General features: G+C 48.6%; 5 protein-coding genes across 5 annotated transcripts in view; 3 read left to right on the top strand and 2 right to left on the bottom strand.

The window, feature by feature from the left end:
• The first annotated feature begins 376 nt into the window (after positions 1–376).
• IL19 (interleukin 19) lies at positions 377–6329 on the top strand. Its single transcript, XM_055319453.1, has 5 exons — positions 377–607; positions 767–832; positions 3298–3450; positions 4381–4455; positions 5865–6329. Exons 1-5 carry the CDS (start codon positions 464–466, stop codon positions 5958–5960), a joined length of 534 nt encoding a protein of 177 aa, XP_055175428.1. The 5' UTR covers positions 377–463; the 3' UTR covers positions 5961–6329.
• A 12823-nt stretch (positions 6330–19152) lies between these two features.
• On the top strand, positions 19153–21969 carry IL20 (interleukin 20). The gene is made up of 6 exons (XM_055319524.1): positions 19153–19195; positions 19356–19543; positions 19837–19902; positions 20018–20170; positions 20766–20840; positions 21835–21969. The coding sequence occupies exons 2-6, from the start codon at positions 19385–19387 to the stop codon at positions 21910–21912; spliced, it is 531 nt and encodes a 176-aa protein (XP_055175499.1). The 5' UTR covers positions 19153–19195; positions 19356–19384; the 3' UTR covers positions 21913–21969.
• A 20872-nt stretch (positions 21970–42841) lies between these two features.
• Positions 42842–47231, top strand: IL24 (interleukin 24). The gene is made up of 7 exons (XM_055319179.1): positions 42842–42916; positions 43044–43147; positions 43431–43566; positions 44686–44748; positions 45567–45725; positions 46176–46250; positions 47132–47231. The coding sequence occupies exons 1-7, from the start codon at positions 42842–42844 to the stop codon at positions 47213–47215; spliced, it is 696 nt and encodes a 231-aa protein (XP_055175154.1). The 3' UTR covers positions 47216–47231.
• Positions 47232–49074: 1843 nt separating this feature from the next.
• FCMR (Fc mu receptor) lies at positions 49075–64143 on the bottom strand. Its single transcript, XM_055319120.1, has 8 exons — positions 64004–64143; positions 56439–56774; positions 55582–55713; positions 54396–54618; positions 52652–52782; positions 52137–52295; positions 51734–51786; positions 49075–49253 (listed from the first exon to the last, which is right to left on the bottom strand). Exons 1-8 carry the CDS (start codon positions 64038–64040, stop codon positions 49077–49079), a joined length of 1248 nt encoding a protein of 415 aa, XP_055175095.1. The 5' UTR covers positions 64041–64143; the 3' UTR covers positions 49075–49076.
• Positions 64144–69392: 5249 nt separating this feature from the next.
• PIGR (polymeric immunoglobulin receptor) overlaps positions 69393–69437 on the bottom strand; it is an 18217-nt gene continuing 18172 nt past the window's right edge. Inside the window, exon 11 of the mRNA XM_055319116.1 lies at positions 69393–69437. This exon is cut by the window's right edge and continues 1635 nt beyond it. The gene's annotated coding sequence lies outside the window, so the exon portion shown is untranslated.

Genomic DNA, 69437 nt, shown 5'->3' with positions numbered 1-69437 from the left:
ATAATAAAAGAGTGTCTCCTATTTCAGGAGCAAACATAAAAAACCAAATGTGCTTTTAGGGTTTTTCAGATCTGTTGCCTAATTCCTAGGGCGTATTACCAACACTGTTTTTCCTATTTAATTTATTAAAAACAATGCTTTTTCACCACTGTTGACAAAATGAGCCGTGTTGAGTCATAATGGAGTGATATCCACACAAATAGACTCCCTGGGACTTGAGAGAGCACTGTATTGTGCTTTCTGGGGCGAAGGTGGGGGCACCGGGGGGAGGGAGAGGTCTCATTCAATTGATTCAAGAAAACCAGAGGAGGAGACACATGACCATGAACTCCACAAGGCTCAGTCTTGTTTTATTGGTGGCTGTCTGGCTTGCCTTGCGCGGTCCAAAGGGGATCTTGGTCTGGGGTCTCCGCTGCTTTCCCCTCTAAGCCAGGCAGCTGACTCCCACCCCTTCCTGCAGGACATGAAGGCACAGCGAGTTTCCCTCTGGCTCGTGGCTGCTATGGTCTTTCTGTGGTCAGTGCGTGCCCGAGGTCTGAGGAGGTGTCTGATTTCCATGGACATCCACCCAGTAGAAGAGACTTTCCAAGAAATCAAAAAAACCATCGTGAGTATGGGTTGAGGGTGATGGTTTGGGCAAGGGGACGTGTCTCACCTTCTGTCTTAACTTGAAGAGCAAGCTCCTCTTCATCATCCTCTGTGTCTTCAGGGGGGACATGGAGTACTCATTGCCTGTGTCTTTCTGTCCTTGTGTTTCCCTCCATAGCAAGCTAAGGACACCTTCCAAAATGTCACCATCCTGTCCACATCGGAGACCCTGCATAGCATTAAGGTATCGGCCCGCATCTGCTCTTTTTGTGTTATTATTTTTATGGTGAAGCGGCCCTGGTCCGAGAAAGAAATCCCCACCCTGTCTTCTTCTTCCTCCCCATCTCCCGCGTGCTCTCTGAATATTCCTGGTTTCTCATTTGCCAGCTGATGTGCGAGGGCACACTGATGTCTCAGGGACTTGGAGACCCCTAGGAGGAATCGAAGAAGCACCACCTACCTAGAGAGGGACTGGGGGTGCCACACCCTCAAACCGAGGCAGGTTCTCTGTGGCTTAGGGCGATTCTGGAAGGTTTTCACGGGGGAGCTGAGAAAATGAGCAGTGACTTAAAAGCTGAGTTGGCTGTGGGTCAGTGGTTCAAGGAGGAAGGAGATTGGAGATCAGGGAAATTACATGTGAGACCAATGACGGTGTGTCAGGAGGCAGCGAGGCAGCCAGGCTTGTGGTGTGAGGGGTGTGCAAGTGAGTCAGGTGAGCGGAAGAGGATGAAGCGGAGAAATACACTGGAGTCATCTTACCAAGAACCTTCAAAGTCAGGTGGAGCCTTGACCTTGTGATATGGCAATAAGGAATCACTGTAGATTTTTGAGCCAAAGACTCCATGACCACAGGATCTTTCTGAAAGGTTGTCTGGTGATGTTCAATCCAGGCGCCCCTACATAGCTCTTTACAAATGCGAGGCAGGAAAGCCACTAAAGAGATGAGTCCAACCCTCCAGAGATGTTGAGTGTGTTACAAAATAGTTGATTTACGAGGTAAGAATTTACAAAAGGGGCCACTGAAAAGTGCCCTTAAAAATGAGCTCCTCCTAGTGCTTGTAAGCATTCTAGAAAAAATCCTTTTTTTTTTCAGTTATTTATCTGCCAGAGTGCAAAGGAGAGTTGCAACGATTTACTTTTTTATTTTCTCTTTTCTTTTGGCTTCTCTGAGCAAGATAATTCCTCTAGGCAGTGTTGGGCTTGATCTATTTGTTGTAAGTAGATGTTGCTACTTACTAAGTGCTAGTCCAGCCAACCACATGACAGAGTCATAGGAGAGTGCAGCTGGAAGGGACCTGGAAGGCCACCCATTTCAGAATCAACATTTTATTTTATTTTTAAAAATAATTTATTTGAGAGGGAGAGAGAGAGAGAGAGAGAGAGAGAGAGAGAGAGAACAGGGTGGGGAGCAGCAGAGGGAGAGGGAGGACCCTGGGATCATGACCTCAACCCAAGGCAGACGCTTAACCAGATGCTTAACCGACTGAGCCACCCAGGTACCCCTGAGCCACCCAGGTACTCCTGAAACCACCGTTTTCACATAAGCAAGTTGACAGCTTGGGCGAGAAAATGTCTAGTCTGTGGTTGAGCCAGTGGTTGAACCCCTAAGCCCTCTCTGTCTCCAGATGCTTTCTCCTCTCTAGGTCTAGTAATGGCTGATGTGGCCTAAGCATCAATGAGGGTGCAAGTCTTTATCATATTCCCTCCCTCCCTCCCTGATAAAACAAAGGTGTGCAACTTTTTGCTGCCTTGGTCAAGGGAACCGGCAGGAGAGGAGGAGGAGGGTTTTGCATTACAAGTAGTTTGCCATCTAGGAGAGGCTGCTTGGGGGGCCAAGGAGCCTCTGCTGCTTTAATGCTGATGGAGATGGATGCACCATCCCGCTTCACACCCCTCCCTTCTCAGACGGGACCCTAAATCTGCAGAGCAGCTCCCTGGCGCTGGGGGCAGGCTGTAATTTGCTAGAAGGAAACTCAGCCTGGCCAACTGCTCTGAGCTGCGTCCTGGGAATTTAAGGCTCTCCCCTCCCCCTGGAGAGATGTGCACACTGCCAGCTGCACACTCGCCCAGATGCACCCACTGCTGCAGCTGTGAACAGTTTCCACTCTCGCCAATCTTAGCTCCGTTCAAATGATCCCCGCCAGGTTCAAAAGGACAGACTGGGATGGTGAGGGGAGCAGGGCGGTCAGGACCAACACGATGTCATTGCCATGGAAGGAATCGTGGCCAGTGCACGCCCCGTGCACACAGAGACGGATACTCACACGCATGTCTTAATGTGCATGTTGAGGGGTGAGAGAGTGCCGGGGGTGGACGGCGGCACAGCATAAGGAAGTCCTTTTCCAGAAGGCTGCTCAGACATGGGTCCTTTCAAAGGGGAGGCCCTGAATTCCTGGAAGGGTTTGAGCTGAAGTTAGTGATGATGTGCCGGGATGCAGTAGAGAGAGTTCGAGACTGTGCCTGGGCTCCATCGCTTGCTATTTTATTTCCTGGCCATAAAGAAGGAGGAGCTGCCATCTTTCTCCAGTGCCTTCGTCATAAGCTTATTTGATGTGCTGAGAGGACATGGATACTCTGAGACTAATATGAATTTTTTATAGAAAAATTGATTTAGCTATTTTGTTCCTTGATGCCCCTACAAAGACTTGCTTTGGTGTCTAAGACAGTAAAAGAGGGCCCCCGGGGGTTTTCTCTAATTTGTATCTGTAGCCCTCAGACGTATGCTGCATGACCAAGAACCTCCTGGCATTCTACGTGGACAGAGTATTCAAGGACCATCAGGAGCTGAACCCCCAAATCTTGAGGAAAATCAGCAGCATTGCCAACTCTTTCCTCTACATGCACAAGGCTCTGCAACGATGCGTGAGTGGTCACATCAGGACTCTGTGTTCCCTGACAGCCCCAGGGCGAGCCCAGGACATGCTGGTTCCACTCAGGCTTTCTGAAGTGGTTCCTGGCCTCCCAGGAAATCCCCTGCCCTGTCATCCATGAGGAGAACTGTCCAGAACCTATTCCTCAGGGCTCCCTCCTGGCTGATACCTCATCAGTTCCCACTTCCTCATGGAGAATCCTCCTGGGGCAGCCTTATATCAAAGTGTTCCTTCAGGGATGTCAGGGCTGGCCTGGGAGACAGGCATGCCCAGGAGTCCAGGCTAATCATATGCATCTCTTTAGTTTCTTTGTTTGTGGTCCTTCGGGGTTTCCAAACCCATTAACTTCTGAGCTGGGTTGTTGCATCCCATGGTCTATCCCTGCGGGTTGCCTATAAATTCATTGTGCTCTATTAAAAACAAACAGCAGGAATAAAACCAAACTCAAACAACCCAACACAAACTTGGACCAGGAGAAAGCCTAGGTTCTAGCCCCATCCCTGCCAATGGGAACGCAAGTGACCTTGTGGCAAATTATCTCTCCTTTCTGTGCCTCGGATTCTAAAATTGTTAGAAGCCATGATCCCTGCCATACTTACATTAAGATTCATTTAATCAATTAATTAATTAACTAGTCCAATAAATATTTCGTGCCTACCTTGTGGGGTGCGGCCTTCACTGAGTGGTGACGAGACAGACACTTGGTCTCTCCTTTCCTGGCCCTTCCAGTCGGGTGAGCCGTAAACCCAGACATAGCAAAAGCCCTGGTCACACACAAGGTGACTTGTGACTTGCCCCTTGCGGCTCCAACCTGAGTTTGTCCACCTGACCCACGTTGGGAACAAGGGTGCCTCTCTTTGGGCGGAAGGAGTGGGCTGGGTGGAGAGGCCCTCTGACAAGCGCTTCTTCCACTTGATCACAGCAGGCGCAGAGACAGTGTCACTGCAGGGAGGCAGCCATCAACGCCACCAGAATCATCCACGACAACTACGATCAGGTAAGAGAAGGCAGGGGGAGATGTGGAAGTTGGAGATGGGGCGTGGATGACTGAGACTGGGCCAACCCTTCTGTCTGCTCATTGAATCGCCCACTCACTCCATAGTATCTATTGCCCATCTCCCCAATTCTATGTGTCCGCAAAGAGTGTGTTGGTTTTAGCCCCTTTGCTAGTCTCCTGGGCTCCCCTTCTCCATCACGCCTCCACGGTTTTCTCCTGCCCTCACGGATCAGAGCTAATCCGTTAAGTTGTGGGGGGAAAGCACATTCTTTTGGGTGGGCGTGCTACAGAGGGAGCAAGGATCCTCGGTGAACTGTAAGCTGTTGGACACCAAACATGCAGCCTGCCAGGTGTCACTGTGGTCCGCAGCTGCCACCGGCATCCTGTGGGGTGACGCAGAACCGGGCTGCTCACGTATGTGCGGCTGTAGAGCGCACATCTCATAGAGGTAGAGTAGGAGCCTGCTTCTCCCATGCGTCCTTTGGAGACTCTGCCAACAGAAAATGCAGCTTGTGGCTTGGTAGGTGTGGAAGGAGGCCTGCGATTCTGCATTTCAACCACGTTCCCAAGAGATGCCAGCGCTTTGACCAGTCGGGAGGCTAATACTAGAACAATGGCTAAGCCTTGTATCGTTCTTGCCATAAACCCGCTGTGTTTCCAAACACACTGCAAATACCGACACACGTGTTCCTCATTACGATGCTACGAACCATTATCTGCATTTGATAAATCAGGAGCCTGAGGCACAAACAGGTTAAGCAACTTAACTACTGCAACCAAGTGGTGGAGGTGGGACTCGACTCCCTGCTGTCTGGCTCCCCAGGATATACACCTGGATCTCACCCTCTCCCTCTATTCCGCTGCAAGGGGTTGGAATAAGTCAGGAGACCTGGGTTCTAGTTCCAGCTCTGCTTCCAACTGTCTGTGTGACACTGGGAGGGAGGACATTTGTCTTTAGGGCCTCGGTGCTTGCCCATGTCACATGGGGACAATGTGCTCTCCTACCCAGCATGCTCCTCAACCCACTGGAGTTGAGGCTTTCTCGGAAAGCACAAGTAAAGCCAGCTGATGGGAAAAGGAAAACAAGCAAAGGGCTTGGCCAGTAAGGCCAGTGTGTGGTTTTTTTTTTTTTTTCTTTTCATACGAAAAAAAAAAAAAAAAACCATGGAAAAGAAAACCAGAGGCAAAGAATGAAGAATTTTTAATTTTGTTTCTAAGTCGCTGACTTGATTTAACTGCTCATATGGGGAAGGCAATTTGGGTGGCCTGTTAGATAACTTGGGATGCTCTGCCAATATACTTGATGGATTAAAGGAAAAGCTCACGAGGACTGGAATACGGGGCAAGATTTGAAAATGATTTACATAGTCTAGAAAGGTGGGCTCTTACGATGATTTGCCTGGTTTCAGCTGGAGGTCCGGTCTGCTGCCATTAAGTCCCTGGGAGAGCTTGACATCTTGCTAGCCTGGATTGACAAGAATCATCAAGGAACTCTGGCTGCCTGACGGACAGCGGCCTAACACCCGAGGGAGGAACCACCCCCGAGGGAGGGAGATGGAGAAGGCCCCGTTGTGCATGCAGAGGAGGGTCTTTTGAAGAGACCTCTCTCGGGGTTAGAATCCTCTCCCCTGGGGCTGGGATACTGCGGGGAGAGATCCAGGTGTGAACAGGTCCCGGACGGGACTGCAAGGCCCACCGCTGGGCCCAGGCTGCCCGACCCCACCCGAAGGTAGCCAGACAGTCCCCTGTCGTATTTATAATAAACCGATCTGTCGACAGGTCCTGAGGGCCATCGTGGCGGGCACGGGCGGGCTTCCCCTAATTTATTGTGCACGTGTTTATGCTGTGTCTGGGCTGCGAGCGGAGCGGTGCCCTGTAGTACATATTGTACGGACCGACTTCCCTGAATAAACTCGGTTCTCTACCAGCCGGTGGAAGTGTCTTCTCATTCAGCAAGCGTCAGTCCAGGAACCGTGGTGACAAGTAGAAGTGAAAGGGGCCTTAAGGAATGCACGTAGGTAGGGAAACCGAGGCTAGTGAGGGATAAGAATCACTGAGTCCCAAAGCGAGTCAGTGCGGAGAAGGGCTGCATCCCGGGTCCCCAAAGCCTCCACCCAGCACCCTGTCCTCCACCTAATGATCAAGAAGATGGACGATGGACACAGGGCTTCTGACCTCTGGCTCCTTGACATCACTCCATTTCTTTCTGTCTCTGTTTCTGTCTGTTATTATTTTCTTTCTGCCCCCAACCTGGATACATCTCTGACCCTAAATTCATCCTCCATGAGTATATATGTTGCGCTAGAGGGAGGATGTTTCTGACAGTGGGATGATGGTTCTGGTGACAGAGCTGAGCAAGTAGGGCCCGCGGCATGGGCTAGGCTGAGTCAAGAGGTCTGGGTCCAGGCTCCACTGGAAAGAGGCCAAATGGGCACCATCTTCTAGAAGGCCCCTCCTCACATGGTTAGTGGCAATAACAACTGGCACTTACGGAGCGTCTGCCACGTGCCAGGTGCTGAGACGAGCACCTTCTATGTGCTGCCCTGGGTCAACATTTATACAGTCACTGGCTGGCTGAAGCACCCTTTCTTCACTCCTACCTGAGGAAGAGATTCCACAGAACATGCTTTAGTGGACAGGGCAGATCTCCGGTCAGACAGACCTGGCTCCAGTCCCATGGGACTTTGCACTAACTCCTCATGTCTGTCTCAGTGTCCTCTTCCGTAAAAGGAAGGCACCATCTCAAGGTGGCACCATCTCAGGGTGTTGCTGTGAGCCTTACGGGTGTTGCAGGGCCCTGTAGGAGCCCCAGCAGGGTGGGGGCTCCACGGTGTGGGATAGAGTGCCGACCAAGGGGCTGGGATGTGCTCTCAAGGCTCCTCCTGCCGTGAACTGCCTGGGGCAGGTCACTAAATTTCTTTAGGTCCTTAGCTGCCTGGAATGTGGATAATGACCCCTATACAATCTCCCGTGGGTGCTCATTTAAAAGCCAGAGTCATTAAGCTGGTCGAGAGCGCCCTACGACCTGCAGACACTGCCTCCCCAGCTCCGTGCCCTCCAACCGTGTCCCGACCACTTGCTGGGCCTCACGCCGACCCAGCCACACGGGCCTACTCTGTGTTCCCCCAACACACCAGGCATGTTCTCCTCGTAGGGCCTTTGCACTCTGTGGGCACACACATGCCAACGCAGAGGTAGGGTTAAAAAAAAAATCTAGCCTTGTGTCCTGAGGGGGTTAATGGGCCATTCAGAGAAAGCGGGAATGTTTGCCGAGGCCTCCGCCTTCGCGAGGTGACCTTGGAGGTACAGCCATCCTGAGCCAGCTGGATGAGGGCAGGACTGGCTTCATTAGAGCATTCTGATCTGTTATGCCTGCCCTGGGGCCCAGGTGACCCCAGACACCTGCACGGCCTGCACCCCCTCTTCCTGGAGGCCTTTATTAAAAGGCATCTTATGTAAGTAGAAACCCTCATTTCCACCTTTAACACAGCTTATACCCCTTCCAGGCCTCCCTAGCATCCCACATTACATTTCCCGAGTCAGATGTAAGCTCCACGAGGGCGAGGATAGTTTGGTTTCTCCACTGCCTGCCACCCACTAGGTGTTAAACTCACTGTTCTTGAATAAATCATCTGGATGAACCTAAACGATTATAATAGCAAGCATTTAAATAGTGCTTTCTACATGGTAGCTACAGTCTCTGAAATACTCATAATGTATTATAATACCAATATATACCTAGATGTATAATTTAATTCTCACAACAATCCTCTAGCAAGATTAATTGAATGAAATAAAATGAAAAAAAAAAAAACCACTGCATTGAATCCTAACAATACAGATGTTTAAACGCACGCAGGAAATTGGGACCCAGAGAGGTTAAGTGACTGACCCGAAGTCACACAGCTCACAAGCAGCAGAGCCGGGAACCTGGTTTCCAGAAAGAACTATCAGGCCAGCAGCAGCGTCCTGAGCGCTCACTCTGTGCCAGGCCCCCAGGGGGAGATTTTACATTTCCTTTCTCCTTAGTCCTCACGAAGCTCCTGTAAGGCAAAGGTTATCGACCCCCCCCCCCCGAATCCCACAGAGGAAGTGATCTGAAGCTTGGTGAGGCTCCACGCACACCTAGGCCCATGCAGCTGGCTGTGGAAGCGAGATTCACACTCGGGGTGCCCAGCCCCAGCACCCGGGCCCTCAGTCCGGCTGGAATGCTGCCCATGCGTTTTGCATGGACACCTGCACAGCCTGCACCCCCTCTGGAGGTGGAGGTGGAGGGGGGCCGGCAGGGAAGGAGCTCTCCTGGCCTCCTGAGCTCCACCTGCCTGGTTGCAGAAGCAGAAGGAGGGGAGGAGGAGGAGACGGCCCCGGGCGGGGAGGCGGGCGGTGAGAAATGTGGAAGGAGGAGATCTCACCCTCTCTTTCCTTCTTATCTCTTGTCTGCGTGTCTCGCTTTGTCCTCTTCCCGTGTGCACCTGTCTCTTCTTTCCTTCCAGACTAGAAGAACATACCCTGCCTCTTTTGCAGCCCGTTGGGGCGGGGGTGGGGGTGGTGGCCTGGTACAGGGTGACGGTTTTGTTTCTGGCGTTGTGTCGTTGTTTGGTCTCCCGCCGTCACGGAGCTGGTGCTTAATAAATGCCTGCTGAGCATCCAAGTCTAGAATTCTCCCCCGGAGCATCCCTTCTGGGGCCTCTACGGGCGCGCAGGCACCCTTGCACCTTGCACTAGGGCTCGCCTTCCACCACGTAGGTGCAAAGGGAGGGACCGCACGGCCTGTGCAGGACCATGGCAGGCACCTTACACGTATGCTCCGCTCGGGTCCCAGAGGAGCCCAGGAGATCAGGGTCTCACCCGCAAGTGAGCAGGGAAAGCAGCTGGGGCCCAGGGCGGTGGGAGACTTGCCTCAAATCGCAGGGCTGAGAGATGGGAGATGCAGATGTAGACGGTAGAGCCCCATCTTCTGGCTCCTGCGCTCTCTCCCCTTGCTGCAGGGCGGGGGGCGGGGGGTGCACTTTATTTTGGCCAAGACTGTATCATCCAGGGCCTGGATTACTACGCTGGACGCAAGCAACGCAGATCATCAAAACCAGATGCACGACAAAGGGCCTGGACTTACTAGCAACAATCTTGTAAAGCTACACGCTCATCAAGGGGCCAACACAAGGCGAAGAAGCAGAGGCCAGCTCCTGATGTGTCACATGAGTCCTCTGACCCCTGGAGGACACTCTCTCCTCCTTGCATCTCAGAGCAAATCGCTGACAGCCATGCCTGCTTAAGGCAACTGTCTCTCAGAACTGTGATCTTGCCCAAAAGATCGGCCAAGAGGATAAGAGGACAGGCTTTGGTGTGAAACCCAGCTCCTGCCCTTGCCATAGGACCTTGGGCCATGTGAGCCTCAGTTTCCTCCTTGGTACAAATGCAGGAGAGAGCTGCCTCACGGAATCGCTGTGAGGACTCGGAACATCATCCATAGTATGGATCATTTGAAATGACGCTTGCTACTAACGATTCTCAACTTTTCTGATCTTATTTCCCATAAAACACTGTTGTGTTTTTTAAACTAGCAAGTGAGACAAGACAAAAGGCACTGGCCTGGTCTGCACTGCAGGAGGCTGTCAGCTGAGCCCCCCAAAGGGAACTCGCAGTTTCTGTGCCCCCAGCCAGGCTCCACCTGTCTTCCTGAATCTCTCTGCTGCTCAGACACCCTCTTGCACTTGTCCTCCCTCAACCACCGACCCATCCCAGTGCGGGACCCCTCCCTGGGTCTGTCCTGACCTTGCCTCAATCATGCCCGGCACAACCCCTCGCACAGACAAATCACAGGCTACCTCCCAGGCAGCAGAGAACGAATGCTTGATCGGGGAGGGGGAAACAAACTCCTTCCTGGAGGTGGCTTCACGGACCAGCATATCGAATTTGGCCCAGGGATTTGGGGGAGGATAAAATCTTAAAAAGTTGTTATGAATGAGCTCTAGAGCATTCTAGAAATAGTCTCTCCTTTCAGTTTTGTTTCTGAGAGCCACTTGCTTAGCCCAGTCTCAGACCTCGGCCATGGAGCCACACTCAGCAGGTCAGAGTGTCCTATAAGAAGCCTCCTCCATGCAGGCACAAGGCTTGGTCAGGTACCGGGCCCCAAGAGGGTTCAGAATCCAGCTTGTACGAGGAGGGACGTTTGCCCCAGCATGCCTCTAGTCTGAATGCCTCCATCCCGTCACTTTCCTAGACATGAAGAAGATTCTGTGCCTCAGTTTCCTTATTTGGAAAATGAAAAGAATAGTCCTACCTACCTCATGGGTTGCCTGAGGGTAAAATGAGCTCATATTTTATGAAGTGTTCAGTGCCTGGCATTCAGTAAGTGCTACAAGCAACAGAAGAGCCTCCGGTCACGCTCTGTTGCTGACCCGTCTGCCCCAACCCAGGCTGAACTTCCCAAGAACCCTAGCTCCACCCCTGGGACAGAAAACAATCTTCCTCTTGCTCCTTCGTCTCCACCCCTACCCCATCCCCATCTGTGGGCCCTGGGACCCACAGCGGTTTTCCAGGTTTGGACAAGTGCAAGATCCACTAGTGTCCATCTCTTTTTTTCCAGACTTGCTGGTATGGGGGCAGCTACACCGTGAGTGGCCGCACTCAGGATATAAATAGGCCTTGAATAAATTAGTGTGTGCATGATGCAAAGCCAATCCCAGCTGTCGAGGTGGCTCTCTCGGAGGAAACCTTGGCTTTGCTTTTTGGATGCATCTGCTTGGTATCCCTGTTTCTAGCCTGGAGCAAGGAGTCAGTTTTCCCCTCTGCTTGACCCCTCTGGCTTTGGTTTTGATTTTGCCCCTGATTGTTGTCTTATGGTCTTTAACTCCACATCCTGAAGCCTGAAGGTCAGCGCCTCCCATCCCTCTCCTGGGCCAGCCAGCCCTTTGGGTATCTTGCTAACCGAGGTGCCTCCACACCTGGGAGCAGCATGGTCCCGACTGCAGGCTACGGCACGTCCTCTGCTCTGACGAGGCCAGCAGCAGCACCTTCCCTCTGGGGCAGGGAGTTCTCAGGTGTTTTGGGCCGGGAGCCCTGTGAGCAGGAAGAAAGAACTCAAGAACTCCTGACTTCACCTCTTCCTCACCTTCTCAGTCTTCTCTCTAACACGTCCACACCTAGCCCACCAAGAGTACAGCGTAGCTGAGGCAGAGAGCAGACCACGGCCACTGGCGGTCACCCCCGGAGGACTGCGCCGAGGCACTGGGTTTATGCCCGGGGAACCAGAAACCACGTCCGATGGGACAGTTGTTGGATGTCAGAGATCTTAGTCTCTGTGAGCAACCAGTGCCTGAAAAAGGGCTTTGAATCTAGTTGGGGAAATGAATCAGTAAGCAAGTCGGCTGAGTTCCTGCGACGTGGGCAACGTCGACCCAAGCGTCACCAAAGGACACTGGTCATTGGTTCTTAGAAATGGAAGGTTTCAGAGTGCCACGGCCTCAAACTGATGTTCACCGCTCATGGCATTGGCCCTTTTCAACCTTCTTCAATACCTGCCACCCCTTCCCCACCCAACACCCAGAGGGGAGCCCTCCCTCACGTACTTCTAGAAGTGCCCTCTGCTTCAGAAACTTTGTTCTAGCCACAGCACTGGAAGGAGCAAGGGTCCTTCTGCTCCTGCCATAGCCTCTCCATCCCCAAACCTCATAAAGTCATTAGTTCTTCAAAGCCTTGCTCAAACCAGACTCTGTCTAAGAAACCAACTCAGATAAGAAGTAATCTCCAGGGCAGCCCAGGTGGCTCAGTGGTTTAGCACCGCCTTTGGCCCAGGGCGTGATCCTGGAGACCCAGGATGGAGTCCCACGTCGGGCTCCCTGCATGGAGCCTGCTTCTCCCTCTGCCTGTGTCTCTGCCTCTCTCTGTGTTTCTCATGAATAAATAAATAAAATCTTAAAAAAAAAAGAAGTAATCTCCACGCCCACCCCCAACCCTGGGTGCCTCTGATGAGCGCAGACTCTGAATTTTCTAGAAATATGCTGATAACAATCTCTCCCATCACCTCCATCAATAACCTGCTTTTTCTCGCACTTTGTGTCATAATTGTGGGTCTTTGCAGCTGCCATTAGAGCCAGGGATCTTGTGCTCTGGACCTCTTTGGTATATAGCAAAGCCTATGGACCCTACTCAGAATCATGTTTCTAAATGCATAGAATACATAGGCTTACGAAAGAAATCAATTGTATTAAAATACAACTATCAAAATATAGAATGACCATAGGTAATATATAATAAATGTGCTTCTTTATTCATACATTAACAAGACTCTCAGCAGCAGGCAGGCCTGCAGGCTACTGACATTGCCAAGTAGTGATGAGTATAAATGATATTTTGAAGTGTCTGAAACAACAGTGACGTTATGCAAAAATATTTATGATTTTTTTCAGTGACAAAGTCACAGATACTGCTAATACTATTGTGTTTTGTATTCATTTCATATCCCCATAATCAAAGAAAATGCTAAATTTTGCTCAGAGGTTAGGGGAAAGAAAAAATGTGTTTTTTTTCCCATCCACCTTCTCCCAGGTTAAGATCTCCCACAGTAAAGGCTCCGTTCCTCTACAAGGCTCAGAGTCCCACATAGAGGTCTCAAGAGACCAATCTTTTCCCTTGGGTGCCCTGGGACCGTGCTCATGCCCACACATGGGATATGCTTGTTTGTGGAATTAAAAGGCAAAGAATTAAGTTCATCCCTATTCCTCTAGATGAGGAAACTTAATCCAAGGCCATGTCTGGATTTTTGTTCCCAGATTTTATGTCCAGGGTGGGGTTTCCCAGGGGTTCCCACTTTGCAGGTAGAGGCTCGGAGGCGTTGGCCAACTCTGGGGACCCAGCTATGTCAGAGGAAATCTCAAGAGAAAGGGTGGCAGCAAGTCAAGTTGATTAAACAGAGCATGATGGAAAAACGCAGGAAGAGGAAATGACGTCATCCATTTTGTAGGCTCTGAGGACAGGGAACTGAAAATGTACGCTTCAGATGGTGTCCGCTGCTCCGCCCATCCCCACCCCGCGGGGGGGCCCAGGGGAGGTACCAGAGGCCGCAGGCTGGGCAAAGCTCCCACACTGCAGGCCTGGGAGTGAGAATGGTGTCTACCTGCCCACCCAGGGAAGCGAGGCTCTTCCTTCAGCAGAACCTGAGCACCCAAGTGTTTCCCTCCAAGGTGATGCAACTGGGCAGGAAGCCCACGTACTAGCAACTGTGACGTTGTTGTAGATAGGAAAAACCCTGAGCTGCAAACGCAGGACTTGCCTTGGGAAAAAAGGAGTGGCTGGGTTTTACTCTTGGTTTCTAGAAAATTATTTCCTGCCCAAAAATGGCTTGGTTAGGAAGCTGAATTTATTTCATAAGAAGGGGTTCTTCTTTTCTCTGCCCAGCTCACCTTTATAATTACACTGGCACCGATTATATGCTGACTTAAAACCCTATTTCCTAGAGTTATCTTGACGGGCTCATGAAATGTAACCCCCACTTCTTCACCACAGCCGCATCATCTGCCAAGCATGTTATTTGATCACTAAAATATACCAAGCACGCTGCTGCCCTTGAGGATCTCATGGTTAGTACAGCTACTTTCACACCTCTTCCCCCTCTCTAAGACCTTTCACGGCTCCTTATTGCTTCAGTGGGCGGCACTGGGGGTGTGTGTGGAGGTGGTGGCTGGCGGCGGCGAGGACAAAGAATCACTGAAACAAAAGGCAGAAATGAAAAGGACTTAGATCACTTAATTAATTTCCCCATAATGTACAGATGAGGAAATGGGGATCCAGAGAAGGGAAATGATTTCCCCAAGACCACACAGCGGGCTACAGGTAAAGCTAGAGCTAGAAAGTATCTTTTTAGATCCCCAGTCCAAGTTCACGTTCCTTGGCATGATGTCCTTGATGATAAAGCCGTATTTCCAACCAGATCTCCTATTGCCCCTCTACACAAAATCCAGCTGCAGTCAGCTAGGCCATTTGCTAGTCCTCAACTACACTGCGAGCTTCGCTACCCCAGTCCTTTCTGTCCTGAAAGCCCTTTGTTGGCCCCCACTCTTCCCTGTCTTTACTGTTTCGAGTGGATTTTCTAGTTTGCTTATCCAATCATGTTGCTCCTTGCTGGAAGCCTTCGTAACTCCTTGCTTTTGGCTAAATCCAAACTCCTTAACGTGACCACTATTACTTCTGACCTCAAACCAGCTTATCTTTTATGCTTATCTCCCTGTCCTCTTGTCTCTCTCTTGATTTCAGGTCGTCTGGTAATGATGGATTGCTTCGTATGTCTGTATTTTTAGGTTCAGCCAAGCCTGAGATCCTGTGGCTTTGGGATATAACATGAAGAAGACATGATTTTAAATCAGTATGTTCATTCAGTAGTTATCAGGTATTAACTGAGCATCTGCCAGGAGCCATTGAGTGTTGGGACCTCAAAGATGAACATAGAGCTGTCAGGCTAGTGAGAGATCTAGATATGGAACAACAACAACAACAAAAAACCCCTGCAGTTAACTGTGATAAGTACAAAAGAAGTATATGCAAGACAGAGTGAAGGTCCACAGGTGAAAGGGACCAATTTTGTCCTGGGGAATGGGGGTGGAGAGAGACAGAGAGAGAGAGAGAGAGAGAGAGAGAGGAGGGAGGTTAGGGTGGGGCAGAGACAGTTTGATAGAGGAGGAGAGTCAAATTGATGTACAGAGTGGAATGGGATCTATTCAGTGAATTTTAAGAGAAAAAAGTACTTCAATGTAGGGAAAGGAGAGACTCAATTATTAAAGTAGAATCAGAATTGCACATGAATAAGTTAAGTTGATTATACAGGTAACTTCAAATAAAACAATTGGGTTCTTCTTGCTTAAAGGAAAGGAAATGATTACCATGAGAACAGCTTATATTTTCTGAAGGTTTTGACTTCAAGTATTCGTGTCAAACCATGTTTCTCATTATTTTAATCAAGGTTGTGGATGATCATGGGAGATGATTTACTTAGCAACAATGATGAGAAAACAAGCATGAGCTCAAGAGGTATTTAGATTAGATATTCGCACATATTTTCAACACTTATCAAGCCTTACAATGAAAAGTTATAGCCTTCATTTTCAAGAAACTTTAGGAAGACATTAAAAGACATTAAAAAGAATGTTCTGACCCAAAAGGTAGAACAGCAAAGAATCATAGTGAAATTGAATATCAGAATTGGAAGGGATCCCTGGGTGGCTCAGCGGTTTAGCACCTGCCTTCGGCCCCAGGGCATGATCCTGGAGTCTCAGAATTGAGTCCCAGGATCGAGTCCCACATCGGGCTTCCTGCATGGAGCCTGCTTCTCCCTCTGCCTGTGTCTCTGCCTCTCTCTGTGTGTGTGTCTCTCATAAATAAAATCTTAAAAAAAAGAGAGGAAGAATTGGAAAAGATCTTATACATTACCTATTCTATTGCTCTTATTTTACAGGTATGTAACTGAAATCCAGAAAAATGAAACAATGGGGAAAGTCATCCTATAAACCATGGCTCAAATATAGGACCCCAGAGTCTTAGTTATTATGAAACGAACTGAAAAAGGGTATCTTATAATCTCTACCAACTTGATAGTTTTCAAATCATCGTGTATAGTTAATCCTAGGTGCTTTGATTTAATCTTACCTGGAAGTGTTGTTCTGCTTGATGGATTAATCCCTGTCTGAGAAAATCTTTCAGTGTCATTAGAGAGAAAAGGCTAAGGTTTATGAAACAGATGACAACATGAGACTCTTTCACCTGCCAAAGAAAAATCTGCAAGTAGAAGTCAGAGAAGGGATGGATTGATGTGACCCTAAATAGTTCAAAAATAAAGAATTGGGGTCCATTCTTTAATAATGAGTGGAGGGAATGAAGGGTGGTCATTGTTGGAGAGAAATTATGGAAATAACAAATGCAAAGGAGAAACAGAAGGAGCTAGCCCAGTATCTGGGCTGGGGAGAAACCTGATTAAGGAGAACTGGATTTAAAGGAGGGGGTGGGGAGCCTGGTTGGCTCAGTTGGTAGTTCGTTCAACTCTTAATCTCGGGGTTGTGAGTTCCAGCACCACAATGGGTGTCCAGATTACTAAAAAATAAAATCTTAAAAAACAAAAGTTAAAAGGAAGGGACAAAAGCACCTCTTAGAATTCTCTGCTGTAATTCAGTAATCTTTCCTGCTTTGATTACCATTTTCCTTCTGGAAGGGAGCTGGGGAGAAAGAGGCACCATCATTACCTAAAAACTCTAACCAGGAGTCTCCTAAGAAGCCTTCTTTAGGAGGAAGGTGTTGAGGTAACACAGCCTGCAATTAATCTGCCTGAGGATGGGAGGAAGTGCAGTGCCACCAGAGAAATTCCAGGGGAGTTTCAGAACTCACCTGCAGGAGCTCACTTCCTTTAGGTGACATATATAAATCACTGGAAGCTTCTGGTTTGGGACCAGAAGCAGCAGGAGACCAGAAGCAGCAGCCTTTCCTGAACTCGGGTAAGAGAACTCCCTTTCTCAACACTATTCACACAGTTCTGGGTATCGGGCTAGTTCTCCCAATCACTTACCCAGGTGTGTTCAGGGCTACATCTAAAGGAGCACTTTGCAAAAGAACAAAATGTCCTAAGGTGGAGAATTGTCATGTTTATCTTCTCACACCAGTACCTAGCACAGTTTTTAAGATGGTGCTCAAAAAAATGCTAATCGAATTTTGGATTTAAATTATATTTACTATACATCCCCTACACTCAGGGCAACTAACATCATTCTCTTAAAAATGAACTGGTCACTCTGATTTATTTTAGATGTATATTATCTGCATATTTTAGATGTATAAATCATGCATCATTTTCTTTAAATTTAAAACCAAGTTTCTGGGGTAATGTTATTAGCACCATTTTGGGGGCTAAAGAAACAAAACTCAAAGAGGCGCGTTTACCTGTCCAGGGTCACATAGATGTAGGGTGACTAAAGCATTCAGGTTTACCTGTGACTTCTCCAGCTTTAGAACTGAAAGTCTTGTGTCCCAGGACCCTCCTCAGTCCTGAGCAAACTGGGACAACCTACTTCAATGGGAACATATAGCCAGTATGCCTCAGCATGGCCCTGTCAGATTCCGTCTTTATTTACAATGCTGATATGTTGTTCGTTATGGATTTTTTTAAAATTAATTCTGATGCTGCATTAAAATATTATTTATCTTGATTTTTGCGACTTCGGGTGCCCCCATCAATTTTGTGCTTGGGATGAGTACTTCCCTTCCCTCACTCTAATCCCAGCCCATTATAATTTATTTTAAAACTCAGTAGACACTATAAGATGCCCTCCTCTGGAGCAGCCTATCTCTTTATATATATATATATATTTTTTAATTGATTTGCCAACATATAGTATAACACCCAGTGCTCATCCCATCAGGTGCCCCCCTCAGTACCCATCACCCACTTACTCTATCCCCCTGTCCACTTCCCCTTCCACTATTCCTTGTTCGTTTCCCAGAGTTAGGAGTCTCTCATGTTTTGTTGCTCTCTCTAATTTTTCCCACTCACTTTCTCTCCTTTCCCCTATAATCCCTTTCACGGTTTCTTATATTCCACCTATGAGTGAAACCATATAATGTTTGTCCTTCTCCGATTGACTAACTTCACTCAGCATAATACCCTCCAGGTCCATCCACGTTGAAGCAAATGGTGGGTATTTGTCCTTTCTTATGGCTGAGGAATATCCCATTGTATATATAGACCACAGCTTCTTGATCCAGTCGTCTGTTGATGGGCACTGAGGCTTCTCCCACAGTTTGACGATTGTGGACATTGCTGCTGTGAACATTGGGGTGCAGGTGTCTTGGCTTTTCACTGCATCTGTATCTTTGGGGTAGATCCCCAGCAGGGCAATTGCTGATCTATTTTTAACTCTTTGAGGAATCTCCACACAGTTCTCCAGAGTGGCTGCACCAGTTCCCATTCCCACCAACAGTGCAAGAGGGTTCCCCTTTCTCCACATCATCTCCAACATTTGTGGTTTCCTGCCTTGTTACTCTTCACCATTTGGAGCAGCCTATCTCGAGAAGAAATGAGTTCCCTTCCTGCCTTTCTTCTCCTCTTTGGGGGAGCCTGGGCAGAGCCAGGAGAGAGCACCCTGGTCGTTCCTCTCAGATGTCTGACCATAGTCTCCCTGTAGAGGGTGCTGTGGAGCTCAGACACCGCAGGAGGGAGAAGTGTTAGGTGTAACTGGGCTAATTGCCCATCAGATCTTGACTTTCCCTGGCAGGAGAATTATTATGAAATCATTGATTTTCTATTTGCCTTTGGGACTGAAATAAATCTATTATCCCCAAATAACCAACCAATTCCAGACAAATACCAAACAGCTAAGCTCTTCTGCCCTGGGGGTGGCCATAAAATCCACAGACAATTTTATCCAAGTGTTTTTGGTGGCTCACCAGCAGCTTCTTTGAGATTTTGTTTTCCTTCAGTTCCCCTCTAGGCCTAAGGGGACCAGAAGAGCGAGCTACACTGGCATTCTGGAAGGGAAGACTGTATACGTCAATTCGCCAAAACAAGTTTTAACATTTTCCCTGAAATGTAATCCTCTGTCTACTCACAGCAAGTGCCTGCTGCTCCAGGGCTTACCTGCTGGGCAATGACGATGGAGCTGGGTTGGGGACAGAATAAAGGAGTCAGGACCTGTAGCACCAACTCACACTCAGACCCTGAACAAACACCCGTCTTTTCTCTCAGGAGGCTCAGCAGCTTTTCTTAGTAAGTTAGATGAATGGGCCAGACTGTCCAAAGCCAGACAGAGCTATGAAGTTTCACCAGGGGACACCTGCGGAAGGCATGTCCCTGGTGACTGGATTGGCTTCTTAAGACACGATGTTGGGAAAATCAGTAAGTCATTCCTTTTCCTTTGAATTCCTAGCTCCTTTGGTCTTCAGATTCTGGCACAAGATGAAAGCCTCTGGTCTTCCCATCTGCCTTCTCTCTGCTGCATTTTATCTCTTCTGGACACCTTCTGCTGGGCTGAAGACACTCCATTTGGGAAGCTGTGTGATCACCACAAACCTTCAGGAAATGCGAAATGGATTTTCTGAGATACGGGACAGTGTGGTGAGTGAGGGAGGCAACCCCTCCCTGCCCCTGTGGCTGTCTCTCTCTTTCTCCTTGTCTTTCTCGGTCCTCTGGCAGCCCAGCAGTGTGATCACAAAAAGAGATAGGCTGGGGACTCCTGATTGGGGAGGATGTGACCCCAAGAAGTAGTTGTAGCTCATAATTTAAGAGTGTTTTGGAAAGGGACACTGTCCACTGGGCCATGTGGCAGGGAAAAGAGGAGAGGTCTTGATGTCTAAGACCTGGCAGCAGTCACTGACCTGTCCTTTGTTGCCTTGCCTTCTTCCATTTAGCAAGCCAAAGATGAAGTCATTGATATCAGAATCTTGAGGAAGACTGAGTCTTTGCAAGACACAAAGGTATGTGTTTGGTCCCAAAAGTTCTGGGAGGGTATATGGTTTGGAGGCATCTCCATCACCCTGAGTCTTGTCCCGGGACACCTTCCCCCCACCAACATACTAGTCTTCTTTGCAGCCTGCAGATCAGTGCTGCCTCCTTCGCCACGTACTGAGACTCTACCTGGACAGGGTATTCAAAAACTATCAGACTCCTGACCACCATATCCTCCGGAAGACCAGCAGTCTTGCCAACTCTTTTCTTACCATCAAGAAGGATCTCCGGCTCTGTGTGAGTAAAGGGTAAAAGCATCCATTACTGCACATAACTTCAATGACTTAGCAACCAAGCTCTTTCTTGCCTCCATTTAATGGATAAAAAAGCTGAGTCCAAAAGTTCTCATAATCTGTCTTGTAGTGCGTGACTAGCCAATAAGAATTCAGTTTTACTGAGTTTTGGGTATACGCTCCATGCAAAAAAAAAAAAATCTACATAACTACAAAATGCTATTTGATGTTCATGATAATTATCTATTTACATGAAATTACACTTTTCTGTAGGTGAAGGATCCTACCACATATTAGTGTATCCTGTGTCCAGGTAGCCTCGCAGTAAGCCATTGGACTCGATATCAAGATAAGGTCTGAATAGGACCTGGGGACCCCACACAGAGCCCCATATTTGAGCCTACGAAGCTGGCCTCCTCATCTGGTTGATCATTAGTTTTATAATCTCAAATGATGAGGTCTGAAAAGACTTTTCTATAGGAATGGAGTATGTACAAGAATGCAGATGAAAGAGTAGAGTTCTTACTTTATGACAGTGGCAAGGGCAGAAAATCAGAATCTTTAATAAAAAATATATTATTCTGCGGCATTCTTTTCAGCATGCACATATGACATGCTCTTGTGGAGAGGAAGCAACGGAGAAATACAGCCAGATTCTGAGTCACTTCGAAGAGGTATAGCAATTTGGGCCTTGGTTGGGATGGGTGCGTTTTTTAGAACTGAGATCACACATGGGTGGGATGGATATTCATACTGGTAGAAACCCTGTAGTCCCCAGTAGTCCTCTGAGGTCATGTGGACCACCCCTCTGCTTTCACCCAGAGGACATGCATCCAGTCTCCAGAAGTGTTGCTGTCCCTGGAACACACTCTGGGGTTCAAGAGGGAATGACCCTAATTCCATCAAGGCACTTGAGACATCTGGATCTTCCAGCTGTACAAACGAGGCAATAGTTTTTCAAAATTCACCTACTTACACATGCCCTCAAAAGCACTCAGTCACAGTCTCACACATGTCTGTGCCATGCTGTTTCTCATTTCAGTGCCTCAGCACATCTGCCAGGAAGGCCTGGAGTCCTCTGCTCACTGACTAATCCCTATTCATCCTTTAAGACTCATCCTTGGCATCACCTCTAGGCTGACTGCATCTCTCAAAGCGAGGTGCCTCTCCTGTCATCCTCCATCCTCTGTCCACCACACTACATTTTAGTTGTCTGCTTCTGTCTCCCTCACTAGACTGAATTCCCTGTAGGTAGGGATTGTGCTGCTCATCTCCGAATCCCTAGGAAGCCCAATGCTTAACACAATAAATATTTGTTCAATTAAAGTTGCACAGTAGGCAACCCCTACACACACATACACACACACACACACACACCTTTAACAACAACAACAACAGCCTAATTACTCTATCTCTGTGATTCAAAAGGCTTGAGTTGTAGTCTGAATTTTCCCCCCCTAGGCTTCACTTTTTTCTATGTAATGGACTCCAGGAGCTCCCTGACTCTTGGGGATCTTGAGATTCCATAACTGCTTTCGGGCTCTCCATCTTGAAAAGAATATTGTGCTTACAATCCCCTGCAGACCTACCAATGAAAGGAGAGGATGAACCTAGGAGCATATGTTGTCTTTTTATGAGAGGCTCACCACAGAAGCATGTGTCTTTCAGCTTACACCTCAAGCAGCAGTGGTGAAGGCTTTGGGAGAGCTGGACATTCTCCTGCAATGGATGGAGGAGATGGAATAGGGGAAGACAATGATGACCCTACTGGCAGTAGTGCTGGCCAAGAGTCCCAGTCCTTGGTACTGGCGGAAGCAGGATCGCAAACTACCAACTCACTGCTACATAATTTAGTGCTGGGTCACTGTGTGTGTTATTTATTTATTTATTTATTATTTGCTTCCTTATTGTGGCTATCCTCGTGTGTTCCCACTCTTAATCTAGCCCATGGTTTTATAAGATTTTAATAATATCTTTTCTACTATTGGGTGTATTTATTGGTTAATATATATATTTATTTTTTTCTATTTAACTTATTTATTTTTTGTATGTGAAGATAAGACTTATAAAAAAATTTCAAGGATTGTATTTATAACCTGACTACAGGTTTTCATAAACAAAGCCTCTAAATTCCAGAGGGGTGGCGGCTAGGGTTGTTATTTATTTTATTAGATTAAGGACTTGTTTACCGACTGCCAAGATTCTATGAGATATTTAAAAGAGAACTAATGGCTATTAAGTGTGGGTTCTGGAAAAAGTTCTGATGTGAAATTGGAGACTTATTTTATAATTACTGACCACCCCCACTCAACTGCCCAAACCTGTACTATTATGGAGTCTGTATGGTCAAAATGTATTTCTACAAATAAAATTTTCTTTGCATTACATCTTCTTGGAGTTTGAAAATGCTTCAGGAACAAAAACAATGGTGGGGAGACCTTGAATCTCATATTACCTAGGGACTTCTGGCTTCTCTGGGGAAGAACGATGCCAATGGGAACCTCTTTTCTCTCTTACTGAACGCATTCCCAATTCTGTGTCTTAGTTGACCCACATCTCTGACCCCACGACTCTGTTCCTCTGTCCACATAAAGGGACTGTGACCAAGTGAAGAGCTTCAGTCATCCCTGTTTTATCCTTGTTGGCTTTGAGCACTGTCCTTTTTGACCTCTTGTTCTTTCTCACTTTTGTAACCAGAGTCTTGATTGCAACATGAATTACAACAGACAGAAAGCTCTATTATAAAGGTTAAAAATACGCAGATGCAAAGTGTATTTTCTGGGCCTTGCCTACGTTGGGCTTTTCTACTTTCTATTCTGGCCCGCTCCAGGGTCTAGGTTGTTTCTGGATCGAGTCTTTGTGACCGTCTATTAAGCCGGTGTTCTCTCTTCAGGCCCGTTTCATGTTGAGCTTCCCTGAGCTCTTCTGGCATGGGCTTTTTGCCTCCTTCCTCCCCACTGCACTCTGACCTAAACCCCCCCAATTAGCAGTTTAGTTTTCCCAACTTCGTGAACAGCAGACTAATGCTGATGCCCTGGCTCCCAAAGCTGGCTCCCCTCACTGCCTCTGGTTTCTGTTCTCAGTCCTCAGTTTGGGCCTTGATGAAGTTTAAATGACTTTATTAATTTCTTTTTTCATTATACAAGTAACAATTACCCAACAGAGAAAATTTGAAAAACACAAAAGAGCATAAAGAAGAAAATTTAGATCACTTATTATCCACTCTTAAATATTTAGGTATATTTCTCCCAGATCTTTTTTCTTGGATCTAAATCATGACTCAACCCTCATTACCTGAGTGATTTGGGCTGTAAAACTTAACCTTTTTGAAATTTGGGTTCTTCCTCTGGAAGACAGGATGATAGTGCCTACTTTCAGGTTGATGGAAGACATGGTTTTTTATTCTCCTTTGAAAATAAGACATATTCTGCTTTCATATTCCACATAATTATCACTCATTTACTATCAAATATTTGCCATCTATCTTCTATCATATTTTCCAGCCACACGTCTCATGGTTTTCTCTGACCAGTCTGAAAAACAACTTAGCTTCAACTCTCAGGGAATAATTGAGGAGCCAACCTTAATGAACTCAGTGTTAAAATTGGAACAACTACCTCCAAAAGACATTGGATAGCAATGAGGAGGCTGGTTTTATCTTTGAAGGGTATGAGTATTCCAGAAGGGTGTGTTGCAGGTTGATCCCACAGCTAAGGATAAAATTCATCCATTTGTTTCCTGGGAAACATTTCTGACTCTTCTGGAAATCTGAGCCATGAGAAGCCTGGGCCTTTTGGGACTACACATTACTGTGTTAGCAATGACTTGTTACCTCTTTGCCTATTGATTCCTCTCCCCAGCAGGACCCATCTCTTCCTCCAAGTCATTGCTTGACCGTCATATCATTGTACCAACAACAGGGAATTCAGCAGTGGAGAGGTCAAGTCAGGTTATGGGCAAAGGAAAAACTTCATAAAGGTGGGGCCGGTAAGGGACAGACTCTAAAGAATGGTTTATGATTGTTACTTCCAACTCCAATTATTAAAATGATCATTGTCATTTATTAAGTACTCATCATGTGTCAGGCGCAGTATTGAGAACTTCACATATATTATATTATTCAATCCTCAAGACAACCCTGTAATAAGTAGTATTATTACCAATTTGAAAGGGACGAAGTGTTCAGAGATGGCAAGTAATTTGTGTAAGGGGGCAGAAGCAAGAGTTGAAGGTGGGCACCCTGATACCAAAGCCCTATACGTTTTCTACTCTACCTTTTGCTTTTCTAACAATGGAATCTTGTGTTCAGAGATACAGTAGGAAGGAAAAATGTGTGATGACTTCACTGAAACATGAATAAAAATCCTGACTTTGACAATCACTATCTTGGGCAAGTGACGTAACTATCCTTAGCTTCTTCATCTGCAAAATGCAGGTTATACTACTTACTACACTGGGTTGATGTAAACACTAAACAAGATTGTCATAGCTAACTTGAACAAGCACTTATTATATATTAGCTATTGCTCTAAGTGTGTTAGAAGTACCCACTCATTTAATTTGCATAAATGCATGATGAGATAGTTGATTATTCCCCATTTTACATATGATGAAGCTGAAGAGCAGAAAGGTGAAGCATCTTGTTTAGGTTCATGCAGCTTACAATGGTTGAGGTAAAATATGAACACAGTAGGCAGACTGGAGAACCATGCATCCAACCACTTTACCTCACCAGCTGGACAGAAATTCCAGAATATAGACAGTCCTAGATCAACAGAAGCTCTGGCTATAGGGGTGGTTCTGCCTTGAGAAGAAGGTGATGAGCCTTCCTTCCAAGCTGTAGTGCTAACTCTAATTTCCTGGTGCAACTGCTCTCTATGACATCTATGTTGAGCATCGTTTGTTGAGCATCATGGGAAATGACATCATTTTCCCATGGTCTAAACCTTGTCTCCTCAACAAGCAGAGCGTAAGTGCCTTTGGAGGTCACAAGACAAATGTGCTCAACCTCATGTTGACCTATCAGTTCTGGTTACTCTGTCCTTTTGGGTTTCAGTTTCTGCTGAGAGATTGAATATGGTCAGTGGCTAGACCATATATAAAAATAGAATTCTGATCTACAATCTGCAGCCCCCGGAAACCAGCTCATTGCCCACAGTGCCCAGCCCAGGAAGCCAGTCTGCTATCTATAAGTTGGATTTGTATGAAGTCAGACTGCTATGCAGCAACGAGCCAGGAAGCCAAACAGTAACCCCTGTAGCAATTGGCCCCTTCGTGGCCAGGATTTGATTGATAACTGACTGATTCCCTATATTTTGTTCCAATTTTCAACTTAGCATGAACCAGAAAAGCCAAATATGCCCTCCGAACCAATCGCACAGGATGCCCTGCTTCTAGTGAGCCCACCGACAGCTTCCCCATGCCAATCAAGGCAAACCCAAAGACTTCCCTGTTGTCCACTATAAAACTTTCCCACTCCTTCGAGGCCTTAAATCTGTGCCAGAACACAAGTGACAGTAGCTGACTTCTTTACTGTAACAAGTTCTGATTAAATAGCCTTTGCTTGTTCTCATTTGGTTGGTCTTAGTTTATTCCACACTGCATTTGTAAAATGAAAGTGTAGAAACAGGTAATTCTGAATTCTAGAAACCAGATGTGCTACAACTGACTTGGGGGATCACATGTAGCTGCTGCTGCCTTCTGTTGCCAGAAGGAGTTTGCATGGTTCCCACATCACCAGGTTTGGATTCAGAATTTGGGGTAAGCGCATCTGATTGGCAGGCCTAGAGGGTGCTGGATGCCAGGAAGGTTGGACAAGCCTTCTCTCTGGTGGGAGGTGGGCTCCTTCTCAGAATGAAAGCTAGCTCCCAAGCCTAGAAATGAGATCTGGATGGAGAGTAACTCAAAAGAATACAAACGTCCACTATATCTCTCATTCCCATCATCATTTGGGGTTGCCCAAAATCCTTAATTTTAAGGGTCCAGGCTTTCACCAACATAGTCCAATGTGATTTTGTCTGCCTATATCCCTCTCTCAAAAAGATGGCGAAGGAATGGACCATTGTCCTGCTGGACTCAAGTTCTCTGAAGGACAGGACTGTGTCTTTTCAGCTTTTTAGCCTACTCTATCTCAGTGTAACATTACATTTTAAAGACTTTATTCAAAAGCAAAAAAATAGAATTGTGTAATGGCAACATTTTTTTTAAAATACCAAGTGAAATTACTTTTTCTATATATATGACTCTCAACTTGATTTTTTTTTTCCCTGAGTTAAATGCTTTGGCTTTTGCCAGAATACAGATACCCCCACCCTGCTGCCTTGCCGATAGGAGGCAGCAGGGCAAATGGTAAAAGGATGACTGAATACAACCACTCCCATATTTCACTGGAAGGTTGGGAGGAGAAGAGGTGACACCCTCCAGTTCAACTCAACTGTCCTGAGCAGGATGAGTCAATTGCTTAACGGGAAGAAGGTAGGACTCAGAGGCCTGGAGGCAGGAAGCCGTGGATTACAACTAGAATGCTAATACCTTTCAGAAAGCATCCTTTGTTTCACTGCATGTTAAAAGTGAAGAGAACATAGATCATTTTAAGGGTGACTGGGGTTCAGAGAGGGAAAGCAATTTGTCAAAGGTTACGCAGTGAGTTATGGCAGAGTTGGCATTAAAACTCAGGTCCATGTAATTCAAACGTTATTAAACCTTAGCTCAATTCAAGAAGAAATAAGTCATCCATAGAAATGAAGTAAAATTGTCTTTATGCATAGATGATGTGCTTGTCTGAGTTCAATATCTGACTGAATCTATAGAAAGCTCCTAGAACTAAAAAGAAAGTTTTATTTGGTAGCAGAAAATAAGAGCAATAGTATTTCTATATACCAGTAACACACAATTGGAACTTGTAATAATATATATATATAATTGCAATACAAATAATAATAATACAAGTAAATGATATACATAAATAATATAGATGTGTGTATATGATACACACGTTTACATACATACACACTCTTGACAAAAGCATAAAAGATTTTGAAATGCTTGGGGATAAATCAGGCTAAAAATGTAAAAGATTTCTTCACTGTGGCACCTGGGTGGCTCAATTGGTTAAGTGTCTGACTCTTGGTTTCAATTCAGGTCATGATCTCAGGGTCATGAGATGGAGAACTGGATCAGGCTCTGTGCTCAGTGGGGAGTCTGCTTGAAGATTCTCTCCCTCTCTCCCTCCTCCCTTGTACTAGCTCTCTCCCTCAAATAAATAAATGAATAAATAAATATATCTTTAAAAAAAAGATTTCTGCATTAAAAGCTACAAACCATTGCTGGGAGAAATAAAAGATGATCTAAGTAATGGGAAGATGTATTCAAGTATTGGAAGTCTCAAAATTATTAAGATGTCAATTCTCCCAATATTATCTATAACTTTAATGTAATCACTATGAAATTTTCAGCAGCCTTTTTTTAAAGGTAGAAACTGATAAATTCACATTAAAATTCCTACTAAAATACAATAGACCAAATATAACTTTCTGAAAGAGAAGAACAAAATTGGAGGGTGTATTATCTAATCTCAAGACTTATCTAAAGCAATGGCAATTAAGACAGTTTGGTGTTGGTGTAAAAATAGATTGATGGAACAGAAAAGAAGGTCTAGAAAAGACCCACATATTCGTGGGCAATGGATTTTTCAGCAAAGTTATAGAGGTAGCTCAGTGGAGATAGAATAGTCCTTTTAGGAAATGATGCTAGAATAATTGGATATTGTGCGGAAAAAAATGAACTTGGACCCCTTACCTTACTCAGCATATAAAAATTAACTCAAAACGGACCATAGATCCAAACATACAATCTTTTAAAAAAAATAAGCAAAAAATTTGAGCAGACACCAAAGAAGGTAAACAAAACAAAACAAAAAGCACATGAAAAGACGCTCAACGTCATTTGACATTAAGTAAATGCAAATTAAAACCACAATGAGATACCACATCATACAAACTAGAACGGCTAAAAGTATAAAGATTGGCCACACCAGGTGTTGGCGAGGATGTGGAGGAAATGAAGCAATTGTATATGCTGCTGCTGGGGATGTAAAATGATAAAACCACTTTGAAAACAGTTCAGCAGTTTGTAAAAACGTGTGCAAATATTTGCCATATGACCTAGCCATTCCACCTCTGTGTATTTACCCAAGAGAAAAAAAAGAAAAGCGCATACCCCTATAAAGACTTGTACACGAATGCTTGTAGCAGCTCTCTTTTAAATAAAATTTTGAAACAACCTAAATGTCCACCAATAAGTGAATGGTTAATGTGGTGGATGGATATGTTTGTTATCTTGGTGGTGGTGATGGTTTTACAGAAGTGTGTATATGCCACAACTTACCAAATTGTACATTTTAAATATATGCAGTTTCCTGCATATCAGTAAAACTGTTACAAAATAATTCAACGTGAGGCAGTTTCTCTTTGTAGGTGCTGTGGAGGTTACAGGTGTATAAGGAGACCAAGGTTGGTAAGGTAAGTCACTGTCCAGCAATATATGGCCCAATATGGTTAAAGAAAGAAACTTGTGTAGAGAGACCAGAGAAGGCTCTTCGAAAGAGAGATTCTTGGGTTAGACCTTGAAGGATGAGCAAGGATGTCAGCAAGTGGCATGAGAAGACAATAGACTTCAAAATCCTGCTACCCCAGGCAACTGGTTCAATCTCGCGCTGATATCATTATTTCCTTCTGCATGTAGAGCATATAGCAGTTAAAATGCCCTTATTTAACTTATCTTATTTACTTACTTTTGTCCCTCCTTCTACTAAAGTGATTTAGAGTGGCTTATAAAGATACATGCCACCCAAGATTTAAGGAAAATGGATGAAACATGTGGAAGGCAGACAATGCAATGAAGGTGAGCTAAGATTTTTCCACAAAGGATGTATCATAAGAGTGTGAATCATAAATTGCTAGAAGGATTAAAAATTGGCTCTGCACTTTATGCAGGCTGGAACAAATTGGGAAACGATTATTACAAACTCGCTGAGCACTTGGTCTACGTTATTTCATTGAACCCTCACAGACTCTGCACAGTGGGGGTGTCTCTCCTCCCAATGGCAGAGCCCAGAGACTTTCCCGAAGCTGTCAGGGGGTGGCGAATATGTGGAAGTATCTTGCTTTTCATCTGTTCTGCATGAAGGAGGAAATAGCTGTTGGCTTCTAGATGAAACTTCTCACTGAGAAGAATCCAAGAAAAAATTGGAAAAATCAGGAAATATGGGAACAAAAACTGAAGGTCTTGGAGAGATAACAAGGTAGACAGAATTATAGAGCCAAGACGTGGGAGACGGAAATCCAGTCGGTGCTGGGCTCGCTACTGGGGATGGCTTTTCCCTCAGGGAAATCATCTAAATTGAGAAAGGTTAAGGAAAGGTTGGGAGGCTGAGAAGATGTGTAGAATTTAACAGAAATTTACAGGATCAAGACCACAACAGTAGGCACTCGGGGCCTGCTGAAGAGGAGCCCTACTAACTCCCTGGCAAGCTTGGGGTTGAGACCCCAAAGGGCTGCCCCTAGGAATCATGGTATTCCATAGACTGGCCCTAACAGAGACAGAAAAATCAGCTTTGAATCATCTCAGTCTATTCAAAGTCATCTGAGCAATTAAAGTAATTAAAGTAATCTGAGATAACTAATCCCCTGCTCTCCTTTCAGAAGCAAATATAAATTCACCTCATAGGAAAATGATATTCTAGGCTTGAAATGATAATTTTTCAAATACAATGCCTGGAAATGTTGGGAATGGGCAAATGTTGGGAATGGAAAGAAAATAAACCAGTGGTTTCCAGGGACTACGGGCAGGGGAATGGCAGGGGAATGGGGAGTGACTGAGAATGGGTAGGAGGTTTGCTTTTTAGGGTAATGAAAATGTTCTGGAATTAGATAACAGTGCTGGTTGCACAACTCTGGGAATATATCCAAAACCACTTTTATAGAATTTTTTTCCAGATTTTATTTATATTTATTAGAGAGAAAGAGAGAGCGTGCATGAGCAGGGGGAGGGGCAGAGGGAGAGGGAGAAGCAGACCCCCCACTGAGCAGGGAGCCCAATGCAGGCTCAATCCCAGGACCCCCGGGATCATGACCAGAGCAGAAAGCAGACACTTAACTGACTGAGCCACCCAGGCGCCCTACCCAAGACCACTTTTAAAGGGTGAACTTTATGGTATGTGAATTACATCTCAATAAAGCTCTTGTTTTAAAAATAAACATGAAATAAAAACATCTTCAGATCAACAAACTTTAGCAGAAAGTACGAATAGTTGTTTAAGGCATCATGATTCTAGGACAAGATGATCTGGCTTATTAGGAAATGACTTAGTTCCCATTTGCTTTCATTATAAATGTTAATCAAAAAAGAGCCCACTCCACAAGTTCTGGTCTTGAGGTTTTTATGTAATATTCTCATATGGCTTCTCTTGGGGCTGAACCATTAGCATTTTCAAGTAACTCTGCAGACATCCTGAGCAGATAGACCCTGGGATTAGCCACAGTCTATTCTCCCATTTCTATAGGAGGTACTACGATAAGCCCTATTTTTATTCTTCCTAAATGAAAGAGAATATAGATAAAGGGTGACAAGCTTTTTGTAGCTGTCTCAAGCAACTTTTTATTAATAAAAGGCATTAAGTGTGTCATGGCAATATATAGAAATAATATTAGTAATAGTTTAACAGCAGCTAACTCTTTCCTGTGCTTACTAATGTGTCGGGCTCTCTCTTCTATGTGTTTTGCATTTATTTTCTCATTTAACCTTCACAAATTCTTAGAGGTGCATTGTTAGTCTCCCTTCGTAGAGGAGGAAACTGAAGAACAGAGGAACTATGAAATTTTTTTTTAAAAGATTTTTATTTATTTATATTTATTTATTTGACAGAGAGAGAGAAAGAGAGTGCGCGCGCACAAGCAGGGGAGTGGCAGAGGGAGGGGAGAAGCAAGCTCCCCACTGAGCAGGGAGCCTGACATGGGGCTCAATCCCAGCACCCTGGGCCCGTGACCTGAGCCAAAGGCAGAAGCTTAACTGATTGAGCCCCCCAGGCACCCCAGAACTAAGAGATTTATTTATCCAAGGCCACACAGCTAGTGCTTGGAGTCAGAATCCTGGGGTCAAGCTTAGATAGCTCCATTTTCTAGCCCTATGAGCTTAGGCAGATCACTAAACTTCTCTTGGTCTTGGCTTTCTAATCCATAAAGTGGATAAATATTTGTCCCACAGGGTTTTCGTAAATATCAAATTGTGGGAGTTCTTCATAAGGCACAACACAATAGGCTGACTTATTGGACTAGAGCTGAGACCTACCCCTCAACCCCCAGCACAAAGAAATGATGAATTCCAGTCCCATGCTACCAGAAGTTGTCCCCAAACCAATCATCCCGGCAGGTGTCCTGGTTATGTGGCCAAGAAGGACTTGCAATATCAATTGGGAAAGTTGTCTCAATGAACTCTGTAACACTTTGGGCTCAACACCCTATGGGGCGGGGGGTGGGGGGTGAGACCCTGTGACATTTTTTGGCTGGAGCAAACTGGTGCTGAGAAGCTGGTGAGGAGAATCCCATTCTCACCATCACTGAGGCAGCAGCTGGAGCTTACAATAGCGGGCTCGGTCAGCCCTGCTGGTCCAGACTGGTGCATGGACGGGGCTCTGAGACACACTCCTTTGGGAATTCTCAAAACACTCTGCGGAGTAGAACTCTGTAACAGCCTGCTATGTTTACATGAGTCCATGGGACCACAGAACTTTGAGATATTTAATTTCTGATTTTTAATCACAGGCTAATGAAACATGAGCATTTAGGTTATGTTATCCCAGGTTATTTTTACTGTTATTTTAGTGTGGGAGAAAAAGGAATTCGTTCAACCAGGATCAAGCAATTAGATCCATCACATCTCCTTTCTTTTAGGACTCTCTGGCTTGGGAAAAGTCATGGTGACTTTTCCAGGCAGGAAATAGTCCACGGAGGGAAATACCCTCTCCTCATTTTCATGAGTAATACATTTCCTAAGAGGATATTTTTCGGAAGTTGAAGACAGAATGGACAATGAGCCCCACCCACTGTTGCTGGAAGCAGTAACCGCTCTTCACCCGTCCTTTGACTCTGATGATTCCCTGGATTTGACCATTTATCTGTGGGGAAAGGCTGGAAATAAGGAACCACATGCAAAACATTTGGGATTTATGGGGCACCTGAGTGGCTCATTGGGGGTCCTGGGATCGAGTCTCACATCGGGCTCCCACATCGGGCTCCTCGCAGCTTGCTCTCCCTCTGCCTGTATCTCTGCCTGTCTCTCTATGTCTCTCAAGAATGAATGAATAAAATCTTAGAAAAAAAATTTGGGTTTAAGAACCCAAGTCATTTTGCACTTCAAGCACCATATGCAAGGCTTTTCAGGGCCACAATCTCTAATTTCTCATATTCTGGGGCAAGCTCAGACCTGCCTTTCTTTGCCAGTTTTAAAAAACAAGTAGTAAGTATGTGGGTAGAAGCGTGTGTCTGTGTGTGTGTTGGCTTATCCAAAACTTTTTACTGGTGCCTCCCAGTAGAAGGGTCCTCTCCATCACTCTTGCCAGGAGCACAAGGCTCTCTCTTGCAGGGAGACTGTCAGGGTTCCATCCATCTTGCATTCTGGAGCTGCTGTCCCATGGTGTGACTCCTAAATGAGCAGCCAGTTGCTGGATCCCAAAATGGTGAGCATCATGCCAGAACCTGCTGAGTGCCTTGCTTGCATTGTGCTTCAGGAGAAAGCCATGCTTTCCATCAAAGAATGGTTTTTGAGAATCTCTGACTTATAATGAGCTGTCTAAGTAGCATCTAGACTAACGATTTTTCCTAAATCAGGCTCTAAATTCATTTTCTGAGAGTTGAAAGGGTCTTTAAAAACATTTACATTCTTCTCCCCTATAACATTAGCCAGTTAGGCCACGTTGTGCTGCAATAATAAGCAATATCTTCATCTCTCTCGGTGGCTTAATGCAATAAAAGTGATTTCTCACTTCTTTCACACAAGACATGTTGGCAAGGGGCTCTGTCCTTCATGGATGCTCAGGGGCCCAGGCTGAAGGAGACACTTCTATCCTGTAACAGTATCTTAACACAAGCAGGACGTGAGAGCATGGAGAAGTACGCACTGGCTTTTCATTCTTCCACCCGAAACGACATGTCTCTTCCACTTCAAAATAGTCACATGGCCCATCTAACTCCACTGGGGCGGGGAAGTGTGATTTTCCCACGGTGTGGGATGAGGGAAGCTGTAAATGTGAGGAGGGACTTCAGTGTCTGCCATACTTTAAAGTGGGTGTAGAGCACCTTCAGAGATTGAAAATCTTAATTCGTGTGCTGAGATTAACCCTGCAAAATGCAGCTTTCCAATCATTCTGAACACTTTCCTAGTGAGTATCTTACTACTTATTTAGTCAATAACCTATTTTTCTATGCTGAACAGCGTAAAGGTAAGATAAAGAGACAATATCTATCCCTTTGCCCTCCCGAGATCTTAATCCAGGAGGCGGGGGGGGGGGGTGGCCAGGAGGGAAGGGGATTCCGTTCCACAAAAAAAGGTTCAAATTGCTACAGTGCTCAGGGGTGATAGAAATTCTTTGCAGCTTTCAGAAATGGTTTGAAGGAAGAGAACTCGAAGAGCAGGTAAAATTTTTAATGCAAAAGTAATAGGGATTTATCAGTTATGCTAATTACACCAAATAGTTTAAAGATAAAAATAAAACTCTACTCAGCCTGTAATCTTAGCCCTTCACAGTGTGTGTGTGTGTGAGTGTGTTGTGCACACCCATATGGATATATACATATATATGGCTATATTCCTGCGCACATATGTGCAATCTTCTTTTGACAATCAAAAATATACCGTGACCATCCTTCTATGTCAAGGCGATAGGGGGTGGTTAGCGTTTGGCAGGTGGTAAGGACACCCCAGATTGTGAACAGATTGGTAGAGGCAGGAGGTGGAGGGGAGCAGCTCAGCTGGGCTGGGAGCACGTCGTGCGGAGGTGTGGGAAGAAAGAAAGCTGGGAAAATGAATGGACAAGGTCTGCACCTTTCCAGATCAGGGAATCTCGGTCATCTTCAGTGAGCAGTGGTGAAACCAACGGTTTACTTAAATTAAAAATAACTTTTATTTATGTATGTGTGAGAGAGATGGAGAAAGAGTGAGTGGGAGGGACAGGGAGAGAGAAGTCGAAGCAGACTCCATGTGAAGCACAGAGCCTGACGTGGGGCTTGATCCCGTGGTGGCAAGATCACGACCTGGGCGGAAACCAAGAACCAGACACTTCGTCTTCTCCTCTCCTGCTTGCTCTCTCTCTCTCTCTCTCTCTCTCTCAAATAAATAAATAAAATATTAAGAAAAAAACTGTAAGCATCCATTTTAAATGTGAAGATGACCTCTGCATCTGAATCATGCCACAATCACAATATCTGATAAGTTCTCTTTAAACATGACAAACAATACAAAGAAAATAATCTTGGACATGATAATGACAGTTTCTCATCAGAATTTGGGAGACTTTTACTCGAGAATCCCAATCTCCTGGAAACCTACCCAGAACCCCCACCCTTTTGCACTATGGTCACCTCCTGTTGTGGCTCTTTCTGCTCTGACCATGGCCTCTGATAGAATTGCTGCTGCCTCAGCTGCTATGTGTCCAGCTGCTGCCACCTTTCCTGCTATGGCTCCAGCTGCTTCTGCCCAGCATGCTATCAGACCCCCTGCTGCCATACCGCCTTCTGTTGCCAAATCTGCTGTGGATCCTCTTATTGTTGAACTTTGCTCTTCACCACCAGCCCTGAGTAAAACACCATCATGCCAATATATTGGTATTGTCCTCATTTCTTTTGTCCACAGCATCTGGCCTTGTTCTGATTTGTCACTATATTTATTTATCCCATTGGTCATGCCACCAACCAACTATTTAAAGAGCAACAATCTAAACTAAATACCACACAAACCCTCCAAGTTCTATGCCTATTTCTTTGGCATTCAGTCAAATGTCTACACTACTTCATGGGGACAGGCTCCTAATCTTATGATTGCTGTGCATGGCTTGGCCTTTACAATGAATCGTGTGTGACAGAATAACTATGTCTCAATAAATACTTACTCTCTTGGTGTCAGAAAAAAAAAAAAAAAGAACCAGACACTTACCCAACTGAGCCACCAAGGTCCCCCAAATTAAAAATAACTTTTAAAGAAACTTGTGCTTATATTCAACATATAGAAGGTTGGAAAATGAAGAAAAGCTATAGAGGAGGGAAATACCCCTTCTCTTACCACGCAGAGATAATTTGGTTAACATCTTGGCATGTGTAGTTCTTCATCATTTTCAACATATATGCCCATTCTTTTTGGCATAAAAACGGGATCATACTGCATATATCATTCTGTAACCTGCTTTTTAATTCTAAAAGGCTATAATCTTTTTTAAGAATTCAAATAGAAATTATTAGTGGCCGAACGGCATGCCACTGCATAGATGTTACCCATAAATAATCAAGTAAGAATCACACAAAAGCAAAAATCAGTTTAATTCACTTTATCCTCCTCCTCAGGTGTATTCCATTTACCCAATTTTGAAATCAACAATTGTTTAGAGAGCAAACACATTTACTGACCACCCGATAAGTAGAGGGCTCTGAGCTGGGCACCGCTGGGGTACAGAAACAGAAAAGTGATGAGTGGAAGTGGGGAAGGGAGAGTGTTCTCCCCAGAAACCAAAGATGATTTGATGGGTGAGGGGTAATACACTTGAGTTGCGCATTTAGAATTTTCTTCTAGGACAAACATTACATGGTCTCGTTCATTTGGGGAATATAAAAAATAGCAAAAGGGAATAAAGGGGAAAGGAGAGAAAATGGGAAATATCAGTGAGGATGACAGAACATGAGAGACACCTAACTCTGGGAAATGAACAAGGCTGGTGGAATGGAAGGTGGGAGGGGAGTTGGGGTGACTGGGTGACGGGCACTGAGAGGGGCACTTGACGGAATGATCCCTGGGTGATATGCTATATGTTGGCAAATTGAACCCCAATAAAAATGGGGTGGTAGAAATGGATTTGGTGGGGGATTGGGGTGACTGCATGATGGGCACTAGGGGGGCACTAAGGGGGGCACTTGATGGGATGAGCACTGGGTATTATGCTACATGTTGGCAAATCAAACTCCAATAAAAAAATATACAATGAAATAAACTTTAAAAAAAAGAATTTTCTTCTAGAGTAGCATGTATTCTGTTTCAAAGGATGAGACAAGAGTCTGTAAGACTCCTTCCACTTCCTCCCTTTCTTTTTCCCTTCCCTCCCTCCTTTCCTTCTTTCCATTAAAAAGGAAAAATCTAAAAAAAATAAAAATAAAAATAAAAATAAATAAAAGAAAAAGAAAAAAAATCTCCGTTAGGAAAAGCAATCTGGGATATGTGAGAGACAGAGTGACACAGGAAAACGGGCCACAATCTTGGATCCACACAGGAAACTATAACTATCATTTTTCCCAACCTGTATACTGTCCTGTACTTAAAATATTCATGTCTCTGGGACTCAAACCTAGTGCCTTGCGGGCTGTGGGAGGGTATAGGAGCCTGGCTTCTGCGGAGCAGGGGCACTTCTCGGAACTGGGTGTCTCCTGTGTTTCTGTTTCCTGTGATTGGCCAAAGGCTTTGCTTAGAAAATGAGGACCCTGGCTCTTCCCCATGCCTCCATTCCTGTCTGCAGCTCTGAGGGATCAGCAGCACCCTAGGTCTCTTTTTAGGCTCCTAAGTTGTATTTAAATTGCTGTTCTCCACTGGTTTCCATGAATCATTAAGCAAAAGAGCAATCAGTGATGGTCCCTCTTCTAGCAGCTTCCAGATCCTTCTTTTTCTTGGTCCCCTTCAGTAGTTGGATGGCCATGGAATTTGTGAGGCTCACAGTGGTCTCAGGCAGGTGCCCTCATTTCATTTTTGCTGATAAACTCCAGCTCAGGCTTCAAGCCTCAGATCAAACATCACCTCAATCGCATAGCCTCTTTACCCCTTCCAGCCCTGTCCCAAGACCAGGGGCGCTTCTGTCCAACTTCCATGTCCCCATGAGCCACCTAACCTTCTGTTAAGGGCACCTTGCAAGACATAGTGTGACAATTTATCTGTTTGCAAGTGTATCTCCACTTTACTGATGCACTGGAACCCAGAGGACTGCATCTCAATTTGTTTCTTCACAGCTTTATTGAGACATAGTTTACACACCATAGAGTTCTCCGGCTTAAAGCGTCCAATTTAATAGCTTTTAGTATGTTCAAAGAGTGCATCACCATAGTCTAATTTTAGAATATTTTCTTAAGCCTCCAAAAGAAACCTTAAACTCATTAGCAGTCACACCCAAACCTCCTTACCCACCCAGATCCTGACTCCAAACCCTAGGCAACCACAACTCTATCTTCTGTCTGTATATGTTTGTCTTTTCTGGACATTTTTACAGAAATGTAAAATACAGTAACTCTTTTTTTTTTTTTTTGGCTAGCCTCTTCTGGCACTCAGTAGTGCTTAGGGAATATTTGTTCAGTAAATGAATGCTCATTTGCATGATCGAGAAGTAGCACAGAAAGGGTGGTACAGGGCAACGAGTACTCGACTCAAAGCCAGAGGACCTGCACTCCAGTTCTGGTTCTATTATCGATTTATGTCCCCGAGAGAAAAATCACTGGACTCTTCTGACTCTCAGCTTTCTAATCTGCAAAGAAATAATATCTGTCCTCCTTATCCCAAAAGGTCATGGTGCCTATCAAAGGGAAACGTTTCCTTGGAAGTGTTTTGTATATCTAAGCATGCTGTACGGGTGTAAAAAGAATTTGTTTGTTTTTACTTTCATCTTTTGAAACGGCTGGAACAAGAAACCATTTACTACACCAAGATAGAATGGCCGAGGGCCAGCCCCAGGGGCCAACCAGTAGATACAAGCACGTGTCATCTCTGCTCCTGGGAATGGTGTGCAGGGAAGACAGGGAAAAGGCTGACAAAAGGCCCCAGTAACCCACGTCTATTACTGCATAAGTTTCCTAGCCAAATAGGGAGATAAAATCATTTTTAGAGAGAAGATTAAAGTAAATTTGCTGGAAGAAAAATGATGATGTAACTTTCTTTTATCTCTTGGCTATCAGGAAATCCTAGTTAATGGGCTTATTGCTTCTCTAGAGGCTGCAGGGCATTTCCATCCATCAGAAAGAGGAGGTATTCAGTTCTAAGAGTGAGCCCTTTACTGCTTCACCTGAGAGTGGAGATGGGACCCTTCTCCATCCTGATTCAGGCCCCTTCTCTCCCTGTAGGTTTAGGGGAATTTATAGGAGATATGGGAGTAGGAGTAGATTTATTTCTCAAACGTAAAACTGAAATTCTGTAGAGTTATACATGACAGGTGGTATGGGATGAAAAGCATAAACCCCCTAAATCTAATAAAGAATATTTTTTGGGGGGGGGAATGGCCTTGTAAATCAAAGTTTATTCTCAGGGGAGCTTTTCTCCCGCCCCATATTTTTGTAAAGGAAATCCCCCAAGTTCCAGAGAGCATGGGGTTTAGAGATATTAGAAGGACCTCTGGTCTTAGTCTGGTCTAGGATGGAGTTTGGGTAGAAATATGTGCATACAGACCGAAGGACCAGCCCCATTTTCTCTGCCCTTGAGGTCAGAGACTTGGAGCTTCCCCACGGATGAGCCAGTGGGGTGGGCCAGCCCTTGCCCCTCTCCTCGCTGCCAGGAGCCTCTGCCTTCCAAGTTGCCATGTTGCTTTTCCCACTCCCCTGCCCATGCTATCTGTCCACTGCCCCCGCCCCAGTAAGGGCTCCCTTCTTGTCCTACTTTGGTGCTATTCTAGCTCTTTCCCCCGCAGCCACTACTTGCCTCTAGCCCAGGGCTTCTTAGCCTCAGCACTGTTGGCATTTAGGGGTCACCTCCTTTTTTGTGATGAGGGGCAGTCCTGCGTGCTGTAGGATGTTCAGCAGCAGCCCTGACCCATTCTATGCCACGTCTGTAGCACCTCCACCTCCCACACCGCCCAGTGAGGACGATCCAAAGTGTCTCCAGACATTGTCACATGTCCCCTAGGGATGGAACTGCCCCATGGAGAATCACCGCTCAGGTCCTTCCGCTCACCCTTGAAGCCCTAATTTGTTATGCATTTACCACGTCAAAGACCCTGGGTTGTGCCCCGTGTGTTTTCTCAAACTTTACTATACTTCAGAATCCCCTTGGAGTTTCTTAAAATGCATGTGCTGGCTCAGCAGTTTCGGGGGAAGGGTTTGAGAGTTTGCATTCCCAATGAGCTCCCAGATACTGCTGTTGCCCCGGTCCATGGACCACACTTGGAGTAACAGGCCCTACATCACTGCGTCTCGTGACCCTATGAGACTTGACTCTATAGGTAAGGAGGCTAAGATGCAGACAGCTCAAGGCAGCTCAGTCACGTCCTGAACCCGAGTCTGCCTGGGGGCCAGCCTGGTGCTTATATCCCGCAATCTCAGTTGTCGCTGGGCCAAGTCCTTGAGTTCTCCCTCTCCCTCTCTTCCAGGGAATCGTGCTATGTTGAGCTCAGGCACATGTTTGCCTGGAATATCTGACTTGTATTATCTTTCCCTTAGACAGAAGGAGCTACTCGTGACCCCAGGGGGGATGTCCTGGAACCTCTCGAGCTCTACACATGACCTCATGCCTCTGTTCTAGCCTGCCCTGCTAACAGCTCATCCCTCTGCCCTCCTGCCTATCAGTAGGCAGCTGTCTAGCACCGAGGCTGCCCTGGGGCTCACTTTCCCTCTCAGCTTCCTGCCTCAGCTGTCTCTCCAGTCGTCTCTGGTCCCTCCTCCCCATCCCCCCCCTTGCTGCCACATTCTTAGCACATGTTCTTTTTGTTTCATGAATGCCCTCTGGGCATCTTCTTCCCGTAGTACTTGGGGATTTTTAGTAATGCCCTGGATCCCCAAGGGGGAGGAAAGGGTGTGGTGTGGGCCCCTGCCATGGACTGGAGGGCAACATGTAGGTTCTGCTGGAGCGAAGGACTCCAGCTGGGCCCTCACGCAGGCTGAGGCAGCAGGGCCAGGTGCTAGCCAGGGGACAGCAGCGAGCAGTTTGTCTGCCTAAGGGAACGAATGCCAGTGAATGAATGAGTGATGAAGGGCAGGGGTGCTGGTGCCCCAGAGGATGAGAAGGGCCTGCCAGCCGGAGAGATGGGGAAGGGCCGAGTCCTTCCAGGGTCCCCTGGTCTTCCTTCTCCCACCCCTCACATCACAGTCTACCTGAACCCAGATGTTTGTGCAGGATTGTAATTCGGAGCGGGGCTCAGCAGTCCCTCTCTGTAAAGGGCAGAGGGTAAATATTTTGGGCTTTGTGGGCCAGAGGGTCTCCGCCATGAGTACTGGTCTCTGTCATCGTAGCACAAGAGCGCCCATACACAATATGTAAACAGGCTGGGTGTGGCTGTGCCCCGGAGAAACTGTATTCATGGACATTGACATTTAAATTTCATGTACTTTTCAGTTTCTGATTTTTTTTTTTGTCATTAGCAAATATAAAAACCATCCTCAGGTCACAGGGTAAGCCATCTTTAGCCTTTTCTTGGCCCACAGCTTGTCAATCTCTGATTCAGGGTCCAGCATTTCCCACAATGTGTCCCAGGGACATGGTCAGATACTCATGGGAAATGCTGCATTAACAAAGTCACATAAAGCCATGTCCTCACCCCCCGGCCCTCGGGGGACTTCTCAGTCTTCATCATTCCTGGGAGCATTACGTGTTTCCAAGCGGGGTGCTGGCACATGCCAGCCTTCTGGAATCTCCTGCCTACGAAATCGCTCGTCCCTCAGCCCATGTGCTGTGGGACCTGCTTTGGGAGCACTGCTTGGGCCTACCCTGCTGTAGGCGGCCCGGAGCCCGAGCGCCTGGCCGGCTGCACACGTGCTGGGGTTTGTCCGCTGCACTGGCTCCTAACAGGCTGCATCCCTTGGGGTTCCCCCGCCGAGCAGCAAGGCCGAGGCTAGGCCGCCAGGCCCCAGGGCCCCTCCACCTTCCCGGCCTGGCCATGCACACACTGCCTCATTCTCCCTGCACTGGAAACACGGCCATTGGTGGCTGTGTGCGAGGGGACATGCCACCATTCCTGGCCCCGAACCATCACAGAAGTGTGCCTGGGCAGCCTCGGTGTCCAGGTCACTGTCCCAGCACCAGTAGGGCATAATCATTGAGTGATTTTGCAATAAGGAGACCGGGGTATGGGGCAGCCCCGGTGGCCCAGTGGTTTGGCATCACCTTCAGTCCAGGGTGTGATCCTGGAGACCCAGGATCGAGTCCCACGTCGGGCTCCCTGCATGGAGCCTGCTTCTCCCTCTCCCTCTGCCTGTGTCTCTGCCTCTCTCTCTCTGTCTCTCTCTCTCTGTCATGAATAAATAAATAAAATTTTAAAAATATATATTATGAAAATAAAAAAAGGAGGCCAGGATGCTCCGCACAGCAGTGATGCGCTTGCACGTGTGTAGAGTTCCCAAAGCACTTGGACGACTTGCTTTCCCAACTGCTCCTCGCACCTGCCCTGGGGGGGTGGGGGCTGGTCGTCTGTTGGTTGGTTTGAGTTTCATAGGTGCAGAGCCCGAGGCTCAGGGCAGCCTGGGCACTTGCTCCCGGTCACAGCCAGCACTCAGCCCAAGGCCTCAGCTCACCTCAGTGAACGGTGAGTAGGCAGTGAAGTAATGCTGTGGGAAAGCATGACCAATTTCCCTTTCTCCACCTCCCCCTCCCTCCACCCCTCCCCCAGCCCCCATATATATGATCCCCACAAAGCCTAGCCCGCCTGCACACCTTGAACTTTTGCAACGGTGCCGGGAGAACCTTCCGCCCACGGGGACTCCCCCGAGCAGCAAACCGTGGGGGGCGCCTGTCCAACTCCCCCCCCCCGCCCCCGTACCAGGAACCAGCCACCCCTGAACAGCGCGCCCTCAAGCATCACTGCTGGGGCCTGAGGTGAGTGATGGGCGATTCAGGGGTGCTTTGCTCCGGAGCACTGGGCCACCATGTCCTCAGGCCCGGGAGCCGGGGGGGATGGATGAGGAGCTGGACTCTCCGCTTTGACACCAAGAAGGATCTGGGCTGCATGGCAGGAAGGCTGATAGAGGACCTCAGGCGCTCGTCCTGGGCCCCTCTGGGCCACGGGGTGGCGGTCACTCTAGAGACAGTCTCCTTCCCAGCCTAGGGCTGCAACTGGGTGGCTTCAGGTGTGAGACCGGTGCCCAGAGAGACAGAGGTTCTTAAGTGTCTGCAGAAGGAAGTAAGGAAGAAGGGGAGGGAGACAGACAACGGAGAGGAAAGAAGGGAGGAAGAAAAGCAAAGGGCAAAGAAAGCAGGGAGAAGAAACTGCCCGCGGGCGTGACAAATAGATGATGGGTTCCCGTCCCCGGCTTGGGGCCTCCTCAGACAGTCAAGTCATCCCACTGGTGCTTTAGTGGGAGGTTTTGAAGCTGATTCACCTGGAAACCTGATCCCTCCCTCTTGTGCGCTTACCTGGAAAGGGGTGAGTCGGTCAGCTGCGGAGGCACAGTGAGTGTGTGACCCTAACCTACTGTCTGGGCCCCTCCCTGGGGGCCAGGATTAATCCCTGGGCTGCCCGGAGATGAGGAGTCAGGAGGGTCCTCTCCCCGGGCAGGAGCAAAGACCTGCCCGAGTGAGCTCTCCTGGGGACCTCAGGGTAGGGCTCAGACTAGCAAACGCCTAGTGAGGGTCCCTAACCTCCCGAGTGTAGAGGCTGTTCTACACATGCTCTTTGGCACTTCAGCCCCCGCCCCATGTCTTCACTCTTCTTGCTTACACTCCAGTTGGTGGCCGGAGAGAGCTGTCATAGAGCAAGCAAGGGGGTGTTGGGCGACTGCGACGTGGGCAGGCCTGGTGGGGAAGGGCAGAGAGACAGCGAGAGCCGCAGGTGTGGGATGGAGGGGCAGACAGCCACGTGCCCCCCAACCCCCCACCCCCCAGCAAGGCCACCCGTCAGCAATATGCCACCACTGGGACCCTACCCCGGTCTCAGCCTTTGCACCTGTGTCCCCGAAGGTGGCCGAGGAGAGCGGAGGAGCGTGATCCTGGACATGCCCCTGCAGGAGCAGAGGACCTACCTCAGTGGGATGCCTCCCTTTCTTGCAGCAGGATCGTCCGGGCGTTCCTTGGCAGCAGATGGGCTCTCCGGGGCGGACAACTGCCCTCCTCAGCCTGAGTCTGATCCTGCTTCTCCAGAGCCAGGGGCCGGGGGTCCAGGGCCAGGAGTTCCGGTTCGGACCCTGCCGAGTGCAGGGAGTAGCTCTCCGGGAACTGCGGGAGGCCTTCTGGGCCGTGAAGGACACTGTGGTGAGTGACGTGTCGTTCTGGGCCCGGCTGCGGGGGGTTCCCGTGGGTGCGGGATAGTATCCTATGATGATAGAGCCCTTCGCCCCTCGCTCATTATGTTCCTATATGATAACTTTATAAAGTCCGAGGCATCACAAGGACCCATTCCCTCTTGCACATGAGGCTCAGCAGGATGTGGTCAATCTCTAGGGAAATAAATTAGCCCGAGGGGAATACAGAGGGGGCCTGATTCCCCGGGGCTTCATCTACGTCCCAGAGGGGACATGGGACTCCACCAACCGCAAGTCCTGGGAACTGCTTTGAGACCCGCTGGGGTTTTCAGCACCGGCTTGGCCAGGCTCCTGCTCAGCTGCTCTCACCTGCCAAGGCATCAGCTAGTGGTAAAAAGAATGGCTGAGGCTCGGACGGTGGAATGTGACTGTGAGTCTCTCTGGGTCCTGAAAGTGGTGACCCGGTACTCCCACTGGCAAGCGCACTCTTTCAACAAGGACTCAGATTTGGGGCAGAAAGAGGGAGCACGGTGAGGCAGCCTGGAGGAGGGGAGAGCGCTGGACTGGGGACAGGACAGCCGGGTGCGACCTTGACCTTGAAACCAGGCACAGTACCCGCCCCCCCATCACCTTCCTTGGTGGCACGTTGTGGGTGTGGGTACAAGCTCGAAAGCTCCCTTCTCACGAGGATGCTTTGACTATAATCTGAGAATTGAAGGATGTGGCTGGTTGCAGAGGAGGCTCCAAGGGCAAGAGGCAGCTGAGAGGTGCAGCCCCCACCCCAAGCCAACCCCCACGGAATATGAAGGCAGAACATTGCCCCCGTTCGTTCTTAAACCCAAGAGGCTTGCCCCCTCCTGACCAGGGGAACCAAAAAGGTCCCCTACCAAGGCTCCGAGAGCTCCTGGGATTCCATCTGCCCCCGAGGGTTAAGGGGAGTGATTTCTGGCTGGAAAGCGGTGCCCTCACCCCACAGGCTATCTCCGCTCAGCCTTTCCTGGGTCCTCCCTTGGTTCCTCTGGCCTCTGAGATCTCAGACTGCATGGATCTGGGGGTCAGCGTGTGTTTGCAAGGTGGGTCTCTGTGCTGTCCCTCAAGCTGGACTCATCTTTGCTCTCTGTCCCCAAAGCAAGCTAAGGATAACATCACCAGTGTCCGGCTGCTACGGAAGGAGGTTCTGCAGGATGTCTCGGTAATTAGACGTCGGGGAAGGGCGATGCCTCTCTCTGGTGGCCTGTCTTCTACGGGTGGTCTAGGGGAGGTTGACAGAGACCACTTCTGCCCAGGCCGAGGTCTGGGTCGTCACCCCAGTGCCTGGGCTACATGGCATGGAAGATGGTGGGGATTAGGGCTCATAAGCATCTTTTTCTCCATTTATCCAGACTTGCCAGGATTCCACATCTGCTTAGGTCTCTTTGGTTGGTTCCCATCCTTCTTCCTCACCCGTTGTGCCTTCCCCTCACCCAGCTAGACAGTCAGCGAGCATATGCACCGAGCCTTGATCCCTGCAAGGCACTGAGGTTCACCGGTGCTCACGGGGGCTCGAGTACAATCACTGTGTTCCAGGGTGTTAGTTTGCATTTCTCATTTCTGTTTCCAGTTCTTTCCCTAGACTCTCAGCTCTGAGCCACCAAGTGTCGGGTACTTTTCAGGCTCCATCACCACCACCCGCCAACCCCAATAGCTATCAGAGAGGCCATGTGGTGTAGGGAAAGAAGACTAAGCAGATGGGGAGTCAGGACTCCTGGGGCCTAGGTCTGCATCTGCCACTGGCTGGCTGTGTGTCCCCCCTCCCTGGGTCAGTGGTTCCTCCCATAAACCACAGGTGCCCCTCTGTGTGCCCCCCACCCCCCACCTGGATCAAATGCTCCCTTTGGATCAAATGCTCAACATCTCCTGGGAAATCTCTTTCTCTATGTGCTTATCTCGCCTCGTGTGGCATGTGGGCTGTCCATCTGGGGTCAGGGTGGGCACAGGGCTCGACGCCGCAGTAACCCAGACCCTCCCCAGGATGCCGAGAGCTGTTACCTCATCCGTGCCCTGCTGAAGTTCTACTTGAACACCGTTTTCAAAAACTACCTGGATGAGGCAACTGACGTCAGGATCCGGAGGTCATTCTCTACTCTGGCCAACAACTTTTTTGTCATCGCATCAAAACTACAACCCAGCGTGAGTAGAACAATGCTGCTACCGGGGAGCCCATGGGAAGCGATGTGTTTTGGGGAGACACCCTCTCCCTCCCCTTATCCAGTCCTGGCATTTATTCCATGACGGGGATTCAGTGCTGTCATGGGAAAGAGCACAGGCTCTGGACGCTAGCAGCTCTGGATTCGAGGTCAGACCTGCATCTAACCAGCTGGATAATGCCTCGCAAGGCAGTCAACCTCTCTGAACTTCAGTTTTCTTACCTATAAAATGTAGATAATCACCCATACGTGGCAAGATTGCTATGAAAATGAAAGAAGTCAGCCTCCACCACCGGTGGGGGTTCAGCAGCGGTTCCCTTGAGAATGTGGGATTCAGAGCTGGCCCTGGGAAGCCCTCTGGCATCACTGGGGAGGGGGGGGGCTTGCCTCTGCTGCTACCCAACCTTTGGCACAATTTTTTTCTATTATCCAGCAGGAAAATGAGATGTTTTCTATCAGCGAGAGTGCACGCAGGCGATTTCTGCTGTTTCAGAGGGCATTTAAACAGGTAATCAAGGCCAGGATCGGAGAGCCTGCCTCTCCACCAGTAGATTAGCCTGAACCGCCACATGAGGGTGCCATCACACGAGGGTGCCTGCAGAATTCACGGCAGGTCACTCCAGCAGGCATGCCCAAGAGCCACCTAATTTTGCACAAGCACAGGTATATTTGCATTAATTATCATACACTTTGCACAAGCTCCACAAACAACATGGTCCATTTTTGTGCCAGTTTTCACATTAAAATGCGTTTATATTTCCCTGCAAGATGATTTCAGTATTAAGGACTTTCCCTGTGAAAGTTTTACAAATACTGGGCTGGGCAGCTGGAGTCTGAAGTAGGCCCCCGACCCCAAACACGTACTACATAACTGCAGTATTTTCCATTATGCTCATATGGTCCAGTTTGTGAGAGAGAAAAAAAAAAAGCATGGGAAAATACATTACTGTTTCCCCAAAGAAAGCCAACAAAGAAAATCCAAACTTCATCCCCAGACCCCCCCACAAAAATATATACGATTTTGATCAGATATATCAGTCTAAAAATAAATGGTAAAGGGTAATCATATATAGGGGAAGGGGGCCAACTGGACCTCAGTTTCATCATCTGCATAGTAGACTCAGGAGTTGGCCAAATCCAACCTGCACTGGGATTTTATAGTTCTTGTTATCAGGAACTCCAGATGCTTTTCCCTTGCTCCTTACCCACTGCTACTCACTGGTCCATTGGTCCTCAGTGCTTCCCCCCACCTCTGTGAAGGAACCAGGGTGGGTGGGTGAGCTCCTCAGAGGCCATCCCAGAGGTGAGCCAGCTCCAGGAGTGGTGGGAGGGAAGGAAACCTATTCTTGTGGCTAATATGGTAGATCGTCAGCTCTCCTTTCTCTTTAGTTGGACATACAAGCAGCCCAGACCAAAGCCTTTGGAGAAGTCGACATTCTCTTGACCTGGATGGAGAAATTCTACGAGTTCTGAATGCCAAGACCAGGAGACCCTCCTTGATCTCCACGTCATTTCCAACGTGCCGTATCCCTTCTTGTGATGTTATCTGGGCACTGCACACCCTTGATGATGGATTTCATTCTTGGCTAGGCTTGTCCTCAAAGACTTCATTCTTTAAGTGGCCCCAAAGACAATCATGGAAGGTTCTCTTAGATGCTGTGAATGATCTACAAGGTAGATTTATTTATTACCACTCTATTTAATTCCTGTCAGTGTTTTAACTGATGTCATATTTATTTGTCACATTGTAAATTCTGTGTAGGCAGCAGGGACAGTGCCCCATGCTTCTTTTTTATTCTCCACAATGCTTGACACCATGTGGGACAGTGGATGAGTGCTCAGTAAATGCTTAATAAACTGGGTTTTTTGTCTGTATTTGAATTATTGAGGATCAATGAGGGGGTGCTGGGATACGAGGTTGAACTTCATGGGCTAGAAACCATACTGCCACGAGATCTGTAGGAACAGAGCATTGGGGTGGAGGTGAGGGGCATCAGTTTGAAAGGCAAATGATAGAAGATACAACGCAGGCTAAGTGCCCAGCACAATGCAGCCTCACTAAACATTTCATTTCTCCCCACCCCATTTCCATCATCCCTTCTCATTGGGGCCCCTCCTCTCTTACACTATACATTCTTATCAGCCACTTGAGAGGGTGCCATTGTCAAGTCGACACTGCTGGTGGTGTCATCATACCTGGATGGACTGTCCAATCTCTCTGCTAATAAAAGGCAGGGGACTCATTTCTGGCAGCCTCTTCTTTCTAAGTGTGAACAAGTGCCCAGTAAGGCTGAGTTATGCATCCAGGAAAGGTCTTCTTCTCAACAGCAAGACTGGGTGTTCTCTAGTCTCAAGCTCTGAATGGACTTTGTAGTTGACATTAGTCCAGAGATGCAATGTCTGCCTCTGCCCTGGCCCAGAAAACTGACGAGAAAGTATATGTTGGAGGGTCAATCTCTCTCCTTTCATGACATAAGTGCTATTACAGAGCACCTGGCCCTCCAAGAAGCCACTTTCCTCCCCTACCTTGGCACAGGTTACATGGCAAAGAAATGAGGGGGCATTTCTGAAGCAGAGATGTAATAGTTTGGGGTGGTCAAAACAGACCAACATTCAGATAAGTACACAAAGTTAGTGCTAAGCCGTGGAAGAAAGATAAAGAGATGACACAAATTATGCTATTTTTAAAACAGGGGAGACACACGGGTCAGGGTACTTATGTGCATCAAGGGAGGGAGACAGTAAAGAGAATTTAGGGACATGTATACATATGATCACTAACACTAACAAGCGTGGTTCTGAAATTTTACATTTCATCGTATCAGGAGAAAACGTCCTCACCATCGGACTCAAGATGTACAGAAGCTCACTAGTAAGAGGCAGCCTCAAGATCAGGGCAAAGGATGTTGCCAGGGGCATTTCATACCTGACCCCTTCGTAACTCACAGGGCTGAGGCATGCCCTCACTACGAGGTCCAAGAGCCTTCCACTGGTGTGACGCCCAAGCCTGAGAAAGTCTCCCAAAGCCACAGCCATGCCTATGCTCCAGCCTGATGCCATGAGTCCGGAGCCATGGCAGTAAAGATCCTGTGATCAAAGACGCTCTGCAGATTCCACAGCTTGGAGAGGAAGCTGGTGCAACCAAGACAAATGCTCTGCATGCCCAGAGCCCACCTGAAGACCACAGGGCGGCTGCAGAGGTGCGCAAGAAGAGCTGGGAGGGGGTTACTGAGCTATTCTCTGAAGAGACAGGAACAAGACTTGAGGCTGGTGCAGGAGGTAATGAGGGCTCTGAAAACAGAGCAAGTATTGGAAACAAGCAGCTAGACAGGGCTCATTGGCACCAAGGTCTGGGCCCAGGGGGACAGCTGGATAGGTGAGTCAGGTAAGGAATATTGACATAGTCATCCGAATCTGTGTCCTCCGCGTTGGCAGCAGGCTCACGGTAGCAGCTCACATAGTCACAGCTGGTCTTCAGAGACGGGGCGTGGAGCCAGAGAACTTCAGACCCCTGGGAACAACCAAAGAAATGTCACTGGATCTGGGGAGGGTGATTTTCGTATCTCTCCAGATAGATTTCCACAGTGGGCAATGGTGGGGGGGCGCGGGGTAAGTGCGGGCTTGCTGATTTCTAGAAGGCAGAGATGCAGAAGTGTCTCTCACTTGGGCAGTTTCAGGGTGGGGTCTCACTCCAGATAACTGGAAAACGCTTAGATCTAGTGTGGGCAGGAAATGCCCTAAATGGGGCTCCAGCTAAAGTCACGTGGCTGAGCATGGGGCTGAAGGAGACTCAGCTGCCAGAGGAGTTTTCCCTCTGGGATTAGATGGTTGGTGTGACTTGTGGAATAAATATGCATCTTCTTAGGGAGTTATTCAGAAGCAGGGTGAGTCATCCCCTGCACCTCTGTGAGGACTCAGAGAAGTTGTGATGTGGCATAACAGTACATTCCAGGAAGGGGCTGGGTAGTGAAGGGGAGGGAGGCGGTAGGCCACTTGAGCAGAGCGGTGCTCCTCCTCCCCGAAAGGAAACCGCAGGATCATCTGGCTTCGGGAAGGGTCAGTTCTTGGGAGGATGGGACTGTGCCGTGACTCCAACGCTGCACAGTTATTATGGCATCCACCCAAGAAAGGCTTCGGTGGGGAGAGTCGCCCTATTGAAACACAAGAGCTGAGGACAGAAGTCCAGCCCCATGAGCACAGTGAGCACTCGGGAAGTGCTCAGCCATGGAAAGCAGCTATTACTTTGTGAACTTTGCCAGAGAGGGAATGAGCTGCAATTTGCTTCAAGAACACATCTCTGGGTGCCTGGGTGGCTCAGTCCATTAAGTGCCTGCCCTCAGCTCAGGTCATGATCCCAGGGTCCTGGGATCGAGTCCTGCATCAGGCTCCCTGCTCCATGGGGAGTCTGCTTCTCCCTCCTCCCCTCTTCCCCTCACCCAGCTCGTGCTTCTCTCTTTCTCTGTCTCAAATAAATAAATAAAATCTTAAAAAAATATATATATATATATATATATATATATATATATATAATCTTCTACTGCTTGTTACACTTCATCATTTAAGATTAATTTATCCTGCTTGAAAAATCAAGATGCCCTGTGAAAGCTAAAATATCGAGGCATTAACCATCCACACCTTGTGGTGGACTGGTTCCATCAAGACTTTTGTTGCTAATAGTGGGAATGAGAGTTTCAAGCAGGGAGGAAGAGTAAGATTTGAGCGAGGTACAGGCTCAGGCGAGGGTGTATGCGGCTGCAGGGAGGTTCAAGGGGAAAGGGCTGGGGTAGAGGTAGAGGGTGCCGTGGGCCACGCCTACGCTGCCATGAACCTCCTCTGGCAGGGGCGCGGGAGGACACCGTCAAGAAGCTGGCGGTGACTGTGGCAGAGCTGTTACTTGTTACTGGGGATCACTGTCTCTTTTTAATAAGGCACACCATGGCCGGGTTAGGGACTCCATTTCTCAGCCTCCCTTGAAGATAGGTGTGGTTGCATGACTAAGTCATGGCCAGTAGGACGTGACTGGAAGTGATGTGTGAAACCTCGGGGTTATGGTCCACGGTCCCTCTCTCTTTCTCTTATGGCCTGGAATGTAGACATGGGTGTTGGTGACTGAGTATGGACGGTGGACCAGGCAAGACTCCAGGGGACAGTAGAGCAACCAGACAAGGTGTTTGAGTCCCTGGGTGACCTGGTGGCTTCCTCCATCTCTTCCTGGCCCCCTGCCTTAACTTGGGAGGGAAACAGGCTTCCGTGTTGTGAGCTCTGTGGCTTAGGGTCTGGTGCATTAGCTTAGTCTACGCCCTAAATGAAACCAGAACATTTGCCACACTTAGTTTTTTCCCGGTTCCCGAGGCAAGAGTAGTAGTAGTGTTTATCTACTGTGGGCTACTTTAGAGAATACAATACATTCTCTTCATAATTTGGATCAACAGAGATGAGTGGACAGTTTGAGTACTTTTTACCCATGTGCCAACGGCCATTGATAGGAACAGGAGCTCCCTATGTCCATTCCTACATTTCCAGGGGACTCCTCCTCACCCAAGCCTTGAATCCTATCTACATCTTGACATCTATCTGCCAAGTCATCCTCTAGGCCAGGCTTCCTGCAAACTCCAGTGATGGGCAAACTACCTCCTCTCGTCCTGCAGGGTTTACTAGAAAGTTCTCCCTCCTATTAAGATGAAACTGGGTAGATTCCAATCCCTCAAGGCCCTGGCGATCGCAGCTCTCGTGCGCAAGTGCTTGTCTGTAGAGTTGCCATCCACCGCCCTGCTGAGCGCGCGCTCACCCCACCAGCCCCCGGAAGCCGGTAGCGAAGCCCTATTACACTTGCGGGGCGGTCCGGGGAAACTGACGCCACCTCTTCCCAGACTGGAGCTGCTGGGAAAGCCGCGCCCTTCGGCTAACAGGCCGCGCCCCCCCCGCCCCCCGCGGTCCTCCCCACCCAGGTCTGGGGCCGCGGCTGCCAATCAGGGGCGGGGCGGAGCTTACCTGCGGAGCGACAGGTGGCGCCGAGGGTCGGGAGCCTGGGAGAGGAGGGACGCCTAAGGGGACGTGGAGACGGAGGTGAGGGCGTGGCCTCGGGTACGCCCCGCCCCTGTCAGGCATGGCCACGCCCCCTCCCGGCCCTGGCCCCGCCCCCCGGCCCGCCCGGCCCCCCAGAAGCCCGGGGAAGGTCGAGCTGGCGCCCAGGCGCGGGGCGATCCTGGAGGCGCGGGGCGATCCTGGAGGCGCGGGTTTCTGCGGCTGCAGCGCGCCCGAGGTTCCTGCCCGCCCCGCCCGGCCCCGCCCCGGCCCCGCCCCCAGCCGAGCCCCGCCAGGCCCTGGCCCCGCCCCCGCCCCGCCCCCGCCCCGCCCCTCCGTCCCCGGGGGACGCGCCCAGCGCGCAGCTCACCCTCCGCGTCCCCCGCTCGAGCGCGCCGCGGGCAGGCGGTGTAGATGTTGTTCTGCGAGCGCGGCGGCTGCGACCCGCGGGGCCGATGCGGCGGAGGCCGCTGGGACGCCTCGAGGGCGCGCATCCTCACGGCCGCGCGGCGGGCCCGCCTGGAGAGGGCTGCCCCGTGAAGCCGCGGGGCAAGAGGAGAACGGCGTCAGGGGCCCGCGGCCACCGCGCGCGCCCTCGGGGCTCCCTCCCCGGCCCGGCCGGGTCTGCAGAGGAGGTGCTCGGAGGGTGTAAGGCGCAGCCCTGCCGCCCTCTGCAGACCGGCGGAGCCAGGCGCCCTCCCGGCCCCCATCTCCAGATCACGCACCCCCTCCCACGTTCCTCCTGCCCCAGGCTGCTCAGCTGAAGCTCCCGAGTGTCCCCTGCAAGGGGTGGGGGTGGGGGGGTTCCAGCGGAGTCCGAATGTTCTGGGCCCTTCCGGCGGCGCGCACCCCGCCCTCACCGAGCCCGAGCCCGGAGTCGCTCACCTTTCCTCCTCTGAATGACCCTTTTCATCAGCAGCCCCAGCAGTGCCAGCAGGATGAGGGCCAGGGTGGTGGGGACCAGGATGTGAAATCCTTGGTCTTCCAACCCAGGCACGGGGTCCTGGTGGAAGGCTCTGAGGATGGAAGCAGAGCGAGAGGGAGGGTGAGGTCTGGGAGGGAGGGAGGTCTAAGGCCGCACTCCTGGGTAGCCAGCTGTTTTGGAGATGGCTCACAGGTCTGTCCCTTGGCTAACAAAACCTGCCCCTCTCCCCCAAAGAGCCTTGTCTACGGAGTCACGAAACCTGGATTCAGATTCAGGTTCAGCTGTCTACTGGCTGTGTGACCTTGAATCAGTCCCCGAACGTCTCCGAACCTCATCTCCAGGGATGGGTATAGTAAAACCTATTTCACAGAACTGTTAAAGGGCAAAACAAAATTGTAGATATAAAGAAGTGAAAGCACCTGGTCCAGGCGGCAATCGGACGTCAGTTCCCCTTCTGATTGTTTGCATCTCACTTTTCTTACAAGATTAGTGCAAAGACTAAACAAATTAAGTTTCTTATAACTGTGGAAAAAGATGTTTGTCTCATGGGGTGCCCTCATCTTAGAAGGTCTTCCGTCTGTTTGCTCTACAGGTTGAAACCTCAGTACATGAGTTCTCTTTTCTTTTGCAATCATGACAAACTAGAATCAATTTTTTTTTCTCTCTCACTGTCCTCAGTTCTTGTGTTTAGACCAGCTACCGCCCTCATCACAGTCAGACGGGCCTTAGTAAGATCAGACCTGGTTACGGCATGTTTTCATCTTTCTTACACTTTCAGGATGGAACACGATGCCTGGCAGGTAGTAGAAACTAAGCAAACATTGGTTGAGGGGCACCCAAGCGTCCCACGGTTGGTTTCAACTCAGGTCATGATCTCAGGGTCGTGAACTTGATCGAGCCCCATGTCAGGCTCCACGCTCAGCAGGGAGTCTGCTTGAGAGTCTGTCTCCCTATCTTTCTGCCCCTCCCATTTGTGCTCTCTCTCTCTCTCTCAAATAAATAAATTAATTAATTTAAAAAATGTTGGTTGAATTGACTTGGATTCTTGACCACTGATGGGCTGGTGCAGTCTACTGAACTAGGAGTCAGGAGTCCTGGTTCTATATAGGCCACGTAGTTCTCATGACCTCAGTTCCTCACCTCTAAAACCCAAATGATGTTGGAGGTCTCTTTTCTTGCTAACATGCTTGTCTTTGCTTAGGCAAAAATAATTCCAATTATTATAGGTTCTCTTTGGAGACTGGGCCAATGCTGCCCCCTGGGGGTCCATTGCAGCACTTTCCTGGGTGTGCCCAAGCCTTGAGGCCAGTGCTGTTCAGTAGAAACACTAGGTCACAGATGCAATTCAAATTTCCTAATAGCCACACTGAAAAAGTGAAAGAAAACAGGTGAAGTGGATTTTAATAGTTAATAGTTTCGTTGTTGGTTTTATTTTTATTTAGATTCCCCCTCAAGGCGGATCTGAATGAACGCTGAGGGACTTAAAGATTCGGGTCTCATTTCTACAGGATCTTCTGCTGGGGCATGGACAAGTGTATTCTTGTCATTGGACGAACGAAGTAACGTGCTACACTCATGGGTAGTGGCCTGGAGCCAAGAAGGGTCTGGGATGGCGGGCGTTGCAGGAAGACTTCAGGGGATCTTCTAACTCTAGACTCCTTTGCCTGACCTCTAGCCCTTCCTGGATGGGTGGAGACCTCTTACCTCTGCCTGTGAAGCCTGGTGTGGTAGTTGTAGCTGGCCGTCTGGGGCCTCGGCAGCGCCTCTGGGGCTGAGGTCTTTGAGGCTGTGGTGGAGGGCAGGAGGGTTGGGGGCTTGGAAGCTGCTACTGAAGACGCTCTGGAAACTCGAAGGTGGTGAGAGATTGGGATCGGGGAGGAGGAGTGAACTGCTGGAGGGGCCTCGGTCCTTGGAGCTGGGGTTACCACTGCAGGAGATAACAGGGGAAAAGTGACCTTCCCTCCACACACTCTGTAGTCTCCAGCAGGATTGGGTCACCCTCCCTTTCTGGAACACACTCTTTCCCTTCACCTAGACTGTCCTCACGGCCTGAAATGCCTTCTCAATACGTCCTCTACACCAACTAAATTCTATGTATATTTGCTTCAAATGCCATTGCCTCCAAGAGGCCTTCTCTGACCTCCCAGGCAGAGGAGCTTGTCCTCCTCTGAGCATGGAGAAAACCCTATTTGTAGTTCCATCCCTCCCCTGCTTTATGCCGTATGTGTGTGCTTGGCTATTCTCCTTCATCCCACGCCTGACAGTCATAACCGTGGGTATATGGGATGCTCGGTTACACTATCCCTCTTGGCACCCAGCAGAGTCCTCTAGTGTGACAATTGTTCAATTAATGTATCTACCCTCACAAGATAGACGGGAGGATATGATGGAGATAGTTGCCTGTCAAAATGCATTTAAGACAGGAAAAGAATGTAGGATGTAAAGGTACCCTTGGTAAGGTCATCGGTCTTTTTATTGCAAAACAGAATTGTTAAAATCACCGTATTCCAGCAAACGTAGACAGCCCTATGGGCAGGAGGCATGAGGGACCGTGGCGGGAAGAGGTCGGCCCAGTCTGGGTTTCCACAGGTCATTCATAGAGACCTAAGATTTTGTGAATGAAGCACGAACTTCATTCCTTGTGGTGCCACCTGGTGGTGATGTGTTCAGTCCTGCAACTAGTCCTGACCAGGCTTTAAGGGTGGGCAGGAAGCACATAGGACACTAATCTCAGAGAGGTACCCTCTCCCAAGACAGGGAAGTACCCATCTGAGACTCACCTGTGCTCTGCAACCACTCCGCGAACCGAACACGTCCCCCCTCCTCCACTGCCACAATGCCACATCATCTCTCCCTCCCCCTCTCCTACCCTGGCTTCTGTTGAACTGACCTTTAGGGATGAATTCGAAAGAACTGGGAGGTGGGGGCATCTTGAACCAAGGGGGCATCGGCATGTGTAGGAATTTATGAAACCAACTTGGAGGCTCAGGCATCGGCTCCTCTTCCCAGAATAGGTCATACTCTGTGGAGGCAAAGGGAGGGGGAAACACTGGTGGGTTCCGAGAACAGGCCTGGGAAAGGGACGTTGGTAGGAGTGGAAGCTGGCTCAGCCAGGGTGGATGGCGGTGAGGAGGACGAGGGGCTGGGGGCAGAGTCCAGCAGGAAGAGCCGAATAAGCCATGGGCTGGAGACTTCCCTGAATGATACGCTCTTTCATGATACCCCCCACCCCCTCGGTCAGCCTTGGCACCAGAGGCCACTGGGATTCTAGGTTGTTGACTTGGTGCTGCCTAGGAGTTGGAAAGTCAGTGGAGGCAGGGAGAAAGATGGGATTTGGGAGAAGATATATGGAAAGGATCAGATTATCAAGTGCCAAGTCTGGCCTACAAATGTGACTTGAAATCCCTGATATTTCTCACAGGACGACTATGTAGGACAATTATGCCCCTTTGCTTCCGATTTCCTCCTGTCTCGGAGTCTCTCCTCAATCTAAAGCCCCCAGTGCCCTCAGACCTTGGGTCGGGTGGATCCGGAACAACACTAGGAGAGCGCTTGTCTTGTTCCTTTCCTATGGTTCGGATAGGAAATTTTGGGGACTGTGAGGTTTCTACTCTATAAATCCCGATCATCTTTGGACTGGCTGACATGGCGGTAGCAGGAGAGTCTGGGGACTGCTCTACTTTGATGGCCGTGCCAGCCTTCCCAGGTGGGGACATTTGCTGGGTGCACTGAGCCGGGGGTACCTACCACTGTGGACACTCAGGGTGACTTGTTGGGTCTTGCCCCGGTCTGTGTTCATGCCGGTTCCACAGGCATAGATGCCACTGTCACTCTTGGTCAGCTCGGTGACCTCTACTAGGAACAGCTTCCTATCTGGATAAGGCTTCAGGGTGACTCGGTGCTTGTACTCTTCCTTGACGAAGTTCTTGTTGGATACCACGGTGGCACATACTCCGGATTCGGCTATTTCCCGGCACAGATAGAGCCTCACGTGCATTTGGGGAAGTGGGCACTCAATGGTAATGGATCCACCCAGCATTCCCTCCATCTTTACTTCTGGGAGGATCCTCAGAGCCCCAGCCACTGCAGGGAGAGGGAGTTCATGTAGAGGGAGCTGCAGGCCCAACCACATCCCCAACTCCAGCCCTACTTCCAACCCAGGCCCCAGCCCAGCCCCACACTCCTCCCCAGCTCCAGCCCCAGTTCCATCATCAGCCCAAGCCTCAGTGAGCCCTCAGCCTCGGCCCCCTCCTGATCTCTTGCCCTTGCCTCATCCTCTGCCCCCCTCTCATCCCTAACCCTACATGTACCCTCAGCCCGGCTCTATGCCCTGGTCCCTTTTGCCCAAGCCTGGCCCAGCCAGACCTCTCCCAGCCCAAGCCTTAACCTAACCCTCAACTTCATTCAGACCCAGACCCATAAGATCCCAGACACCAACCCCCTAAGAATATAGTCAAACCTCCTGGCCCACCCCAGGAAGAGATGCTGTGCCATGGTGACCCCAAACAGCACGTAGCGCCCAAGTGTCTTCAGTGTGGCATTGGGAGGCACAGTGCTTTTTTGCTGCAAGAGGTTTTCTATCTAGTTTTATTTTGCTCAGATCCACTCAGCCAAAATGACTGTTCACCCTCGGATTTTATTTTTTTAAGTCATTAAAAAAAAAAGCATTTATTGAGTGCCTTTCATGTGGCAGGAAGGTAGCTGGCATCCCTGCCTTGCACATAATAAATCATTTAGCAGGCCATAGACGTGGACAGTCACACAGCACAGGGTAATAAATTCCACGACAGAGATACACAGTGTTCCTTGGAAACAGCAGAGACCCCAGGACCAGGTTGTTGCAGAGGAATAGTGCAGTCTGAGGGTCTGAGGAAGGGTTTCTGGAAGAAGTGATCTCAGTTGTGACCTGAAAGACTGAGTGTGGAGGGCAGCGGAGAGAACGATGATCATCCTCACTGAAGTAGGGAACACAAGGGTGTGTGTGAGTGCGTGCATGTGTGCACAGGTGTACGCACACTGCATGTGTGTTAGGGAGGGTGTGAAGCAGGGAGGAATAAATGCATGGTTCGTGAGCCCCTGAAATCAAAAAGCTCACGCTTTGGCTGAGAAAAGGCAGGTCTAATGCGGTTGAGTCAGCTGGAGAAGAAGGTAAGTCCAAGTATGATGAACTATCACCCAAGTGGGTCCCAATCAGTGTCCACATATTTCTGGGAAGAGGGGCATGGGGTGACATGTGTGTGCTGGAGTGAGGCCCGGGGACTTGAGTGGAGGAAGAAAGACTCTTCTGGGCAGTGAGTACGGCCCCCAAAGAGGCTGGGATATGAGAAAGAACATGGCATGTTGGGGGGTGGGGGGGCAAAGAGGAGCCAACAAATGTCTTGAAATTCATTCACTGACCACACATTGAGCATAGCTCCAACGAGTTTAGAGAGATGAGGACAGTCAAGGAGAGAAGCAGAGCCTGAGGCTCCCGGGTGAGCAGAGAGAGCTGAGGAGGACGTCTGGGGAGAGGAGGACGTGTGGGCAGCAGTGAAGAGGTAGGAACGGCCGTGGGCAGGCCAGGGCAGAGGGGCCGTGAAGGGAGCATTTGCTGGGGCACGTTCAAAACTCAGAGTGTAGCTGGTGTTAACGTGGTAATCTGTTGGAAACTGAGGTGTGTGAGGCAGCCTCATGGGTAGAGCGTGACCCATTCAAAAGACAAAGACGCAATCCAGGGGGTGGGGGAATTACCCTGTGCGTCCAGACAGCCCACACCTGGGTGCAAGGCCGTGCACCTGCCAGTGAACATGTATTTTTAGACCATCTCCGCCAGCAAGGGGAGTAAATACCACTTTCCCAAGAGCAAGATGCTACAGTGTGGGCAGGGGTGAGATGGAGCAGGGGAGCGAGGGGTGTCCACCAATGCAGACACCTCAGTGACCTCACTCTGCTCAGGGACGATCTGGTAAAGCCCTGGCTGACCCAGACCCTCTGTCACAGGTGTTGAAGCCCTAACCCTCAGTGTGGTGGTAGTAGGAGGTGGAGCCTTTGGGAAATAATCAGGGTTAGATGAGGTTCGTGGAGCCCTCATAATGGGATTCATGGCCTCATTCCCTCCTTGTACACAAGAGGAGGCCACACGAGCACCCAGGGAGACGGTGGCTGTCTATAAGCCAGGAAGAGGACCCTCACCAAGCGCAATATTGGCTGGCATCTTGATCTTGGGCTTCTAGTTTCCAGGACTGGGAGAAAGAAATACCTACTGTTGAAGTCACGCTGTCTATGGTAGTTCACTGAAGCAGCCAGACTGTGCAAACTCTGAATGGATGAAACACAAGAAAAGCTGCTGGGTACACTGAGCTCTGGCCCCAAGGAAGCACGAGTTGGCGGGATGCGAAATGATCAGACCCCAGCTCTCCTTGGAGTTCGTGGCACCTTCTAACCCATACCCAACGCTCAGAGAAGCAGATTTCCCAAAGAGAGAAAAGTGAGAATATCTCCTGGTTTGGAACTTAATGCACAGTGTGCACAGGATTCATGTGGGAGGAACTCACTAGGCTACAGATGGCTTGATCTTCCCTTTTGGCAAGGTGGTTACATCCAAGTAGGGTGGGGCCTGTGGACTTGCATTTCATTTCATTTCATTTCATTTCATTTATTTTATTTTATTTTATTTTATTTTATTTTATTTTATTTTATTTGAATTCAATTAATTGACATAAAATGTATCATTGGCTTCAGAACTAGAGGTCAGTGATTTATCAGTCTTACGTAACACCCAGTGCTCAGGACATCATGTGCCTTCCTTAAAATAAGCATCCCAGGTACCCTTGAATTTTTGCAATTCTGAACTATGTGGTTATTAGCTGCAAATGATTCTGGGGACTAAAGGGCGGGTGGGAGAGGTACCCAAAGGACCCACCCTGCTTACTATTGGTATTCTAGAGAGGCTATTCAGTAAGTGACATTAATCTCTAAATTGGTGACTTGGTTTTCCATGATGATGGTAGGGGACAGGGATACATGCTGTTTAAAAAGTCACTCTCAGTACGTAATTGGGTATAAAGATATATATTTGGAACATAGGGAAAACCACAAAATTTCCATATTTCCATAATGAGAATCATGGCAAATGCCCACAGGCCTTGGCTGGGGTGGTGCTCTGGAGACTGGGCTTTGGATTCTACGTAGCGATGGTTTTCCAGGAGATGAGAACCCTGTCAACTTAGAGCAGAATTATTTCTGGAAGAAGGAAGTTAGCTCGAGGTTTTTAAGTTTATCACATGGAGTGTGAATTTCTAAAAAAGAATGAGAAACGTCCTCCCCAACTTCCCACCCCCACATATGCCAACACATGTGTCGAGGCTGGCTGTCTGCTCTTTGTCCTGTCACAAGAAACGGAGTGTCCCCTCTCCCCCCAAAAGCCAGTCCTTCCTCCTGCGTCCCGAGTCTATCCTGAGTCACGTTCTTTAGACCTTCTCCTGCGCCCCTGTCCCTTTCTCCTCCGTGTACCGGTGGTCTCCTCTCTGCCTGCACCGCTGTGGCCTACGCGCTTGCTCTGATGTTGCACATATTGAAAAAGCCCCCCTCTCACTTTTTGCCTTCCCTTCAGCTGCTGTTCTCCCCTCCTCTGTTCGCTCTCCCAAACGCGTCCTTGTGATCATGGAATCCACCTGCACCTGCACACCTCCCACTTCCTCTTCACCCAACACCTGTCAGAGTTTTGTCTCCAACATTCCACTAGGATGGCTGGTCAAGGTCAGCAGAAATTTCCTTGTGGCCACATTTGGTGGCAAGTCATTGACGTGCCCTCTTGGCAACATCTGAGGGAACTGCTTGAAATGCTTGCTTCTTGTGGCTTCCCTGATGCCACACTCTTTTCTTCTCCTTCTCTATCCACCTCTCAATGTTGGGCTGCCCCAGGGCCTGGAACTTGGGCCTGTTCTCACCTGCATCTTCCCTTCCTCCCCCTGCACTAGCTCCTTTACTCCCATGGCTTTAATGCCAACTCTTCATAGATTTCACCAGAATATTTTTCTCCAGTCTTGTCTGTACCTCTGAGCTCTGGAATCACCTTTCTGATAGCTCCACCTGGACTCGACTTGAACATCTAAGATATATTTCAAACTCACAAAGGCAAAACAAATAGACAAACAAAAAAGAAGAATTCTTGGTTTCTCTTCCAAAACCTGTTCCTTCTAAGCTCTTCCTGTTTCAGGGGATAACACCAGCATCCATCCAACTGCTAACGTCCAAAACTCATTCCCACATCGTATTAAAGAATCAAGAATAAATTTTAGGTTTGTGTGTGTGCGTGGATGCGCGTGTGCACGCATGCACACATGCACAGACGGGTCACAACATCAAGTGTATGTATTATCATTTTTTGAGTCAAGGTGAAAAAAAAAGATTTGAAAGTCCACACCACGTAACGCCACCTTGCTTTATTATGGAGCTTCATCTAGGGAGGCAGCCAATGTGGTCTACGGCTTGGGCCCCATGCACTGGGCCCTGGAAACCAGGACCACCCCCCAAATTGGTACAAGCTGGGGCAGAAATACAGGTAAAGGCCCAAACATCAGACATGTAAGTATTTTAAAGTTATAAACCAAGTTAATGAACTGTTGAATAAAATGTGTTCTATGCCCCGTCTTGGCAAATTCACACACTTTTTAGATGTCCACTCCGAATCATTTCTAGGTGGGAAGAATATTTCCTGTTCCTAGCCTCTGTCCCCTCTGCCTTCTTTTCTCAATGCTTCTTCCTGCCCACACCACAAGGATCCTGGTACGCACACAGCAGATAACCCAGCTGACATGTATTAGCTCCTCCCATCTTATTCCAAATGATCACTTGTGGCCACCCTTTTATAGAATTAGAGTTCTAGGATAGAAGACCCAGGATAGAGGTTGCATAGTCATTAAAAGTGGGCCCATAGTCATTTGGACAAGAAACTTGAGGCCTAGACGAGGGGACATGGGTGCAGGCTCAAAGTGGACAATCTCCTTGGGCCTGTGAACTCCTCACCCTGTGGGAAAGGCTACAAATGGAGATGGACCAGACCCAGACCAAGGATCCCTCTGGCCCAGCTAGAATGGAGGTATTGCTCAGGACAGACTGAGGTGGTACAATTTAAGTACTCTTCATTCCTAGAGTCTTTGACCCCCACCCAACCCCTCTCTCCTCTCAGGCCTACGTTTAGGTCAACCATCCACTGTGTTCACATGAGCCCTACTACCACCTCTCAGACTGACATTTCGTTAAAGCTGCATTTCCTTGGACTTTTAGGGATTTTTAATCTTCCACTCAACAAATATTTGACTTTATTCCATATTCAAGACATCAGGAAGAAAGCAAATAGGAATAAAAAAATAATTTTGACCCTCAACGAGCTTATCGTTTAATCAACAAGATGAACAGACGCCAAATCACAACATAAGCAGAATGAGGCCCGCTACGGGGATTCAGAAGATAGGGCTCTGGAAAGTGTATGAGAAGGAGGTGGAGGCTGAGGTGGACTTTCAAGGGTAAAAGGTGGCGATGAGAGGAAGGATGTTCCTAGCAGAAGGAATGGCATGAGTAAAAACACCGTGGCAAGAATGTCCTAGCACATGTTCAAGGAGAAGTCCTCTTTGGCTGGAGGTTAAGAAAGTGCAGGGGAGGGTGGTAAGGTCGGAGGGTAAATGAGGAGCACAAGGGAGGAGTTTGTAGGCAGTGGGAGCCACTGAAGGTTGCTGGGAAGGGCAGTCCTGCGGTCAGAGTCAAGCATTAGAAAGCGTAAGCTGGAGCCACAGGTGGGTCAGGTTGGAGGAAGTGGGGATGACTGTTCTTTTCCTTTCCATTCCCTTGAGGGGAGACTGCCACTGCTGCTCATTCTGGTAATGCTAACCCAGAAACGACATGAATTGGCCATTGATTGGGTCACAGTCTGGGTGGGGATAAATGGGGAGACATGGTGAATGGAATACTACTCAGCCATAAAAAAAACAAAAACTTGCCATTTGCAATGACATGGATGGAACTAGAGGGTATTATGCTAAGGGAAATAAGTCAGAGAAAGACAATTATCATATGATTTTACTTGTATGTGGAAATTTTTTAAAACATTTTATTTATTTGACAGAGAAAGAGAGAGCACAGGTAGAGGGAGTGGCAAGCAGACGGAGAGGGAGAAGCAAGCTTCCCACTCACTGAGCAGGGAGCCTGATGTGGGGCTTGATCCCAGGACTTCGGGATCATGACCTGAGCTGAAGGCAGCCACTTAACTGACTGAGGCACCCAGGTGCCCCTCATATGTGGAATTTAAGAAATAAAACAGAAGAGCGTAAGGAAAGGGAGGGAAAAATAAAACAAGATGAAATCAGAGAAGGAGACAAACTATAAGAGCCTCTTAGCCATAGGAAATAAACTGAGGGTCGCTGGAGGGAAGGGGCGTGAGGGGATGGGGTAAGTGGGTGATGGGCATTAAGGAGACCCTGTGATGTCATGAGCACCGGGTGTTATGTTAAGACTGGTGATCACTGACCTCTACCTCTGAAACCAATAATACATTATATGTTAATTAATGGAATTTAAAATAAAAAAAACATTAAAAAAACATTCTGGCATTTCTCAGCTGATACTAGAGATAGTTAGGATGGATAGGAATTTGAAGTGAGGTGTTAGGCATGTTGCATTTCAGATCTTGGTGGAACATAGAAATGGAAGTTCCCAGAAGACAGCTGTAAAGTGGTATGGAACTTGGGGAACGGATGAGGGTTACTGAACGGGTGAGGGAGTCTTCATTTAAAGGTGAAGCTGGGGGACGCCCGGGTGTCTCAGTGGTGGAGCCTCTGCCTCCTGGGGTCCCGGGATCAAGTCCCGCACTGGGTTCCTTGAAGGGAGCCTGCATCTCCCTCTGCCCATGTCTCTGCCTCTCTCTGTATCTCTCATGAATAAATAAATAAAATCTTAAAAAAAAAAAAGCTGAAGTTGAAAACCAGCAGCAAAAGAGATTCAAAGAAAGAGACGGTAGAGGTAGGAAGAAAGGAATTTGGAGGCACTTGCCTTAAGATCCCCTATTATCAGGCTAAGATGTCTAGGAGAGGTGACACCTTCAGCCCTTGAGTCAACATCGCCCCGCAGGAGATGTGTCTGGAGTGGAGAGAGGGGCTCTAGCAGAGAACGGGGGAGGCTCCCCAAACTTCATGTGGTCTCCATCCGGATCCCATCCTAGTCTGGTCTGCCACTAAATCTGTCCAGGGACGTCAGAGCCAGAGATGACCCACAACCCCCCTACCTGTGGCCAAATTCGAACCTCATAAACCGTGCACAGTGTTTTCCCAGGCACTTACCTGGCAAGAAGCAAAGTGACCAAAGCCAGAGGTCCATGGCTCCTTCCAGAGCAAGGTCCCATCCAAGAGCCCCTGGAGATGGGAACAGAGACCCCCTGCTCACCCAGGAAATCTTTACAATCTGGAGCTTGAAAGAGATCTCTGGCCTCACGAGGAGCAAGGCTTGAAAATGAGGAAATGACAACTTGTCTTGTTTGCTCTCTTGTCTTAGACTAAAAAAGAAAATAGCAGCAAACCACAGCGGAAGTTAGGAATTAAGAAAACATGTTATGTTGAGTGCATACGGGTCACCAGGGTTCAAAGGGCTTCTAGGCAGCTCCTAAAAACCATTAGAAACTCTCAGGTATGATATTTCTTTGCCTTGGGCACTTTTTCTTTATGTAGATTCACTAACTTGTGAGCTCGCATCACTTGCTCTATCCCTGTCTTCAGGACGAAAGAGACCTGTCACCAATTTTCTCCATCTGAGGAAGACCGGGTGGATAGACGCTCAGGCCTGAAGCCACAAGATGCTGGGGGTAGCCCTTGAATTTCTTTGACAGATTATTTTGAGAACCTACTACGTGGGACTACTAACCACAGGTTTTGAGGAATTCCCTCCCTTTCTCTAAGCCTAGGTCCCTTTATCTAAAAAATGAACGTGGGACTACATGGGAATAACATTCCCACCCATTGGTCATTGGTCCTGGAGTCTTAATTAACCCCAGTTTCCCCAGCACCTCATATCAACCGCCTCCCATCTCCCCCAGCTGTGCCCTAAAGGTGTTGCCCTCTGGCAGGCGCCCAGGCCACCGCCCAGTGCCCACAGGTCCGAGCAGGAGATGATGCGACAGTGCTTAGGGTCACAGGCAGCCTGGCAGAAATGGCCTTCAAGCCCCTGACGGTCCACGGGGCAGGCCCAGTGACTGACGGAGAAGAAACAAACACTGAGGCGGTTGGTCGTGAGGTATCACGGGAAGAGCTTTGGGTTCCAGTCAGATTATGTGGGGTCTGGTCCTGACTCGGTGCTTGCTAGCTTCGGGCCTTAGTTTTTCCAGAAGTCCCAGGGCTCCCGGGAGGCCCAGGGGAGGCCATGGTCATGGAAGTGCTTGAAGGGCCCTTTCACGTGGAGACGCACAGGGCTATTCCTTATCAGGAGATCCCCCGGGCTCCATTCCTGACGGTTACATATCAGGTGGCTTCCCAGCGTCCACGCCTCCAGGCACGGCGGCCTCTTGAGCCCGTGGAGGCCGGAGGCCCTTTCCACCCCCTTCCTGGGAAAGCTTCTCAGGGGTCCTGCGCACACTGCTGCCCGCCGGCCCCCACACGCCAGATTTGTCACATGCTCTCCAAAACATAAAACGACAACATCCGCGGTACAAGTAGCGTGTGAGGCCCAGAGCAGGTGCAGAGGAAACGTGTGTGGGGGCGGGCAGCCTGCCCTGCCCTGCCCTGCCCACCCCCACCTGGGTTTCCAGCAGCCCAGAGCTGAGGTAGTTCTGATTTCCTCCAACCACCAAGTGGCCCAAGGTGGAGGGGGCAGGCCTGAGGCCTGGTCAGGGTGAGTGACCACCAGAGGTCTCGGTTCTGGTCAGCCTCCACCTTGCCCTACTTGCAGGGCTCTTCCAAATCCCCGACAGCTGTCCCACAGCGGACGTCTGCCACCTGCTGGGCTCCAGGTCTGCGACCGCCTCTGGAGGGAGAGAGAATCCATGAGTGAATGTGCCATAGGTGTGCCAGTGGGCGTAAGAGTGTGTGCGACGTGTGTGTGTTGTGTGGTTGTGAGTGTATAAGAGTGTGGGCGTGTGGCGTGTGAGTGACAAGGGACATATGACTGTGCGCGTGTGACTGAGCGTGAGGGACACGCCATGTGGGACGCGGCGAGGGACGGCCCGGGAACGCGTCATGCGCGATATGTTAGTGTGTGGGTGTGTGGTGTGTGGCGCAGTGATGGGTGTGTGGCGTGCGAGGTGCGACTGTGAATGTTTGGAGTCTGAGGAATCAGAATTCGGGCCCCGGGCGGTCCTGTCCCTAGCATCCCCAGGCGTGACCCCAGGGTCGCCGGGCCTGGGCCCCAGGGGAGGCGGGCCCCTGGCTAACCTCAGAGCCCCAGACCTTTGCTGTCTTCATCCTCTCCCCCCTCTCCTGGCTTCTTCCACCGAAATTTCGTGTCTCCCTTCTGACCCCAGTGCCCTGAGTTCCCACTCCCCGGAGAGGGCGTGAGAAGCCGGAGCACGCTGACACGCCGGGAACTCGTTGACCTAACGTCTTCTGGGGCTGGTGCTGCACCGGAGGGGATGAACCCCAGGGGGGAAAATCCCAAGTGTAATGACAGGCAGGTGGATAGCACAAATGACACCAGGTACCCCGGGAGCTGTTCTAAGTCCTCCAGGTAACTGCACTTAGTCCCCATAAAAACTTGGGTTTTATCATCCTCCCTTTATCACAGGTGGGAGAAGAAAACTACTGCTTTTTTTTTATATATAAGATTATTTATTTTATTCATGAGAGACAGAGAGAGAGAGAGAGAGAGAGAGAGAGAGAGGCAGAGACACAGGCAGAGGGAGAAGCAGGCTCCATGCAGGGAGCCTGATGCGGGACCCGATCCCGAGTCTCCAGGATCAGGCCCTAAACCACTGAGCCACCCGGGCTGCCCAAGAAAACCACTTCTCACGAGGCTGCTGTGAGATTGCCCGAGGGAGGCACCACAGAGGGTCTCACACGATGCCCGGAAGGTAGGGTGAGTGCCGTGGAGAGCGGCCCTGTCGTGAGGGTGGACGTTGTCCTTATAGGTTGTGCTTGGTTGTAGCATCACCTGACTTTGACCTCCTATGTCACCAGACTTCGGACAGCCACCTCCTGGGCCTTTCCAGACTGAGCGCTGAGATCCTAGGTGGCCCTCCCCATGACCCAACGCTGCTCTCCCCAAAGACAGACTGTGAGAACCCCCACCCACCCCCACCCCCGCCTGCTGGACTCACCAGAGAGCCCACTCAGGTAGAGGTACCTGGCTCAGGCATCCTGTCGTTCCCGCTTTCCGAGAACTTGGACCGCAGGCTTGCCTGTGAGCCACTCTGCAGGAACGGGGCCTCTGGAAGGTTCACCTTTACTGCTAGCCTACTCCTGGCTTTGTGGTACAACAAGTGGTAAGACTTCTGCCCTGAATATGGCTCTACTTCTGTTGGTACTCTAAGGTTAGAACCCTGATCCGTAGGATTTGGCATGAATTTTAATGTGACTTATAAGAAAAATCTGGAATTTAGAGTATTCCCCTCCACACATCTAATCAAAGACTTCTGACTCTAGTAGGGTGGATTGGCTGCCCATTTTTTTTAAAATCAGCCTTATGAGGGACATTTCCACTCGTGGAATCTTACAGTACCATCTTCCTTCTCCTACCGTTTCAGCTCCCCCGGCCAGCTGGGGGCCAGAGGTCTCAGTTTTACGTCACTTCTCTTGGTGTGCCCCCTGTCTCCTCAGATATGTGGTCTTTCTGAGGTGATCTCTTATATGATTTTTATTGTGTAGACTCCCCGGTAGAGTTCGTCATTTCAGAGAAGCTGATGGGGTGGGGTGGGAGGACTGTCCTTGTTTCTCTGCCTGGGGACCAGCTTCAAGACCTTCCCACAGTCAGCTCCTCTCTGCTGTCTACTGTCCTGAGGAGAAATGTTCCATCCTGACTCTTGGGAAAGTCTTGGAAAAATGACGTATACATCTTTACACACCCAAACCAACGACTATCAGCAGATATTTCAGCCACTATTGGGTCTTAGTATTATGGAATCATTATATTACATAATAGATTTTTGAAAAGAAAAAAAATCAAGATAATTCAAGGACTTGAGGTTTTTTTTTTTTATCGTCAGAAATATTTCAGTGGTTTTCTGAGTGTTTGCTGGACACCGATCGCTGCTATTTGGTTTATCATTAATCCCGCAGTTGATTCAGCACTGGGCTGAATAGTGTCCTTCCAAAATGTACGTCCACTGGAATCTCTGAATATGACCTTATTTAGAAATGGGCACTTTGCAGAGGGAATTCTTTAAGATGAGGCCAACTGGATTTGGGTGGGTCCCAAATCCAATGACAAGGGTCCTTGCAGGACACTACACCACGTGAAGACACAGAGAAACACAGTGGGAGAAGGCCAAGGGGGGATGGGGCAGAGGTTGGAGCAGTGCAACTGTGAGCCAAGGATCTCTGAGGATTGCTGGCGGCCCCTGGAAGCCAGGAGAGAGGCCGAGCCTCCTCACAGATTCCCCCTCACACCTTCTGAAGGGCTCAACCCTGCAGACATCTTGATTTCAGGCTTCAAATCTCCAGGATGGTCAGACACTAAATTACGGTTATATTAAGCCACCCAGTTCATGGTACTCTGTTACAGCCACCCTCGGAAATCAATACATTCCCCCAAACTAGTGACTTTTTAACCTATGAGATATCCCATTTCAACTACAGACCAGCTCCCTTCTTCATGAAAAGATTTAAGGTGGACTTGGGGTAGTACGTGATTATACTGCTATCTCCTATTTATAATATCAATTCAGAATCATGTAAGATTGTCTATGGCTTTAGTGGCATTTCTTGGCCTTTGATTCTAGGGACTGGGATAGGCTTTGTGAGCTCAGGATTGGCTTGTGGGTTATTGGCATTAGTACGGATGCTGCATCTTAATACTTCTGCCCCAGGCATGATGCTTTGCAGGTCGGGGAGCAGCTTCCAGGGGAGAAAGGAGCGATAGGTTCTGATGGACCTTGTAGTTTTGGTTCTTCTGGAATGATGGTCCATTATTATATGGATTGATGGTCCATCGCCATTATAGAGAACAGAGAAATAAACATTTCTGAAGACCACCTCTCTGGGTCGGGGTGGAGCCGAAGGCTCTGAACGAGGTCATGGTCCGGGAATCAAGCCCGGGACCTGCAGTTGGTAGAGCAGGAGGGGGAACCAAGGAGGAATCTGAAATCTGAGTCTTGTCAGGGGTAGGCTTAGAAGCACAGCGTGTCAGAGGCAGTATGTTCGAGATCAATGTGGAAGTAAAGTTTCTGCCCCACATCAGGCAGGATAGAAGCCTGGAAGGAACTTTCTCCCAGAGGGAATTCTCATGTACAGAGGCCCTGAGGATGAGTCTGGCACGGGGCTGGGGCTTACAGGACATGACAAGGTGCAGTGCCAGAACCTAGGAATGGCCTTGCGGACAAGAGGGTCCTTTATGTAATTGCTGTTCCCCAAGACACTTTGGGTCAACTGTTCTAAAAGCTTGGTTATCATTTAACTAGCTTCTAGTTAATATTTCTATGGAGGGAGTTGACTCATTTGGTTACTTGATTTTTTATTAATAGCCTCTCCATCTGGGAGGGTACCCCAGGAAGTTATGAGATTCAAGGTCAAGTATTCCATGGATGCTTAGCAAAGATTTTTTTTTAATGCCAAAGAGAAGCACAGTTACATTTGC

This window comes from Nyctereutes procyonoides, unplaced genomic scaffold, assembly GCF_905146905.1.
Source record: "Nyctereutes procyonoides isolate TBG_1078 unplaced genomic scaffold, NYPRO_anot_genome, whole genome shotgun sequence".
NCBI classification, from domain to species: Eukaryota; Metazoa; Chordata; class Mammalia; order Carnivora; family Canidae; genus Nyctereutes; species Nyctereutes procyonoides.
The sequence above is the reverse complement of the archived record's forward strand: the minus strand, read 5'-3'. Positions and strand labels throughout refer to the sequence as shown.

Bases quoted from the DNA above. Each gene is read 5' to 3' on its own strand.
- IL19 (XM_055319453.1), top strand. From the start codon at position 464: ATGAAGGCACAGCGAGTTTCCCTCTGGCTCGTGGCTGCTATGGTCTTT. The intron at 833-3,297 runs GTATCGGCCCGC...TTGTATCTGTAG, and splicing joins AGACCCTGCATAGCATTAAG to CCCTCAGACGTATGCTGCAT. The intron at 4,456-5,864 runs GTAAGAGAAGGC...GCCTGGTTTCAG, and splicing joins TCCACGACAACTACGATCAG to CTGGAGGTCCGGTCTGCTGC.
- IL24 (XM_055319179.1), top strand. From the start codon at position 42,842: ATGAGGAGTCAGGAGGGTCCTCTCCCCGGGCAGGAGCAAAGACCTGCC. The intron at 44,749-45,566 runs GTAATTAGACGT...GACCCTCCCCAG, and splicing joins AGGTTCTGCAGGATGTCTCG to GATGCCGAGAGCTGTTACCT. The intron at 46,251-47,131 runs GTAATCAAGGCC...CTTTCTCTTTAG, and splicing joins TTCAGAGGGCATTTAAACAG to TTGGACATACAAGCAGCCCA.
- IL20 (XM_055319524.1), top strand. From the start codon at position 19,385: ATGAAAGCCTCTGGTCTTCCCATCTGCCTTCTCTCTGCTGCATTTTAT. The intron at 20,171-20,765 runs GTGAGTAAAGGG...CATTCTTTTCAG, and splicing joins AGAAGGATCTCCGGCTCTGT to CATGCACATATGACATGCTC. The intron at 20,841-21,834 runs GTATAGCAATTT...TGTGTCTTTCAG, and splicing joins TTCTGAGTCACTTCGAAGAG to CTTACACCTCAAGCAGCAGT.
- FCMR (XM_055319120.1), bottom strand. From the start codon at position 64,040: ATGGACCTCTGGCTTTGGTCACTTTGCTTCTTGCCAG. The intron at 52,783-54,395 runs GTAAGAGGTCTC...TTCCATCCTCAG, and splicing joins ACCAGGCTTCACAGGCAGAG to AGCCTTCCACCAGGACCCCG. The intron at 52,296-52,651 runs GTGAGCGACTCC...TTCACGGGGCAG, and splicing joins GGTCATTCAGAGGAGGAAAG to CCCTCTCCAGGCGGGCCCGC.